Below are 72089 nucleotides of genomic sequence, written 5' to 3' on the forward strand. Positions count from 1 at the left end.
GCTGCATGTTATGCAGATAGGTATTTATTCCTTGGAATAAAAATTGCAGTAACAGCATCTTATGGTTGTAGGAGAATCTCACATAACTTAGACAAAAATGAAGATGCTTGTTAGATGATTTCATATTGATAACCAAGATATTAATCACTATTGATAATCAAGCTATTAATGTGTAAAATGCATATACAGAAACGAATAGTAATAGGTAACATTTATTTAGCACTTACTATATGCTGGGTAATTTTCCTAAATACTTGTTTTTTTAAAGTTAAATCCCCACCCAGCCCTAGAAGTAGTAATTATTATTATTGCTGTTTTACCATTTAGTTTCTGAAACTTGTCCATGGTCACTAATATGAAGTGATGGAGCCCAGATGCAATCCCAGGCAAGCTGACTTGGTATCCAATGAATATCAAGTGGAACAAAGCAGTATTTCTAATGTAGTTTATTATTTTGCATAATATAATATGTATAATTAAATGAATGCATGAAATATTAAAAGGAAACATTTCATTATTTCATCTCTAGTCTCTATTCTTCTACTAGAATTTTATTTATTCAAGGAAGTAAAAAGCATTTTGGTTGGTGGAGGGTAGGAAATATTATTGGGAAAATCAGATCATTTTTATTCATCATTGCTCTGTTTTATGGTATATTTGTTAATATAGGAAGCTTTCCCTGACCAACAGTATAGGTTATATATTTACTATTATGAGCTTTCATAGCATCCCACACTTTTCCTTTTATGACAACTAACTATAATTCAAATTTTAAAATTACATTGTAAATGTCTGTCTAATTTTCTAAACTATAAGTTTTACAATGACAGGTACCTTATCTTTTTTCACTGTTGCTTAGTATCCATCACAGTGGGTGTCACATGACATACACTGAACATTTGCTAAATAAATGAAATATCCGTGATGTGAATGCAGTGACATTTTAGCTAATTTTCTATGGAATTGAATTAACTTCTTTTTCTCTTTGCTATTATAAACAATGCCTAAATGAGTATCCTTATACATATATCTTTTACATTTATATAATTATTTCCTTATGATCAATATCTATATGTGAAATTCTTGGGTCAGGTTGTGTGCACATTGCCAGACTGCCCTTTCCATTTATTATGAATTTGTACTCCCATCTATAATGTATGCAGTTGTTAAGGCAATGTTAGATGTTTAAACTGATAAATTCGTGTCTTAACAAAAGGGAAATTTATTTCTTATTCATATAAACTTCATTTAATGGGGGATTTTGTAGTGGGAGGCCATGTAGTCACTGAGACCCAGGTTGATGGAGTCTGCCAACTTCCATATATGGCTACCAAAGTCTCCCTGACCTTCTAAATCCACCCAGCAGTTAGGGAAAGAAGAGAGTATATGTACACATGTTGAGAGTGGGAGTGAGAAGGACAGGGGATGTTATGAGCCTGACCTAGAAGTGGCATATATCATTCTGCCATATGTCATTAGTCAACACTAAGTCAAGTGGCACCTATGTGCAAACAAGAAACATAACCCAGCTGTTTACATCAGAGGAAAGAATCACCTACAGTGAATAGCTAGTTGTTATCTGCTAGTGTATGCTATGCCTTGTCAAAAAAAAAAAAAAAATAGAAGCCATCTTTTAAACCTTTGCCAATATGAGAGGGTAAAAGATAACCTGTCTAACTTTCATTTGTGGTTTAAAAAACCTCTAAAGAGGTTGAACCTATTTTTATACATATTTTAACCCTTTGTATGTCTTCTTTTGTGATTACTTGTTAATGACCCCCCCCCACCCCCGCCCCCGCCAACTGGACACCCTTTATTATTAAGCTCTTTACATTTGCCTCATGTCTGTCCTTCAGATTTAAACTTAAATTAGTCTAATTCTAAAGCCTATTCCTTTCAGCATCGTCATGATCCAATATAAACTGAATACTTATTTCCAAGTCCTATAACCTTGAGTATTGTTGACTGAGAACTTGAATTCTAGAATCAAATATAAAATAATAGTGTATAAAATGATAGCATAACTTAAATATTTTGCTTTTTCCATGCTTACATTTCAAAAAACAATTTTATCAGGAGAAACTTTCAAACCAATAGAATTGATATAAATATGTTGGGGGTGACGCTTGGAGTATTAAAAAATATATGGTTACTTAAAAATAATTTAAGAAAAGGAAAAAATGACTCTAGTATTTATAAAGACATTTAGTTCAAATATGCAGGTAAAGAGTTCTAATAAAATTGTTTCTACTTTTTATATTGGGGAGTTGGAAGGTAGTTGAAGCTGGTTAGCCCACCACTGTCTGTTCAGTTCATCATTTTAACTGGATTTTGAATCTGCTTATTAGTTTAGAGGTAACTTCCTCATCTGCATAAGAGTATAACTTAGACCACGTGATGAGAGAGAAAACCAGAGTTCATCTTTATCTCATTGTATTGAACATGTAAATAAAGATAAATGAAGTGTGGCTCAAGATGGCAATTTCAGGACATGGAGTGGGTGATTAGCATGTGACTAAAATAATCTTGAGAACTTAGTGACAAATGAAGGCAGTATGAATAAGATGTATATTGGTAGACTGTTAATCCATGAGAACAACGACTGAATTTACATTTTTTTTTTTACTGCTTTATCCCTGACACCTAGAACGTTGCTTAGTGGGTGCTTAATACACATTTAAAAAATATTTCTAAGCAATTGCCCTAATTCATTCCTCACCCTTCATCTCATTGGCACTTGGCTATTCCATCCTATCAATGTTGTTCCTTGTTTTCTCATTTTCATACTTACTTCATTCTCAATACCAGTTCCAAGCTGTTATCTTTTGGGCTATTGCTTTCTTTCTTCTCTACAATAATTCCTTTTCCCCCAGCAGGGATGCTACCTACATAGAGCCATATCCAATAGTTCTAGGTCTTCAATATGGTCTCAGGGACCCTTTCTCCTGGTACTGCCCCTTTGGGCAATTCTCTAAACATTCACATTGTATTTATGATTGAAGCTCAAACACCTAGACACAAAACTACAGAAATCAGGAAAGGTCTTCCTTTCATATTTAAATTGAATGAGATTCAAAGCATAGAACAATATTCTAATTTCACTAATGTGGAAAGATTAAAGATTTTTATAAGCTTTGTCTAGGTGTACATATGAAAAGAGTATTAGATTTGTTAATTTTTAGGGTTCAATTGCAGGTAACAGAAACTACTCTTAACTATTTTAAATAGAAAGTGATTCAATACTCAAATGTAGGGGCTTGTAACACTGTTGAATAGGTAGGTATATAAGAATAACTCCCCCAAACTACCATACAATTAGCCTTTCATGTTACCTCTGCTATTATCAAGAAGCCGGAGCATCAGGAATCCATGGGATCAAATGCTGTTTCCAGGATCTTACTACCTTATCCTTCATTCAGTCACCTTGGAGGGGCCATAGCCAACTGTTGACTCCAAAATCGCATCACCTTAGCTGCAATTTGGAGATCAGGAAGCTGGAACCAGAACTGTTGACCCCTTGATCAACTGAGCCTGCTGGTACCACACCTTGGAGTCAGACAGACCAGGGTTTGAATGCTGGTTCTCTTATATCTTAGACTTGTAAACATGGGAATATTGTTTTACATCTCTGAGCCTCAGTTTCTTCCTCTGTAAAATGGAGATGATAATAATTCATAAGTTTGTCATGAAAATAAATGAGCTCCTGAGAAAAATATCTGATACATAGTTGATACATCAAACACATTAGTTACCTTCCGAATGTTGCCTATGCCTTAAGCTTGCTCTCTGAGTCAGTCTATCTGTGCTTATATTAACTTCCTCATCCAGAAACTGCAATTTATGATATTTTTCTTGTTTATTCATAGGTTCACTGTGAGAAACTAGTGAGAGGGTATATATGAAAAGTACAAAAGACTGTGAACCGTTAGGCAATATTATTTCTTTTATAGACTGATTGGACTGCTGTAATTGATTTGACCAACCAGGTCAGTCTGAGGAAATAGTCAAGTTCTTTAGAAAATCATTTCCTGTATTGCTTTTCTTTCACTGACCATATATCAAGTCAGTCAAAATTGTTAATTAATTTATATATATATATATATATATATATATATATATATATATATATATATGTTTGTATCTAGAAAGACAGATGATAAAATAGTAAGAAAATGATATCTATGAGGCAGGCTTAAAGGAACAGAGATTATTCAGCCTATAAAGATGATTTATGGTGGATCTTTAGGCATAGAGACAGACCTTGTTTCAAGAAAACCCAGTATCTGAACATTGATGTTTACAAAACCCAAATGAAGGGATAATCAATCACTCCACAAGAGGACTCTTCACCTCCCAAACAGATTCTCTTTTACACAGGGGATATCCCAAATAGAAATCAATTCATTTCATAAAATTTAATTTGCCCAAAACGTTTCAGAAAAAGGAGGTCCATCTGTCTAAATGCCTCTTACACTAAGAATGGTCACCATCTGTTTTCTAATCCTCACAGGACAGCAAATAAGAGATTGAATTCTAAAATGTGAAATTTAAATTGATCTAGGGAAGAATTTCATATCTTGTTAGTTATAAGTGCAGGTTAATAAAGACAAGGCATGGACTTCACCATGTCTTCAAAAACAAAATAACCTTCTCTGCTTTTTCCAGGAAACTGCCTTAGGAGTGGGCCTATCTAAAGACTAAGGTAGATGAGATGACCTTTAAGGCCCTACAGGCCCTAGGAGGCCATGGCTTCTCGGAGCGCAGATAGTACTCAGAGCTATTTGTGAAAAGCGTTAGGAGAGATGGTGCCATATGGAAGAGATTCACAATTGGAGATTGTATGTAGAAGACAGTGTAAATATAGAGGCAGCTGAAGGGCTGGAAGAAATCTCTTTAGAAATATGCTTTCTGAAACCCTGGGCACCTGTTTTGCCAAATTGAGTAGGAAACCTGGATAGAATATACTTTCTTGTAAAGATTTTCCTGGAGATCTCCGCTTCTTCCCATTTTCCTCTTTAGCACAACCCAGTATGCACACAGGTACAGAGATACAGAGCAGAATAGAAAAGCTTAAAAAACATTTTATGAATGTCTAATGTCAGCAACTGAATTCAGATTTGACTTTATTCATTTGTTTGTTTGATGATTGGGTTAGTATAATGAGATGAGAGTTTAAGATCATTGATCTTTCCCTCCTGAAAAACCTGGTCTTATAACTGCCTATCTCTGGTCATATGCTGGTAGATATGGCTCTACCAACTGGCTCTCTGAGGGAAAACAAACAAACCAAAAAAAATTAAAAAGCCCTGATTTGTAGTGCTTGCCAATTTCCTTGGTGTAAATTGTTCTACCATGGACAATTTCAAACTACCAACAGGATGGCAGTAAATGCAAAGCTGTGAAGAATGGCACATAATCAGTTCTCCTGAAACAACTACAGCATATACTGTATCTTCTTTATGACATTTCCCATACTCATCATCACCCTGTAGCTTCATACACTCCTTATCTTCTCTGTTCCATTGTAAACATTAGTCTCTGGCTCTTAAGTGCTTTTATCTTTTTCTGATTCATCTCTGTCTTCCACTCCTCCTACCACAATGCCTGGCATTTGTTGAGTGCTTGAATAGTACCTATTGAGAGAATGACTGACTGGCTGAATGGCTGAGTTTTAAATTCTAAATTAAACATAAGTCCAATGATGAGGAATCAAATCTTATTTTATTAGCATTTTCCTGAATTCCAAAAGACACCGCTTCACCAATTCTCCTTTTGGTATCCAAACCCCAGTTTTGTTCCTGTACTGGGCAGAAGTTTACTCAAGAAATGTGGACATTCCCAGAACCAATATGCTAATAACAGTACTTCTGAGATAATTGTTTACAGAGGGCATGTGATCCAATTCTGTCAACAGTATACAAATGCAGATTGGCTAGGAGACTTTTGACAAATCTTCTTCTCTACAGTAAACAGAGCTGCACTAAAGGAAAGCCCCTCATCTTGTCTTTTCATAGTATGTGAACATGTGATGTTTAGATCTGAGCAGACTCCTGGTGTTCTTTAGTGAAATCCAAGAGAATCACAGAGAAACTGACGTAGAACCTTGACCCTATTGACCTGCTGAATTAATAAACCTCAGACTGCCTGCCCCTTTACTTCTTGTTAGACGAGCTAATAAATCCATATTGTGTAAGCCACTTTTTAGTGGGTATTGCATTATATACAATATGAAAGCCTCCTAACTAATGACTGCCTTATAAATTCCATAGACTCTTCTCTAATTTTCTCATGATATGCAAGTTCTCCATTGGCTGGTTTCTACCTACCTTTGCTTCCCTCCTCTTCATCACAGTCCACACCACTTAAGATCCTCCTAAATAACCCATGTGGCTTCTTGTCCTTGCTCAAGCATTTGCTTCATTTTGGAACATACAGCCTAAATTCTCTTACCGTCAACCCTTCAGTCTCCTAACTACACCGTGTATACTTGGAAAATCCCAGTTAACCCTTTAAAATACATGTTCTCAATCTACTTCATCAACAAGATTTCCTTTAATCTATCTCTAATAATCAATTACTCCCTTAACTATACCTCATTTTGTACCATATAGGTACTGAAATTGTATTTAAGTTATTCATATTTTTTTGTTTCACTCTTTTACTAATTTCTCTCTCTTGCCTACTCCCCTCACCCCTCCCTGTGTGCATGTATGTTTTCTTCACTCTATATCTAGTGTCTAGTTTGGTGTCTGGCACATAGAAAATGCACTAGCAATGCTGGTAATTTTTAAAAATTAACATTCATATACATACACAAATATTATATATGATTGAACTTAAGATGCTGTTAATTGTAAGTTGAACCCCTAATTTATGGATCACTAAAAAAGAAGAAAAAAAAACCACATCCAAATGAATAATGAATTGCCATCAGCTGCAAAAATACATCAAATTTCAGAGACGGTGAAAATGAAAAGAAGAGAGAGTCTTAGAATCAAGGAAAACCATGCACTGAAAATGTTCATAGAGGGAGAATAATATTATTTATTTTCAAAGTATGATGCAAATGACAATAGGTTTAAGACCTGAGACATTTCTCACTTTTCTTCAATAAAGTTAAGCTTGATTCATGTATTAGTTTACTAGGGTTTCTGTAACAAATTAACATGTACTGGGTGGCTTAAACAACAGAAATTTATGTCTCATAGTTCTGCAGGCTGGAAGCCCAAAATTGTGGGCTGTGAGGAAAGGATGTGGTCCAGGCCTCTCTCCTTGGCTTGTAAAGATGGCCGACTGCTCTCTAATGTCTCTTCATACCATCTTCCCTCTAGGTGTGTCAGTCTCCAAATTTCCCCTTTTCGTAAGGACATCAGTCTTATTGGACTAGGACCAACTCTAAATGACCTCATTTTAGCTTGATTATCTGTATAAAGACCCTATCTCCAAATAAGGTCACATTCTGAGATACTGAAGGTTAGGACTCCAACATATGAATTTTAGGGGAACACAATTCAACCCTTATCAGTTTGTTAAATGCTTTTACTTAAAAACGTTTTTTCTACTGTATAAGATATGCTTTTTAATGGAAGTATTTAAACATATTAAATGATGCTTAATGTTGTGAAGAGGGTCCCCTGGTACATCTATAAAAAAATTAGTTGAGGACTGGCCTCCAGATTTTGGATTCACTTATTATTGATGAGGGAAAAGAACTGTCCACTGACTGGAAGCTCACATTCCGTGGCTTTCCTTCCAAAATTTTTTAGAATAACATACAAGGAAGAGAGATAACTGACATAATGCTATTTAAAAATGATACCAAAACGCATCATAATTTAAATAATTAGGTGCTTATACTGCTAAAATTAGTATGCATTAGTACAATTTTTCTGCAGGCAAAAATTTAGAAAAATCTTTAAAAATTGCCCATATTCTTTACCTAGAAATCCCGCTTCTAGGACTGTAGTCAAAGGAAATTATTAGAGATGTGTACACAGGTACATATACCAGAATGTTTATTGTAGTGCTTTTTATAATCACAAAAATACTAATAATAAAATAAAAAGAAACCAACTAAAATGTCTAAAAAAGGGACTAGTTAAGTGTATTATTGTACATCTATACAACTGACCACTATGCAATCTTTAAAAATTACATTGTAAAGATATTTAGTATCATATATTGATGTATATGTAAAAATAACTGAAAATATTATATAAAATATAATTCTATTTTGGTTAAAAAGTAAGAGTAACTATTTCTGAAAGGGTGATGAATTAAATCATTGCTACACAGTACTTATAGCTGACTGTTGGATTAGGAGTGATTATTTTTCTTGAGGTTTTGGTTTTGCTTAAGACATCTATTATTCTTTCAATTTAAACAAAAATATTGTTTAATATAATAGGTGACCATTTTTAATGAAAAATTCCATATTTTTTACAACCATCCCATATGCCCCCCAAATCACATTATTTTTGGGGAAAGGCTTCTGGTTTAAAAGCTGTTTCTATCTACTTCCTAAAATATACATTTGAGTTCATTTTGTCTAGAACTTCCATGAAATGTGATATTATGGCAATAATGAAAAGGCTATAGAAAATGGAAACATGGAATAAAATAACCACTTCAGAGAAGTCTGTGGAGACACCATACCTCTTAGAGGGAATCTCAGACCACTCTCCTCTTTTATGAAAACACATTTTTCCTCTAATTTCCATTTTCCATATTCAAAAAAGAACAAATTAGAACCATCACTCTTTTTCCAAATTTTATAGCCTGTTGTTGCCAAAGATACGATGATAGTCTTCAAAATTCTAAAAATTCTAAATGTAATATATTTTAGTGTCATCACTTTTCTAATCTCAGTGGCAGTGTAAAACTATCAAATGAAATAAATGCATATATACTGCATTATAATGACAATAATAATGATACTTCATATATGTGTGCATTTTATGAATTACAAATGTTTTCACATTTATTTCATTTTCTCCTCATCAAAAACCCCTATGACTAGGGAAGGAAAAGCTAATTTATCTTCAATTCACATCCAAGGAAAACAGTGCTCAGAAAGGTTAGATGATTTGCTCTAAGCACACAAGCAGGGCCAACTGCACAATTAGTAGGCTCAGTGCAAAATGAAAGTGTTGGGTTCCCTGACCAAGAGAGCTGAAAAAGAGTGCCATTAAAGGTAGGTACCAAACAGTAAAACCTTTTACTGTTTTCTGTGGTCTCTCAGTCTGCCCTAATGTTTGCTAGTTAATCCTATGCTCCCTCCAGCATGGGGATACTCAGGGTGAGTGCACACCCTCACAGTTGTCTGGGGGTCCACCTTCTATGCAGCCCACCTGTAGCTTGGTTCCCCTTCCAGTCAGCCAGTTGAATGTTCACTGCTGCAATCCATCGTGGACATGCAACCTCCAAGGAGCTGCAAGTTCCATGTTAGAATGTGTTCAGTATGGTACCTGGATCCAGGATGGGTGAAAGGCTTGCCACTGAAGAATCACCTGGCAAACATGCCATGGCACTGTCAGCCAAGGGAGGTGATGGCCACCACTATGCCCTGCCCATGATGCCACAGACAGCATAACCAGGCCTCTCTTCATCCATATCCAGATCCCAGTGGGGGCAGAGGTGACATGAGGTGAGGGCAGGGAGGGAGAAGACAGACTAGGTTCAGGGTGCCAAAGGGTTGGTAACATGTGGCCAAGAACCCATCGTAGGGAGGTAGTTGGAGGTAGGACTACATGTAATTTGATGTTCTAAACCCAGGGCACATGCCCCCTTGCCCCACCAGACTTCACTTAAAACACAAATTCAAAGATAAATTATTAAGGATTTCAAGAAGGCAACCACAGAGCATTAAACCCCAAGCACAGAGTCCTTTTGAATATGGAGCCCTGTATGATTGCATTGGTCACATGCACATGGAGCAGGCTCTGCTGGAAGTGGCAGGGCAGGAAATATAACTTGGGTCTTTCAAGTCATTATTAATGCTAGCTAGATTGTTGATGCTAGCTAGTGCTTACCATGTGCCAAGCACTTTGGGTGTATTAACTCATTTAATCCTCACAACCAGTCTGTCGTGGAAGTATCAATACTACTTATCACAACCATTTTCCATAAAGGAAACTTCCAAATGTTACACAATTTATAAGTGGCTGAACTTGAACTTGGAGAAGAGTCCCTATTCTTAGCCACTAGGATATATTGCCCAAGAAATCTAAAATTACTTTACTCAGCTGCTGCGGAATTTTAATACTCACTATCTTTATTCTGGATTGGGTTTGTATCTTATTCCACTTAGTGACATTTAAAAGTCCATATTTACAATACGTATAAAGAGTTTCTCTCAAATCTTTGCTGCCATCTACATGGGACTAGATAACTACTGAATTTTATGTTTTTGTTTCCTTCTCCTTTCTGTAGAAGAATCAGAAAGACTAAGCAGTATCTTACCTCTAAGCCTTGTCGAGCAGGGTTTTGATTCCTGGAGAGCTGGCACCTTACCAGTCCTCAGAGCAGAATTAAGACACTTTATTGGTACTGTTATTTTAAATTAAGGACTGGGATCCCGAGTTTAAAAACTTAGTAGGTAGAGTGAGGAGGAGCTTTGGAATTCCAAAATCCAAAGCTGTTGGATGAGGGCATTTAGTTTCGGGAACAAGGTTCCAGGATTTGCACTCCTCTCTTGTGACACCCTATCTATATGCAGATCTCTAAAGGGCAATGGGCACTAGACATCTTGGTACTCACCTTCAGCCAAGACTCCCTATGACCAACTTTGGGATAACAGTAACAGAAAGCTCTGTGACTGTAAAGGACCATGTAGTCTTAGACACTGAACATTCAAGATGACTAGTATATTGAATGGCTAGTGAACTGAAGACCAGGATGCTTGTCCTGAATGTTCCAAATGGTGTTGGGCTCTCAGGGGACCAACTTGGGTGAGGAAGAAAGCCCTAAATTGAGACTGAGGCATGATGTAGGCTCAGAGCAGATTAAATGATTATACAGAAATTAAAAATATGGTATTGTTTTATACCTCAAGTTCCTTAGTTCGCCAGAGTTACAGGAGGAAACAAATCAGGTCAATTGCAGTATATGCAAGCTCATATTGCCTTTTTGCTTCAGGTTGGCTCAACTTACTGGTGTAATTGTAGCCCTGAGAGGTTAAAACTACTGGGTAGTGATTCCCATCTGGAAGAGTTGAAGGATGAGTTCCCGTTCCCTTCAAAGTTTTCCATTCCTTTTTGTAATTATTTATCCACAAGGAAAAGTAAACACAAAAACATGAAATTATGTAAAAGCATCAGTAAAATGAAAGAAGAAGGATGGAGGAAATTTGTATTTATGGTGCACTGACTATATACCAGACACCTGCAATGCATTATCTTATTTAATTCTCAACAGATATCTGAAATGTAGTTATTTGTTATTATACTTACAGATTAAAAATCTGAGGCTCAGAAAAATACTAGACTTTGACGGAGGTCATTCACCTAGGAGCTGGAAGTGATAAATTCCTATCAGAGGCTGGTGGATTTCAGATAGTAAGTTCTTCTGTTACAAAAAAAAGAAAAAAACAAAATGAAAACAAAAACAAGAAAAAATCTCTCTGTGTGGTAGAGACTGAAAGCCAGAGAGGGGTTTAGCAGGATATTGTTAGGAAGGGAAGCTGAAGTTTGTTGATTGACTCAGCATTCTAGCCTCTTACACCATTCCCAAGGTGCCATCTCTGACTAATTCACCATATATATGTCAACTAGTCTTCCATATCTATTGTGCACAGATCCTTCAAAAAGTCTATTACTAACTTCTTCCACTGAAAAATGTGAATGCATGTACTTCTTATAAGTAATATTAACAAAGAAATAAGGTGAAATTCAGCTTGTCCTGGACATGCAACCCTGATCCGATTCATCCTAGCTGCCATCCAATCCAAGTACTAAAAGATGCCCTTACAGACACAAGGCAACAACCTATTTAAAAACAACTTGAAAAATTAAGGAAACCTACATGTAGGATAGTAACAACCTTCCTCAAGTCATTTCAATAATTCTTAAAGAGCAGACAGCTCGCAACTCAAAAGGCCCATATATAAAATGGTAAGCCCTTCCCAAGTGACTAAGAAATGTACATGAAAAGAATTTTATGCAATTATGCTCAGGGAATATTAAACCTTAATTAATGTAGTGGTGATTTCAATAATAAAATGCCAATGTTGTCTAAGAACAAATGGAAAGCATTAAACCAATGGTTAGATTTATGGCTGAATAAATCAAGCATATTGTCAAATTCATCAGGGAAATCTCTCCACCTATATGTGTTCTTGGTTCTATAGAGCTCCCTCCCAGAATGCCAGAAATTCTGTCAGTGACACTCTGCATTCATGAATTGTGACTATTGCAATACATTTAAATTATAGATGGGGCATTTTCCGGTGAGCTGTGCGCCTGCCTGTAAAGTGACCCAAGGTACAGAATCCCTGGGTTTACCTAATCTGGTCACTTGTGTATATCTATGTATATGTTTCAGGGATATCAGACTAGAGATGGAGTGGAAATAAAGGTTGGGGTGCCTGGTTTAGAGGAGGAGAGAAGCAGCTGTATTGAAACATATAAACAACAAAGAGCCAAAAAAATAAAGATTATTTTTTCTTATGAATATATCTAACGTGTTAAACAGATTCTGGCAATTTCCTGATGGTTCAAAAAGAATCCTGAGCTGAGATTTTCACAGAGAGTGTTCCAGGCTCTGAATCCTGTGCCTCGTGTATTGAATCACATCTGCTACAGGGAGGAAGCAATGAATAATTAACTCGGCCTCCATATCACCACCATAGATTACAGTCATCTTGACTGCTGGACTGCCTTGCACAACATAAACCATTTAGAAAACTCGGTTACTCTCTTTCCTTTTAAATTTGTCTTGCTATCACTTACCATTGTAAAGGGTAAATCTTTCTCTAGTTTTAATTAAAGCATTTAAAATAATTTACATTGAAGTCATATGCGCTTGTGTCTGTCAGAATTGATGCTTTAATAACATGCCATCCCTTTCTCCATTGCCCTGAAATCTGTTAAAATTGCCACTAATCTAATTGGGAACAAAGTTGTCAAATGCATGCAGCTCTGACAGTTTGTCTTTCTGCAAACTGCCGACAGATTGCAAGTTACGCATGTGTTGAGCAGATGGGTAAGTTAAAAGGAACACCAAAAAAAAAAAAAAAAGCAATTTATTAAATCACCTGGAAGCAGCAGCTCCAGTCCAAAAATAGTGAGAATGAAATATAGCAGGAGCCGGGAGAGCTGGCACTAGAAGATACCAGAAGGTACCGGTTACAAAACAAGATAAACATTTGGAGATGCCTCAGCTGTGTTACAGAATAATGAGGAGTTATTTAACCCGATATAGATTACCAGCCAAAATTAATTTAGGGTGCAGCTTTTTTGGAAAATGGTTTCCAAAGTGATTACTTTAACCCTTTAATGTCTTCTCCTTATCATGGGAAGACAGGCACATTTTTGTTCTTGTCTTGTTCTCATAGGCGTCAACACTCAACCACATACATGTACACACCCACATCTTTGCACACACAACACATTGGCAGACATATACACAGCATCCAAACTCATATACATATGCATACATGCACATCTGTACAATCACATACTAAAGTGTATGTGCATAGACACGCAGATGCATATATGTGATCTTGCATGTGTACATGTGTGTACATGCCTGTGAGATATATATGTACATATGCATCAGACTCAACTCTGTCATCTATCTATCTGTCTGTCTATCTATCTATCTATCTATCTATCTATCTATCTATCTGTCTATTTACCATCTATAGTTATGTCCATGAGAGACTGCTTGTTTTCCATCATCTGAAGCAAGGTTCTGAGTAACCCATGCCTGCCTCGGGTACCCCGCCTATAGTTGCTTTTACCATAATTGCTTTTAAGTGTTCTATGTGAAAACTATCCAGGCAGGAGGTTGGGAAGCACTGAGGTCAGTGTGGGGGAGGTTATTAGGAGGGGAGGGGAAGTGGAGCCTAATGGCTTCTTTTCAGTGGGGTTCCATACAGCTACTCTGTGTGATCAGAACTTTTGAGAGTTGTTTGTTGAAGCCTTAGGTGACTTAGTAAGCATCAAATAAAGAGGACATGTTTTAACTAATATTTGCCTCATTTAGGCAACCTGGGCCTGTATAGAGCCATCAGTTCCATTTTAAAAAGGCAAGAAATCTAATATAAAGATATATTCTGTCTCTCTAGGAGCTCTTGACAGACCCAGAGGTCTAGAAAATTAACTTTCTTTCTGTTCCTGGAACAGACCAACACAATTACTTTAAGGAGTCTCTTGCTGGAAATTTAGGTGATCTGCGATGAAGAGCCAAGAATGGAGAGTATGCCCAGGTTCCCGAGAGCAGTGTGGTGGAATTCAGAGATTAAATATTGCTGTTCTTCTCAGCTCGCTCCCCTTATCACTTGGCTTCCTGAGGCTGTCATCCACTTTCATGCTTTCGGCAACCACATAGTCTGATGACTCGCAAATCTGTATCTCTAGTCCTGGTTGTTCTCACTTGGAGTCAGAATCCTATATGAAAATATCTGTGGCAAATCATGACATGAACATTCCTGGGGTCTCTCAAACTCCATGGGTTTAAACTGGAATTCCTCAATTCCTCCTCCAACTCACTTCTTTCCCTGCATTCACTATGTTAGTTATTCACATCATTTTACTCTTTATCATCCAAGCTAGAAACCTGGGAGTAATACTAAGTCAACTCTTTTCTTCACCAGCCATAGCCAGTCAGTAAGCCTCACCAATTTTGACATCCCAATGTTCCTTTAAATCTCTTCTTTCCACTCTATTGCTAATAGAACGTCTCCAACTTAGGCTTTCCTCGTTTCTTACATGGATATGAGCATAGGTCTTCCTTTCTAAAGTTTCATGTCGCCTCTGATTTATTTTCCATATAGTTGCTATGGTGACATCTAAAATTCACATCATACTATGTTATTTCCTCCTTGCTGTGCTGGATATTCTGTTTGCCCCAGTAGATCTGCTCTCTACCCTTCTCCACTGTCGCAGGAGGCTGAGACAGAAGTTGACTATTTCTCCTGTTCCATCCTTGCCAGGCCACAGATTGTCTGTGGTTGCATTCCTCTCCTGAAGGCCACAGGTCCTGTTGAATTGCCTTCTCCTTTACCTACGGCTTCAGCTGGAGCTCTCTCCAGGATCTGGGAAGGCCTTCTACCCTCTGTCCTTTAAAGCCTGGGGTGCTGTTGTCTCCTCTCTTTTGCTAACCTCAGGATGCTTTACCCAGACTCATTAGTTCTTCTTTAACCCTGCAAATAGTCCCCTCATTACTCTTTTTTCAATGACATCTTTACAGGTGCCATCTATTTCCTCCTGGGGTTCCAATGGTTGCAATTCCCCATTGCCAACAAAATAAAAATTTCAAGTTCAAAACCTGGCCAGCAAGGCTCTTTAGAATCTAGTCCTTGACAGCTTCTCCACTCTTGTGGCCCTGGCCCTCACTAGCTTACATACCTGGACTTCCTGAATACACTGTACCATTTCACACTTCTGTGCCTTTGCTTTTGTCCTTCCCCTTGTAAGAAATGTCCTCTCAGCCCCAGACATTGTCCCACTCCCATGTCTATAATTTCTCTGCCTCTTGCTTCTTTTTCCTTAAAAATGCAACTCAGGCATCACCTCCTCCAGAAAGTCTTTCCTGGGTCTTGGTGTTCCCATCCCCAGCTGTGGTCAAAAAGCTTTATGGACTCACAATGAATACTACATATGAAAGGCTCTGGGAAGTTGCTTGCTAAGGGTATTTTTTATTCTATCTAACCCATTTTTCCCAAAGCTATTTGACCCCTTAAATTAATTTTCAGATCATTTTCTTCCTTTTTCCTTCCTCCGTCTCTTCCTTCCTGACTTTTTTTCTTCCTCCCTCCCCCTCTCTCTTCTTCTTCTTCCTCTCTCTCTGTTTTCTTTCTTTCTTTTTTCTTTCATCCTTTCTTCCAAACAGTTTACTGGATTAACTCATTTAAATTTGACAATGATTTTATAAGGTAGGTCCTATTATTATGACATTTGTTTTTACTGAAGAAAGTGAAAAGTAAGGAAATTGAATGTTCTACTCAATGGCAAATCAGCTAGCAAGCAAAGAAGCCAAGATGTCAGTGCAAAGAGTTTCATTCTACAATCGTACCCTTAATGATAATATTAAAGATAGAATTTTGTTATGTCTAGGCATTACTTATAGCATATGTGAGAATAAGTATATATAATCCTCACATGTAAATAGTAATAACTATAAAGGAATTTCTCAAAGGAGCCAGTCATTATGTTTCATTTAATATATTAGATTAAACTTAGTATTCTGCTCGCAAGCCAGGGTAAGATTCACTAGCCCTCAGGGTGGTATTTAAGATCAAACAAATTAAAAATATTTGCTCAGTAGTTCAGTTTTCCACATGACACTTTCTCACACACAACTTGGGAGTAAAAGAAATGCTAAGGTCCCCAAGATAAGTATAGAAAAATCCAGAAATAGTAACCACATATTTTTCAACAACACTCAACATATTTTGAACAGTGTGGTCCTAGCTAGGAAACTTCAGTTGTCCATGGAGAAAAAGGCAAATTCACAGGGAGGAAAACATAGCTCTTCTGAGACCCTTGAAGGACAAAGATCATCTGTTATCACGAACATCATCATCATCAACTAAGTAGACAATTTTTGAGAGCATGAACAGTGGGTAGTTAGGAAGAAAGTGGAACATATTCAGCAAGTCACATTAACGGTTTAAATCCTCAGTACATTGATAGGTGTTATGTCCACACATTATTATCTACTAATGTTTTAACAACTAAATAAGGTAACAGAAAAAAAAGTGCTTGTGTAAACTGAAATGCAACACGCAATTGTAAGACTTTATTATGTTATCCATTAGGATAATATGCAGTTAAAAGTCTCTATTAAAACTGTCTTGTCACTCACGTGCCCACTAGCACACGGAATTCCTGTACTTCCTAAGCAAGAGTGTACATCAGAATCACCAGGGAAGCATTTTAAAAAGACACAAATCTGAAGTCACACCAGAAGATTCCGATTTAATAGTTCTGGAATGAGCACTAGCTTCTATTTACCAGAAAATCTCCCTAGATTAATCTTATGTACACTCATGTATTAAACAGGATGGGCTAGGTTATGCTGCAGTAACAAAATTTCCCACCAAAATCTCAATGGCTTTATATTACAAAAGTGTATTTCTTATTCATGCCACATGGAAAGTGTAGGTTAGCAGGGAAATTAATCATCCTAGTCACTCAGGAGTCCACACTGACTGATGCTTCATCTAGATAAGTCCTACTATGACCATAACAGCTGTGGGAAAGGGATGGGGCAAATCAGGCACTTGCTCTTAAAGCATCTGCATGGAAATAACACTTCTCACATTCCATGCTTGATGCAGGTCAAATGTCCACATTTAACTTCAGAGTAGTGGAAGATTGTACTTCTGCCATGTGCCTGGAATGGGAGAGACATGGCAATATTTGTGAACGTTAATGGCTACCCAAATCTCTGAATAAGAATGGTTAAGTTCAGCCTCTTTAGTTTGCAGGGAAAGAGAAAGAGCACAGAGAAATTAGGTGAATTTCCAAAATTATACAGCTAACTGATAGAATTTGAATTAGCATAATGTTCTCCTTACTGCAGCTATTTTCTTAAAGTATCCCAACTAATGTAACCTACTTCTCTTGCCACCCATTCTTTTCTTCTTTTCTCCCTCTTGTCAGAAATTTTCAAAATTGAAAAAATTTCTTCCCTTAACACATAACTTAGGGTTTGTGATTTATTTGATGACAGTTTAAAATAAGATGTTTTTAACCCCACTTAGAAAGAGTCTACTTTCGTGATTTATTACAACTTTCTTTCCCTGGTTAATTAAACTCATTTCTTAGGAAATGACTCATGGCTAATCACACTAAGAATAAAATTAGTCATATTGCCCTCTTTGTTATAAAATGAGTGTAAATAACCTTTAGGGCAATTTTTCTTAAAAGTCAAAAAAGCATGTAATAGTTCCCAATTGAGCAGCATTATGTAAAATAGACTCAGGGAGTAGTAAATCCAGACGCTGTCCTACTATTGCATGAAAAAAGGCAGAATTTTACATTCCTTTATTATTAAACCAAACTCTATCAATTGAATTTCTTTGTGGCAATACTCTGTTTTAGAGAGTTAAAGTACCATTTAAAAAATTCCTAGACTAAAACCTGTTGTATGGTTTCTTTGCCCACTGGAGAGATATAAAACCATTACATTTAAGTATCATAATAGCTAACATATGTTATTTCTTAGAAATGACACCACCATCTGGGTTAAGGTCCACTGATGATTTCATACAATACTCCAGCTTTCTTCTGGTAGAGAGAGGCCAAACTGTTCCAACTTTAACTACCCTGTTGTACTAATGAAAAATAATAAAAGGTTACACTTAAGTTTGACCTACTTACTGGAGATCAGATACTGCTTTATTAATAAATTATATAATTATCATAGTAGCTGGGATGCAGAAGGCAAGCCAGATGCTTGTGTTAAGAAAGAGAGTTGGGGGCTTCCCTGGTGGCGCAGTGGTTGAGAGTCCGCCTGCCGATGCAGGGGACACGGGTTCGTGTCCTGGTCCGGGAAGATCCCACATGCCGCGGAGTGACTGGGCCCGTGAGCCATGGCCGCTGAGCCTGCGCGTCTGGAGCCTGTTCTCCGCAACGGGAGAGGCCACAACTGCGAGAGGCCCAAGTACCGCAAAAAAAAAAAAAAAAAAAAAAAAGTAAAAAAAAAAAGAAAGAGAGTTGGGGCCCAAACCCATCTTCCCAAATTACTCATTTCTAGCCAAGCAGATCATGGATTTTCCTGGTTGGTAGAAGGACTGTTATGCAGTGGAAAGCCCATCCACCTTGTGTTCAAATCCTGACTGTTTTATTTGTTAATTGTGGGACCTTCAGCATGTTACTGAGTCTCTCTGACACTCAATTTTTTAAACTATAAAACAGGAATAATTTTATCAGTGGTAGTGGTAATTTTGTGACTGTAGAGTCTCTAGCAAAGTACCTCTTTCACATAGTAACAGGTTAGGAAATTACTATTATTTTTATTATTAACTTTTCCTCTATCTAGTCATCTTTATTTCCTTCCACATGGGCACAGAGAAGCAAAACAAGAGGATAGGAGCAAGGATGCAATCAGGAAGTAGAAGGAGAAGCCAAACTGAAAGGATGATAAGCAAAGACCATATTACACACTACAGATCTATTCCTAGAATGGCTTTCTAATGTGGCAGAATCACTAGACAATAGAAATATACATTTGCGGATAAAGCAATAGCTGTATTGGTTTGTTTTCATGTAAGCCACCTTGTGGCTCGCTATCCTTAAAGGGCATTTGGTGAACTCTCACTGATAAAACCAGTTTAATCCCTGTGGCTCACTGAAGTCATTAACTATATGAGTGAACGAGGGTGGGGGGGTGAGGTGGGGAGGATGGAAGAGTGGAGGAAGGGAACTCTCTCACCTGACTGCTTCCTCACTGGCCCCTTGCCTATTGTCATGCACGCAGCAAACCTTCTGGGCCAATCCATCTGACTGGCTGTGCAGGGAATGGGGCAGCCTGGATAATTGATGGACTCAATCTGACCAGGCACAGGTGGCACGGAGACAGCATACAGCAGCTTCTCAGGTTTGCCAGTGCCATCTGTTGCCATAAGAACATCTGTCGTCAAGGTCACCCTGTCACCCTCTGTTAAAGTTACAGGTTTGGTGAGTAAGATAATGTCACCTAAGAAGAAGGGGTATGGAGGTTGGGGGCTTGGAGAGAAAAGAAAGGGAGACCAAGATACACAAAGACAATAAGAAATCTTATGAAAGATGAATATTAATAATAGGGAGAATTACTGGGTCAGAGAAACAAAGGAAAGTACATAGGATTTTAAAGGAGAACTTCCTTGCAAAAGGTTTGCCGAAAGATTACTGTCATTGTTCTCTCTAGCGACACGAGCTCATTTTAAAGAGTAAGAACATTTAACCAGAGGCATGACACACATTTGTAAAAGAAATATAAGTGATTAAAATAGGATTTACTTGGAAAGACAAGCACTTTTCTCTCTGCTTACTAACTCTAAGAACCAATTTTTGATATGCTCCTCTTGTATAAGTACATTTGATTAAGTGTCTGCTGCGAGTGCATGTGTGTGAGCACGTGTGTGTGTATTCACAGTGTGTGCAGGGAGGGAGCAGAGTCGAAAGGGGCGTTGCATTTATTAATGAGCTGATGGACAAAGTACTATAATGAAGCAAATGCAATACTGGATTTTTAAGTGGCGAGTATTACATGGGGCCAGACCTCCAGCAGCAATGGTTCAGCTCTCCCTCCCTATGTTTGTTGCCAATGCTTTTTAAAGCAATTTCACCCAGTGGCAAAGAAACATCATTCCCATCTGTTTAGGAAGTGTGGCTTTACTTATTGGACCAATATTGCTGGCACTGTGGGCTTTCAGGGACTTAATGATGATCATTGAATTGTGAGATGAGAAGGGAGAAATAATCTGCTCAATTTTATGAATCGTACTCACATCTGCCCCATCAAACCTAAAGGGCAGTAGATGGAAACAAAATGGTTTTTCAGCAAAAGGGAGGGTCCGGGACGGCATAGACAAAAGAGCAAATGAACACTCTTAGTTTTATCTGTACCTTTTAGTCTGGTCACCAAACACCATACAGAAGATTAAAATGGGGCTCTTGGAGAGAAGCAAAATCTTCATGGCCAACTGCATTTCTGGTTGTCGGATGTGTGGAGGGTATGTCTAATTCAGTTTGTTCCTTGACTCAGTTGTTTCATATTTTGATAGTAGAAATGGGATGACTGTTTGGTAGCGATTAAGGGTAGTTCTGCCTCTACTCTGTCCTCTAGTTTGGACTAGGAGGATGTCTCATCATCTTTTCCTGATCCTCTGTTCCTAGTCTTACAAGACAGGTAATGTTAAGCACAGACCAAAATTGAAGCAAAGGACTCATAAACATTGATTTCTATGGCCTGGATATCCAAATTATTTAGTGACATACTCTCGAATCTGTATTCCGTATATAGCAAAGCATTATTTCAATTACTTGGCTTTATAAAATTCACAAAAATTAATTTTCCTTGTTAGTGAAGTTAAGTCTTTTTGGTGCCAAAGCACTTTAATATTATCACATTAATTTCAAGGGGACTTTTTCCTAAGTTATGATACAATTTAAAAGCAAATGGACTTGGACTGCTAAAGGGCCATGTGATCCTAGTAAACTCACTTAACTTCTTTTGGAAATTCTGCCCCAAACTGCCCATCCAAATCCAGATTCTTTAAGCGCAGCTGATCTGCATATGTATCTTGCTCTTTCTAGTGCATAAAAGCAAGTCACATTCCTAGCTTTCTCATTTGATCCCAATGTCCTAGCTCACTCTTGTCTTGCCAACTCTGTGCCTAATTCTGTACTCTGACAGTACTGTCTCTGGTCCCTCCAGATCTGTTGATCTTAGCATTTCGCTTTCTAGGACTTGATACTTTGTTAATGTGGCATTTTGAGGAAACAAATGAGTATTGCATTTTGGGGCATAGACTTCTAAGTCACTCTGAGCAGCTGGCTACTTACCAGCTGAGTGACCTCAGGAGAGTTTCTTAACCTTTCCAAGCCTTGGATTGCTCATCTGTAAAATGGGATTTAAGATGGTAATTATCACATAGAATTCCTGAAGATTAAATGCTTGACATGTTGTCTGACATATAGCAAGTGACAAATAAATGGTAGGTCTTAATGTTATCAATCTTTAGCTTAAACTATTTTTCAAAGCTTAATGACATTATTTATATAATTATGTAAATATTTTAAACTCCTGTCTTCACTCCAGACATCTCATGTCATGCAGTTTCTTCCCCAGAGCAAGAGTTGAGCTATTCTTGGTTCCCTAATACTTTGTGGTTGATTTAGGTAAGCTCATCTTCTCATCCATAAGCCTAGAAAATGAAGAGGGGTGTTCTCTTTCAGTGATTCTCAGCCTGTACTCTGAAGTGCCCCAAGACCTCCACAGAAGGGACTTGATGATGGTCACACTTCATGGGGAAAGGGTAGGACTACAAAACATCCATGCTATTCCCAGCTGGAGATGCCCTCCTCCAGTTGTTTGGCTTACGTCTGGTAGACCACCTGAAATATTGTTCTGTGGCTGAAAGATTTGATGGTCCTCAAGATCCCATTCAGCATTAACAGTCTGACTTCTAGACAATGACTGAATATATTTCAACTAACCTATCAGAGGAAGCAATCATATTATAATAAAGAGACATCCCTTATTATTTCCTTGATAATTCAAGGAGCTGATTATGAGCACTGAAGTTCTGAAGTGTTGAGAGTAGAGAACTTTAGGCTACACTGGACTCCTTCTTTACTAGAGCAACCAAACTCAGACTGTGTATGTCTTTGAATGTTCGTGTCAGTCAGATGTTTGTCTGCTTCCTTTTTGCCATCTTCCTCATATCTTTTAATTTGCTACTTCTAGTGTGCTGTCAAACAAGACATTAAATAATGCGACTTGTTAGTTGTATGTGCAAACTGAGAGTAATGAAGCTATGAGTTGAAGACATTAAGATTTATCCTTGGTAAAAACCCTTGCATGGATTTTACTAATCGGCTGCACAGTAACTTTATTTAAGGGACCCATCTTCTCTATAGGGAGGACGAGCTGATAAATATTTAATACCAGTTGGGAATGGGGGAGCCCTGATTTGTAGAATTTGTTGATTTCTGTGGTGTAAATAATCCCACCTTAGCTGATTTCAAGCTGCCATTGCAGTAACACTGAACATAGACATTGTTATACATGGAATTGGGAAGAGATGGGCACAAACTGGCCCACCTCAGCACATGACTGTGTTGAAGAGACTGTCAGCTAAGAGACTTGTGAAAAGTAACCCATTACTCTGCTGACATTAGCATTCAGCGGAATACTTAAAACTGTCAGATGTGTGGGACCTCAGAAAGATCGTACCATTCTTATACAGAGATTTCTTCTACAGAGATTTGCTTCTTTTTAAATTTAAAATTTATTGATGGCTTATACTTGCTAGACACTATACTAAACATTTTATGTGACTTAGTTCATCCAAACATATAATAATCCTCTGAAATGGGAACTGGGATTAGCCACATTCCAAAGTTGAAGAAACTGAGGCTTAGAATGGTTAAGTAACTCACCCAAGATCCCACAGCAAATAAGGGATGGATTGGGAATTTGGATCCAGATAGTCTGGCTCAAAACCCCATGTTTTCACTGTGAACCAACTTTGGAAACAACAGAGCACATTTGACTGGTAGCTATTTTCTAACCAATAAACATGTGGATACCTAGTTGATGATTATCCGGCCATTACTAGACAGAGTTTCAACATATAACTTGTAATGATCTCATTAGTATGGGTCCATGAAAAAGGCCATATGTAGGGATTATTATTTATTTTTTTTTGGCAAAGGAAAAGAAGAGAGATATAAATATTTAAAACTTCATAAATTGTATGCTGATCCTTTCAACCGTCTCCTCTTTATTTATTTCCTCTTCACTTTTCAATTGAATTTACACAGCTTGCCCAGTCCAAGTCAATGGATGTCACCATGGAAAAATGAAAATCAAAATAGAAAACTAAAGTTTGAGAAATTTCATCCATGTTTGTTCATTCTAAAGCTCATCATGGAATATTGGTCTGCAGGTATTATTTGGTGGCCCTCACACAGCCACAAAACTTAAGCAACCATAAATACAATGTCACATTATAGAGGGCTTCTAATTTAATTGAGTTTAAAGTAGGCCAAAGTTGGTCATTTATACCTTTCTGCATAGCTTATACTTATAATTACTTCCCAGAAAATAAAAACAAAACATAATATTCAGAAGGATGACCAGCCCTTTCTAAAGATGAAAGTATTTCCCCCAATGACATATTTCAATGTAAATCCACCGGAATGAAAAACTGGTGGAACTAAATGTTATTTATATAATCCGTGGATAAGTCTAAGTTGTTGTTCAACAAATCAGTTCCCTTTACAGGTGGCCCAGCGAAATGGTTAGCTTTTGCATGATGCAATTTTTCTCCCTTGCAATGATTCTCAGTAACCTGCTTTTCCCAAGTATCAAGGAAACAAACAAAAACTGGCTTAAAAGATTGGATCTTTTCCACATATACCACAGCCATTTTTAAATAAAAGGAGGTGTGTGTGTGTGTGTATTGGCATCAATTTTGCCAAAATAGTGGAACTCTAACCTTACAAGCACACTCCAGTTAGCAGGGTCAGTGAAAGTTCAGGTGTTGAGGGACTACACTTTTCCCGCTTATCCCACCTCCTCTCAGACACAATTAAAAGCAGGTAACCCTATAATCTGATGCTGGTAGTCTCAAGCTAATTCGACTTCGACAAGAATGTAGGCAACACTCAACTGCAGAAAATTAACGTACACATTTCCCTACATGTACTTGGGGAAAAGGGAGAAATAAAGCCACGTGCAAAATCTTTCCAAAAACTCAGCCAGAATTCATTCATATCCACAGACTTCATGTCACATTAACTCACCCAGCCTGATGCCCAGGACTACACCCTCCAGCTGACTGGCAAGGTTAGGCTTCAGCTTTTTAATAACCTTCTTACACATATAAACTTCTATATCCAGGATCTATGAATACATAGATGATTATTTAGGATTAATGGATCATCCAAAGTGCCAGTTGGCACGTTTTGAGTAAAAAGTGTAACAAATGCAGCTGTTTACTAATAAATAAAGCCTCAGCTGTAAGAGAAATAAATTAGATGCATTTAATTGGTAGGCCACAAACCTCCCCTCTTTATTACAATGCTGCTTCTTGTTATTTTATGATGTCAGTGTAGATGGCAGACTGACAGAGTGTTTATGAATCACAGTTTGCAGATGGCACTCTTGGTTCTCGGCAGCTATGAGCACAAGTAGCATGAGGCCTCAATAGTGGATTTTGCCAAAGACGACCCCCTGAGAATTAGCTGTCTCCGTTTCTCTTGTGCCAATCTCTCCTTGGCCAAGCGCTACTTTACAAACCCACCTTCAATAAACTGTGACTGCCTGGCAAGGAATTAAAGAGCATTCACACCCAACAATGCCCTCATCTCAAGGTGATCTCTTTGTCATTGCAGAGGGGGCCTGTGCGATGATTCTCAGAGCAGCTTCCTGCAATTTCTTACAGGGAAGATGACGAAGGATACAGCAGGACACACACCCCTCCCCCTTCCCACTCACTTGGCTCTCCATGCCCACCCTCCCCCAGCTGACAGGAGTGATTTCCCATCTCTCGAGCACAGCATAAGGTCCTTGCACTTGGGATTCCAAGCTCCCCTAACTAATGACAGCTTTGTCAGCACACAGCTGGGGATGGAGGGGGGAGGGGTCACCCCAGCCCATGGAGCTGAGGCTTCACAGCTTCTGTACTCCCTGCATTCTCCTTGGTCACTAGTCACTTCTGTGGCTGGGGAACAGCACACAGGAGACACGCAGTCCTAATTGTCAACAGATTTGTACATTTTTGTCACTGGTTAAACTCATAATGGATTTTATTCGAATGGGTTTTTTCATTAGAAAAATGTGAATAATCAAGCCCTTTTGTAGAGAACAGAGTGTAGTCCGAACACAAAATAATAGTGGTAAGATTAATGATAACAGAGTATTGGGATGGCCGAAAAGTTCGTTTGGGTTTTTTGTAACATTTTATGGAAAACCCAAACGAACTTTTTGACCAAGTTAATAATATCAGGAGCTACCGTTCATTGAGATAGGCTAAAATCACTGTTGCAGAAGTATCTTGTGACAGTTTGAAACACATCAGCACCATTCCCGCTTTATCTTGTTTTCTTTTCCTACCTTGCAGTGTTCATTCATGTGAGCCCTGGCTATGTGTCCATGAGGGCCCGGAGAGAAATCCTGAGATCACTGCCATCTCCCTTCCTCTTTGCCATTGTGTCTGGTGGGGACCTGATGGAGGGGGTCTGAGCTCTGCAGCTGTCTCATGAAGCTTGAACTAAAATGGCTCCTGGAGGTCAAGCTGGATTAGGTAGAGAAAGTACACAATCAAAAATACATTTTGTTCATTGGTTGGTTGGTTTCAGAAACACTTTTGGAAAATCAAACTTTGATTTTTCACTTTATCTGAGGCTTCCGGTTTTTCCCAAGGGGTTTATTTAAAACAAAGGGAAAGTCATCTATGTTATATAAAATATATGAGTGCATCCCTCTAAAGATCACGCACAAGGCAAGGATTTCTGCTCTCACCACTTTTACATTGTACTGGAGTTTCCACCTGGCACAAGGTAATATATTAATATGTACGTACATACATTATAGATACTGTATAAAATTGGAGGCATATGGATTGAGAGAGAAGTTGTAAAACTGTCTTTATTTGCAAAGGACACGACTCTGCATGTAGAAAATCTTAAGGAATTACAAAAAATAATTGAGTTTTTGTATGTTGTCAATGAACTTTCTGAAAATGAAAAAAAGTTACATTCATGATGGCATTACAAAGAACAAAATACTTAAGAATATATTTAGCAAAAGATGTGTCAGGCTCGTATGCTGCAAACTAGAAAACACTGATGAAAAAAATTAAAGAAGATCTAAATAAAGTGAGATGTTCATGGGTTGGTAGACAATATTGTTAAGATAGCATTTCTCCTCAGATTGATTTACAGATTCACTTTAATGCCTGGCAAAATCCTTAAACTTGTTTTTTTTTTTTCTCTCTGTCTAAAACTTTTGTGGAAATGCAAAGGAGAGCAAAGGTAAGAGACTCATACTTTCCAATTACAAAATTTACTATTAAACTACAATAACCAAGACCATGTGGTACTGGAGAAAGGTTAGAATATAGATCAATGGAGCAGAATTTAGAGTTCAGAACTGTACCCTTATACTTATGGTTAACTAATTTTTGACAAAGGTGGCAAAGCAATTCTATGATCTTTTCAGCAAATGGTGCTGACACTTGGATATACACATGCAAAAATTTTAGATGTTACCCTTATACCGTATAAAAAATTAACTCAAAATGGATCATAGACCTAAATGTAAGAACTAAAACTATAAAATTTCTAGAATTAAACATAGAAAAAAATAGAGTAACTCAGGAGGGAGGGAGTTTCCCCCAGGAGGTGACATTGAGCAGAAAGTCTATTGAAATGAGGAAATAAACTATGCAAAGTTCTGGGAGAAGAGTATTCCATACATCAGGCAGGTAAAATAGCAGCTGTAGATGTCCAGAGGTGAGAGTAAATTATGCATCTTGAAGGAGCAAGGAGACCAGTGTGGTAGGTTTCATTGTGACACTGAACTGAACAAAGATCTCTTAGAAAGGGCCTAAAAAGCACTACCTATTAAGAAAAAATTAACAAATTAGACTTAATCAAAATGAAAGTTTTCTGATCTTAGAAAGATACCAATGAGAAAATGAAGTGTTAAACTGCAGACTGAGAGAAAATATTTGCAAATCTTATATTTGGCAAAAACCTTGTATCCAAAATAGAAAGAGAACTCTTACAACTTAATAATCAAAAGATAAATAGCCCAATTCAAAACTGAGCAAAAAATTTAAACAGACATATCACAAAAGAAGATATATGGGTGGTCAATAGGTACATGTAAGCTGCTTGAGGTCATTAGTTATCAGGGAAATGCATATTAAAGGCACAATGAGATAAAACTATATATCTACTAAGATGGCCACAATTAAAATATATTAAAAAACTAAGTTTTATTGAGGATTTAGAGCAACTGGAACTTTCATGGATTAATACTGGGATTGAAAATGTTGTAAGTACTTTGGAAAAAAGTTTAGCAGTTTTTTTTTAAATAAAGTTAAACAGACACTACTACTTGTCCCGGTAATTCTAAAACTAACTAGTTTCTAAAGGTAAATAAAAACATTTTGCTCACAAAAACACTTGTACAAAAATGTTCATAGCAGTTTTATTCATAATACCTCCAGACTGAAAACATTCTAAATATCTTCATCAGATAAATGGGAAGACAGTTCTATTCATACACTAGAATATTACTCAGCAATTAAAAGGAACAAACTACTGATTCATGAATAATATTAATGATTCTCAAAACAATTATGCTGAGCAGAAGAATCCAGGGCACATACAGTGAGATTTCATTTATATGAAGTTCTAGAATGAGCAAAACTAATTTATAGTGACAGAAAGTAGATATGTGGTTTACCTAGGGCTTGAGGTAGAGGTGTTGAGTACAAAGTATCTTGAGAACATTTCTTGGGATGATGTAAATGTTCTGTATCTTAGAGAACAAGTAGTTACATGAGATTTTTCATTTGTCAGTCTCATCAACGTGTACACTTAAAGTGTTGTAATTTATTATTTTAAAATTATACCTCAATAACATTGATTTAAAAGTAAAATTAAAAATAACCAACCTGAAATGATGAGAAATCTTAAACTTATTTCTAAAACAGGCACCAAACATATAAATTTTTATTACAACTCCTAATAAACATTCAATGATTAAATATTTCCTATATTACATAAAATTTTAAGATTATATAAAAAGATATAAAACTTACCAACTTGTTTTATGAGCCTAGTAAAATTCTGATACCAAAAATTAATAAAAATAGATAAAACAAAAGAGAAAAAGGGCAAACTTTTTTATGAACATAGGTAAAGTAATACTGAACAAGCTATTAGGATATCAAATTAAGCACTTTAATAACAATAACAGCAACAAGTAGGGTTCACCACAGAAATGAAAGGATTGTTCACACCCTAAAAATGTTTTAAAATGTATCTCACTCCATTAAACAATTTAAAAAGAAATAACCAAATTATCATATTAAAGGACACCTGGAAAGCATTTGATAAAACTTAACACAGTCATGATAAATTATTTTAGCAGGCTTCTCCTTTCAGTCCTGAGACAAAGTAATAAGACAAGAAAAAGTAAAAAGATGTTTGACTTTTATTAACTGTAGATAATATGATTATTTATATGTACAAATTTAAGTGAGTCAACTGAAAACTTATTAAAAGTAATAAAGGAGTTCAGTAAGTTAGCTTGATATGTGATTAATAAACAAAAATCATAAGTTTCCTACTATCAATGAAACAATTAAAAACAATTTGGGAAAAAACACATTACATTAAAAATCAAATAGCTAAATAAATTCTACAATACCAAGGAATTAACCTAGCAAAAAAAATGTGAGAGCTATATGAAGAAAATTATAAAATTTTAATAGGGCTATTCAAGCAGAACTGAATAAATGGAGAGGCATTTATTCAATTTTGTAAAGTTATTAATTATAACTAAATTAATTAATATCTATTTAAAAGTTTCTCCTGAAGAATTGTTGCACAAAATGCCAGAATTTTTTTGAAAAGAATACATATAATTAAAACACACAAAATTAATTTTATATATGCACTTAGGCAAATTGGATTAATTGCCTAATTAACATTGAATTTTCTTTTACTTTTACTAAGATTACCATCTCTCAAGGCAATGTGCTCAGATAATAAAACACATTTGCTAACCTCTCTTGCAGTTAGAAGTAGCCATGTATTAATTACTATACATACTAATATCACAAGGCAGGGATTTGGGGAAAGCTCCTTAAAAGAAGGCATGCTCAACTCCGTACATGCCTTCTTCCCTTTGCCTTCCTTCTCATTTTAGTCTGGAATACAAATGCAATGCTGGGAGTGAAGCAATCATCTTGCAACCATGAGGTAATAAAACATGAGGATGAAAACTATACTCAGGATAGTTGAGCAAAAAATGGGAAGGCTCTGTTCTTGATGTGAACAAGGGCCATATCAGCCTGGACTCTTGAACTTTTTGTTTCCTGTTTTGTGAGCACACTAAATTTCTCATTTAATTAAGCTACTGTAGGCAGTTTTCTGTTATCCTGTGACATAAAGAAGAATGCAATCTCTAAGTGTAAAATGCTTCAAAGCTACAATAATTAAAATATTGTGCATTGTGATATTAATGCTAGAACAGACAAATATGTGAGTGACAGTCAATAATTTACATTTATAAATATAAATACTATATATATATAGTATATATATATACATTAGTATTGGATATATATATATATATATATATATATATATATATTATATGTGTAATATATATATTAGTCTTCCTAAAATAGGCATTGAAAATCTGTACCATATGTGGGGCAGCTAATTTAAAGCAGCCAACAGATGAAGAAAAATTTCACCAGGACAAATTTGTCCATCTTTGGAAGTTTTCCCACATTCTGAGAGAGCCTGCCCCCCTTGTCTGAGCAGCTGCACAGTGATCTCCCTTTTTGGACTGTGGTGCTCTCTGTATATTCTGCCCCTCACATCATAGAGCATCCCCAGCTCGTTGCCCTCTATGACCTAATTTGCTCACCCTTGTTTTTCATCACTATCTGCCCATGGGAATCTTTGTCCTGCCCTGCCTCAAGCTGGTGTCAAATGATCCCTAACACTGGACCTTTCACAATTGGTAAATTCTTGCTGATTCACTCTTTAACTCAAAAGTCAATTTTCCTGTTAATGATCAGGATTCCATCCTCTGCACTCCTTCCTGCCACCCATTTATGCTGATTGATTAGGTCAGAAAGCTCAAGCTTTTCATTTAGTTCTTCTTAACACCCTTGTCATTTAAGTCCATTAGTATTTGAATAGTGGACTTTAAAATATTATATTAAGTTTTATTGCTTTTTGAAAAAGGCAGTTCAAGAATAATTTCTGAATACCTTATAGAAACCATAAAATGTCAGAGTTACAAGGGTCCTTGGAGATCATCTGCCATTACCTCTTATTTTACAGATGGAGAAAGTGCAGCCCAGAGAGGGGAATGATATGCCCATTGCAGCACATGTCATTAGTGAAGGAGCTGAAGATAAAAGCCTAGAATTTTCTTGATTTTCACATTAATCTCCAGTTGTTTGAGTTTTCTTCCTTGCTAAGGGCCACCCTATTTATCTGTCTTCCTGTTATCATTTGGGGATTACTGTTCTTCACTGTCGGGAGGAGATGGGCCCATAAAGAATAATTCCAGTTTCTTTCTCCATCCTCTCACTTGTTTTCCCCAGGACATGAGGACTGATTTATCTAATTGGAGAAGTGGCAAAAACCTAACGACTCTGATAAGTAGAAGCAAAGTCACCGAAATGGCATTTCAGCAGTGTTGGCCCATCTCTCTCTCATTCTTTTGAACCACCTGGTCCTACACAGAGTGGGTTGCTGTGCTTTAACTCTCCATATTATCAAAGGATCAAACAGAGGCTGATCTTTGCTTCATCACAGCCAGCTACAACTACTTTTTAAAGTCAGTTTCTCATGTGTTCTGATTTGTATACTCAGTATGGGGATAGGAGACCTTATCATAATTCTTCAATTTTACTTTACTAGTAATAAAACTAACTCTACTTCAATCCTTACTTTATTCTTTGTATCTGTTCATGAAAGACTAAAAACCTGGAGGGCAGAAGTGATGTATTAAGCTTACCCTAATAGCTAGTATTTGTTTCTATGTTTTGAGCACCTAGGCGTCAGGTTATGGATTTTAGGGCTGAGTGTCAGAGAGGGGAAGTGTTTGGAGCACTACAAGAGGCTGAATTACCTGGTTAATTACAATGGCATTCTAAACTGCAAATTTGGTTGTATTATTCTACTTGAAGTGATTCTAGGCTTCCCATGCCCTAGTATTTTCCAAATGGATGTGAATACCCTGCGGATGGATGTATAATATGGTAACAAGAGACAAGAAGGATGTGTTAGAATATCTATTTCTCTTTATTTTTCATAACTTTCTTATTTCCTTTTTGCATATTTTATAATGTACATAATCTATCAAGTTTATACATTGAATATGCATATATTGGGAGTGAGTGCCCAAAAGCATTGACTCATGAGGATAACCGATTAAACAAAAGTTTGGATACCTCTGATCTAGGATTTCAAATTCTTCGTGTGAAATATAAGCCTATCTGCTATCAGTTTGACACTTTAGCCTCATTTCTTTCCAATCCTCTTCTTTGAAATCATTCTTTCAATCAGTATTTATTGAAGGCTTATTCTGTGCCAGGCACAGTGAGAGGCAATGGAGAATATTACTGAAGAAGAGTGACAGAATCCTGACCCTCATGGAGTTTACTTTCTACCTGAGACTGCAGGGAGAAAATCTGATCTTGCCTGGGGGCCCAGGGAAGGCCTTCTTAAGAAAGTGGTATTTGAGTTCAGAAGGATGAGTTCTTTCTAGCCATAACAAATTACTGGAAGTTCCTAGAATTTGTTAAAGTATCCCACCTAACACTTATATGGGTTAGTCCAGCTGTTTTGAAAGCTCTTTCTTCAGCCCACACCCACTTTTTTGTATAAATTCTCATTCTCATCTTAGATTCTTATGGAAACCCACTCGTTCTCTGAACTACTTACATTATGGCACTTACTTCCTATATCAAAATTTTCTTTGTGTATATTGACCTCTGGCACTGATCTTGTTTCTCATTGGCAGCACATTGCTTGGAATGGTATGTTGAATTGGGTAGAAACTCCCTAGTATTCAGTCATATTAAACTATTTTCTATGTTATTTGTATAAAATATTCTCCATACCTGGAAAGTTCTTTCCTATTTATTCACCTGTTTAAGTCTGAGTTACTCCACACAATTTAAATCTCTTAGGGAAGCCTTCTTTAGGCCACAGGAGATGGTGTTCTTTGCTTTCTTTCCCGACTTTCTACATGGCCAGAATATTTGAACATTCCACAGAATAAGTAATCAATAGTATTGCAATTATGTGTTTAGTGGTCTATTTCTACAACAAATTCATGATCAAATTGATGGGAAGAATATTTCTTATTACCTTTTGTATTTTTTCCTAACATCCAACATTGTACCTAGCACATAGTATGTCCTCAAAATGATGGTTTTAGTAAAAGAATAAAAAAATGCACGTTACTATCATAACCTATAAGGCAATCCTAACATCTAGTTTCATGTAAAAGGGAGCAATAAGAACACAGTGGGGAGTAAGTTCTCTGAGTGTGCATTTGTATGTTCATATGTGAACATATGGTGTCTTCATCTTCGTGTATGACTAAGGGTTAATGATATACATAATCTGTGTTTAGTTTTTGCTATTTATTGTCTGTCTTCCTTTCTATAATTTAAAGCACACTGTGAAAAAGTCCTTGTCTAATTTACTGCCATGTCTTAGCTCCCAATAATTCCTGGCTCATAGTAGGTGATAGGTAAAAATTGTGTTAAATGATAAATAAATGATACTTATTTAGGGCTTGATATGTGCGAATAGTTTGTCTGGCATCCTGCATATACTTCCTCATTCAATACTCATGATAACCCCGTGTTGCTGATGAGTCAATTGAGGTTGGGGAAGTGAAGTGACAAGCCCAAAGTCCCCTAGCTCTTAAGTTCAGAGGCAGGCACTCAAACCCAGGACTCTCTCTGGCTCCAAAGTCTACATTAAAAGTGAAGCCAAATTACCCTTACATTAGAGAAAATTGCCCTTGGGTACATTTCTTAATTAACCCCACCCCTGTGTTTAGAGAAAAGAAAGCTGTGAACCAAGAATAAATTATATTGCCTTGTGAACTGTGAACTGCAAACTTGTGAAGTAAGGGTAAATTAATTGTGACCAGAACATGGTCCCAGCCCAGCCATATATGGCTCTCACAACAACTTGGAGATGACAGAGGAGGAGAAATGTGTCCACACCGAGCCCAGTCTTTCTCCAGTTCATTTCTGGAGGACTGACAGCAAAGCAGCCTTTCTTATGTAACTGGCTAGGCTGGGAACTTGTCCAAATGCTGGAAGGTAACTTTGATTCTCGGTGGTTTGGCTGAAGGTAACTCTGACTTCAGTGGGGTTAGGTCGTGGGCAAGAGCTGGTTCCTTTGACATCACCTTGCAGCATGTGGCTCAGCCTCTGTCTGACTTGGAAACTTTGTGCAAGAAACTTTTTCTTTCCAAACAACATATCCTCCTTCTGACCTTACATCGAGAATCATTTTTATTCCAGAGCGATAACAAGTTTTTCCATGTTCCCATGGCTGCTGACTATAACCGAAGGCAAATGTGAAAGGCAAATGGATCCAGGGTGACATGTCCTGTCACTTTCTAGGCCGTAGACACTAGATGATGTGAGGTTATATGTGGTTTCCTTGGCAGCCTTGAGCCTTGTCTGTGGCAATGGAGCTGGCAAATGAGTGATTGTGAATGTTCACACAAGAGTGTACAAAGGGAGAAGACTTCTTGAAACAAAGAAAGGAACTCCAATTTTATCCAGTCTTGATCATTACATACATTGTCCGATTTGAATGCATTTAATATGTTCATTTATCGTGTTCCTACTATACTGTATGCATATACACACAAGGAAATATAGTATATAATCTGTGAGAACATGTGTTTAACAGAAACCTACATGGAATGAGCCATGTGAAAATCTGGGGACTAGTTACCAGTCAGAGGCAAATGTAAAGGTTCTGAGGTGAGAGAATCCCTGTGTGTTCTAAGTGTAGCATGAAGTCCAGTGTGTCCAGAGAAGAGGGAATGAAGGAAATGGTGGTAGGAGATGAAGTCCAACAAGAAGCCAGGAGTTAGGGAACCATTGTACCTACCTCTTAGACTGTTTTAGTCCATATAATGGAAAATCCATGGGAAGATTCTGAGCAGGAAAGGGGCATGACTTGACTTCCTATGCTAAAAGAAACACTCCGCTGGTGAATGGAGAATAAACCTTGGGAAGGTGAGAACAGAAGCTGACTGACAGGTGAAGAAGCTATCACTGCAACCCAGGAGAGAGAAACGCTGGCTTAGACTAGAAAGTAGAGATAGAAGTGGATGGTGAGAAGCTACAGGATTCAAGACATGTTTTGAAGGTGGAGCCTGAAAGATTTGCTAATATGTTAGATATGGAATGGGATGGAAAAAGAGAAGCTGATGATGACAAGCTTTGGCTTGAACTGTGTATATTAAGGTGGGGAACAGGGTAGGAAAGGTGTGAATCTGGTTTTAAGTGGGAAATCAAGAGCTTTCTTTCAACATATTAGGTTCAAGATGTCTACTAACCATCCCAGGGAGATGTTAAGTAAGCAGTTAGTTATGTAAGTTCAGAATTCAGTTGGGGCTAGAAATAAAAATTCATAGTTAGCATCATATATTTAAAGTGATGGAATTGGATGATATCATCTAGGAAGTAAATTCAGGTAAAGAAGAGAAATCTTAGGAAAAAAGTACTGCTCCCTAGTAACTCCAATAATTTATTAACAAAGGTATTATTCAACCCCAAATAATTCAACCTATTCTTTGTTGGGCCATTTTCTATGGGCTAATAGGGATTTCAAAATATATAAGACAAAGACTTTGCCCTCAAGGAAAAGAGGTTGATGCACTGCAAAGAACATTGCCAATGAGCACTAAACCTGCCCTTCCTCTTACCAGATGTGTGGTGTTGTACAAACTACTTAATCTTTTTGGCTTTCAGTATTTCTGTCTTACAGGTGAGGTGTTAAGTATTTATGTCAGCAGTTTTATGAGAATTAAGTTACCTATTAAGTGTATGATAGTCTATAAATTCTAAATTATTTCTCTTCAAAGAATGCTCATTTGGGGGCACTGTTCCCCCATACATCTTCCACGTAGTCCAGACTCTAAGCTGCATCAGGGCAGGGAGCACTTTTATCTTGTTTTTGTGCCTAGCATCATAGGTTCTTGATAACTATCTGTGGAGTAAATTAAGTGTGAAACCAGTAAGTGCATTTGTATAGGATTTAGGTGCCCGGATACTTACATGAATCAAAGTAAATTCAGTTCCCTCACCTTACAGAATTTCCATACAGCCCAGGCATTTCAAGACAGTGAAACTCAGAGAGAAAAGACAAGCAAGATAAAATACATAATCCAAAATGAATGACATAGAATTTTTTTCCAACACTGTATTTGCATGTAATTCAGACATGCTGGACTACTTTTATGCCATTTAGAGCAAAGCAATACATCTAAATAAAACAAATATCTAATTTTAAAAATATTGTAGAAATTTACCAATCTTTAATATTTTGATTAACATCACAACTACTACTAATATTTATTACTAATAATTAACAATTATGTATTATATTTTCTTAAAAATTCAGTGGTGAGGAATATTTAGCAACAACACACAATGGGATTTTTGAGAGATGCTTACACATCTGTAGTACCCTAGTCTCAGGATTTCAGTAGCTCACTTTTCATCCTCTTCTTTGCATTCTTCTGAAGTCTGAAACTCTTCTTCAAGGACAAATGACTCCTGCTATCCCTGTATCTACATGCATTTTGTTTGTTTTTTGTTTGTTTGAATGCAAATTAATTTAGATTATCTGTGTGTCCTGCCCTCAGATCATCCCCCCCCAACTCTCCCTCTTTTTTAAAAAAATTTTATTGGAGTATAGTTGATTTACAGAGTTTTATTAGTTTTAGGTGTACAGCAAAATGAACCAGTTATACATATGCATATATCCACTCTTTTTTAGATTCTTTTCCCATATAGGTCATTACAGAGTATTGACTAGAATTCCCTGTGCTATACAGTCGGTTCTTATTAGTTGTCTATTTTATATATAGTAGTGTATATGCCTACTCTCCCTCTTGATGGGGACCTTCTTTCTTAGGAGTCACAGCAGGGAAGGTGTCCAAGCAAGGGAGGAATCCAGTGGCTTGGAACTGCTTTTATAATCCTTATAAGATACGTTAGAAAGGTTGACTACAAAAGGAAACACATACTTCTTAAAGAAATGGGGTCTGAATGGAACCTATGACAGTGTCATGATTTCTGAGGGGAAGTTAAAAGGGAGAGGATGTGTGAATGGCCTTTTCTCACTGACAGGGCTTCTGCACTCTCTTCATATTCTCACCTACATTCATTTCCTCACTGTATCAGTCTGCTAGGGCTGCTATAACAAGTACTGCAGACTGGGTGGCTTAAAAAAGAGAAATATATTTCTCACAGTTCTGGAGCCTAAAAGTCCAAGATCAAAGTGTTGGGAGGACTGGTTTCTTCTGAGGTCTCTCTCCTTGGCTTGTAGCTGACTGTCTTCTCCCTGTGTCTTCACATGGTCTTTCCTCCATGTGTGTCTGTGTCATAATCTCCTCTTCTTATAAGGACACTAGTCATATTGGATTAGAGCCCACCCCAGTGACATCATTTCAACTTAATTACCTCTTTAAATGGGTACTGGGGGTTAGAACTTTAACATATAAATTTGGGGAGGGGACACAGTTCAGCTCACATGACCTATGTAGGAGGTTTTCTGCACTGCTGTTTCTCTCTGATTTTCCATCTTGGGAAGATCTGGGAAGCCCCAAGAGCAGAGTAAATTTAAAAAAACATTAAATTTCAGTTAGTACGTAGTATGACTACTAGCTGAATACCGTAGTGGATGGAGGCTTGACAGAGCATTAACTGTACTTCTTACCAAACTCTAACCTCTGGAATTTACACTTCTTATTCACAACTTATGAATGGATGAATGAAGAAAAAAAGAGCTTCTAACTACTGGCATATATTTCCACAACAATTTATTTTTACCCCAGGTGTCAGGAATGTCTATTTCTTTCAAGAGGCTGACAAAAACTTCTCTGTTGAGTTGGAAAAATCTCAGAATCAAGCAGCCAGATCCTTCCTTTTGCCCTGAGAAGTTCTGAGGAAGAAAATAGGTCAGCATTAACGAAAGCAATATTTTCAACTTGACAAACTGGTCTCTTTGTGTTCTTTGGCTATACTCAATGACAGAAATGTAAGAACATATTCAAATGAAGGAGGTAATAATCTGCCTGTGTCAAGTTTGGGGCTTGGTTTGGTTCTGCGTCATATTGAAAAAGTGACATTGGCATAGCAAGACATCTTCAGAGGTTGATTGACTGGAATAGGAAAGGACTGGAAACCAGGAGACATTTAGAAAGGTGGAAGAAATAAAAAATGTTTCACCTGTTAAAAAAAGGGAGGAGGGCAAAAAATACAACTATCTCTTTTTACATATTAAGAGAGTCATATGGAGGGAGGTGGGGACTAAGTTCATGTGTCTCCAGAAGGCAAATCTAGGACCAGTACATGGAAATATCAGGGAGTAGACGTAGGTTAAGGAATAACTACCTAAGTGAGCTGCTCAACAGTGCTTCTAAAGGTAGGAGGAGGGTTAAAGTTAATGTTCATTTTGCTCTTCATATTTTGCTCTTCTGTATTTTCCAGTTTTGTTCTCTATAGAATTATATTTCATGTTATAATCAGAGAAGAAAACAAATACATATTCTAATGTGAAGAGAAGAGAGAACTAATATTTATTGAGATATTATTTGCCCAGTATTTGACATATGTTACTGGATAAAACAGTAATAGTCTAAAGTTAGTTGGGTATACATATGAAAGATTATTTTTTTCCAGTCACTGCTCTCAGATGTGCTATTTTTATCATCTATTAACTTTTTTGATGAGTGCTATAATTTTCTAATCACTTTAAATTTTAAAAAATTCAGTCAGTACAACATTAAATTTCAAACTGATTAACCAACCCCTCCTCACCAATCAGTTCAAATTTGACTCATGTTTCTAGAGGACTACAGCCATGTGGTGTACGTGTATGTGTATGTGTAGGGGGTGTGATCGATGCTTCCACACTTTCATTCCTCATACTTCTCCCTCCTCTCCATCTTGTTCTGCCTCCACAGGAGGAAGGGATTAGGAGAAGTGGGGAAAAATATTTATATTTAACTGGGTCTGCAGTTATATCTTCTATCAGATGTTGCTACTCCTCCTCAGGACACAGATTGGTCTGTGTGGCAGGTGTCCAAACAAAGGCTTTTTTGTAGGGCTCATGTGTATGTTCTTGCACAGTTTTACAATTGGTATATCCCATTCCTACTCTACATTTTTTCCTCCATAAAATACAACTACAGCAATACCATTGGAAATACACCTCATCCTCTTGCAGCCAGGGTCCCCATGCCAGTGCGGAGTTGCTCTCCTGGCTGGCACTGGCAAGGTGACTCCAAGTCACCTTCTCTGGAGTCTTCTGATCCTCAGGAAAGTCATCTGTTCTTATTACATCAAGTGGTGGGCATGAACCTGTTTGAAATCTCTATTCTCCACACTACCATCTTCCTCTAACCCTCTTCTTCCTTGCTGAAAGGGGCACTGGGTGGATCAAAACTCCATTGCATAAGCAGTTGTCTAAGCAGGGAATGAGATGTCAGTCTCTCCTCCTTGAAGGTAATCCTATTCTTTGGCATTGATTCTCTTGAGGCCTCTCTCATTGGCTTTGGGATGAAAAAGAAAAAGCAGCAGCACTCCTCCTCCTAAGTCAACTACTCATATTTCTTATGATGCTCACTTTATCTTCTGTCATTTTCCTTCTTAAGTTTGAGGAAAGGGAGAACTAGTTGATCATAGGTGGTATGTTTGCCTACTTCTTACTGAGCACGGAGAAAGGCCCAGTTGTTGGCATTTGTTTTGGTTGTTCTCACCATGTAATATTGGATTTTTAATTTTTTTTTTAATGCTCTGTTTGGAGTCCTACTCTCCTCTCCCACTCTGGGGGAATAGGAAAAATCCTGTTTATCATCCATGATATATACCTGATACCATTTAGCCCTCATGAAAAAGTATAAAGAAATACTATTGCCATTTTATTGACAAGGACATTGAGACTCCAAGAGGCTAAGAAAGTACCTACTGTTCCTCCCTGTAAGGGGAAGAGCCAGGGGGGGAACCCAGGCCTGGCTGACTTAAAGTTTTTCTTTGTTCACTCCACCAGCAGTGGCCATCTATGTACAGAATTATGAACATGATTTTATCTAGAAGGCCCAGTTTTTACCATGACCAGTCATCTTCTCTTAGACTTGGGTTCCTGCTGTTCAAAAGAGGGATAAGTGTAGTGTCTATCCTCAGAGGACTATTTGGAGGATTGGAGGTTATTATAAATCTAAAATGTTTAGCTCTAAGAGGAAATACACACAATGTTCTGGGTTCTCATCCTGCAGAGAGTTGACTCAGACAGTACTACTGGATGCATCACAAAAGATGTTCTAATAGTTGAGGACCCTACCCCTATAACCCTCTTCCTATGAAAAGGGAAGTGGTGTAGGGACTATCTGACTGACTTCCTGCTTATAAGGGGAAGAGCTTCTAGGTGCCCCCTCTGGTATCAACCTGTTTCCATAGAGTTCAGCAATGGTGAGATGGTTTCCTGCAAAACTTCTGACAAGAGTAAGGAAATGAAATTTCACAACCATCCCAGATTTGTCTCTCCTTGAGAGTTGTAACAATTGCTGTAATTTTGTCAAATAAGTAATGATCCACATGGTAGTGACAGCAATAATATACACAGTGGGTTATACATAGAGCTACACACAAATAATGAGCTCCTTGTGCCTGGAAAAGGTTGAACTGAAAGCTAGGTGGTCATCTTCTAGCCATCTGAAGAGAGAATTCCAGCATTGGGTCAAAGATTAAAGAGAGGACCTATAAGTTTCCATTGAACTCTGGATTTCCCTCAGACTATGACTGACTTGAATTGGTTGCATGGATCCAAGCTTTCCTTCTTGGCTTAAACCACTCCATGCTGTTCCCATTTTGAGCCAGCAAATGTACCCCATCTCCAAGGCTGTCCAGTTCATCTGCATCACTGAATGGTAATTCTGACAAAGAAGAAAAACAGAGCTCATTCCCTGAGCCAAACATACCACATTTATTTTTCCCTTTCCCAAATATGCAGACAGTTTATTTAGAGAGCCTAGTGGTTCAGCTCTTGTTATATATTATTCCTAATAGACGTGTTTGCTCACATCTCTGAGACTGCACTGTGGGGGGAGCTGTGAAATGATTTCTTCCATTTTTCCAGATCATATTTAATACAGATGCAAGCCACATTTTTCGTAGTGTGACATAATCTCATCAGAATGATCAATTCCTTCCGTTGCAGAACCAATAGGCATACAACCTTGCCTAAGAGAAGTACTTATTGGATACTTTTGGATTCCCCTATCACTATTTGTTACCAAAAGCAACACTACTCTAGGGCTAGACCCACACAGCCTTATTTCTTTGGGTTGACAAACACTTTTCAGGTTGGTTTAGCATGAACTGCTGGTGAACAACTGCATCTGTGAAAGTTAATGTCCTGTACCTTAGCCCAGAAGAATAAATTCATCTCTTTATTGGCACCATGAAGACTTTCCATTTTTTGAACACTTAAAGTTCTTTTTTATGCATTAGGAGAAATTTTCAGCCAAGGCCATCTGATTTCTGAAACAGAGTTTTTGAATGTTCCCAGTTAAGTAGAAAAGGCAAAGATGAACAGCTAAAATAATAAAAAGAAAGAAAGAAAGAAAGCCGACCAACTACACTAAAAAACATTTAAACCCATTTCTCTATGGGCTAAATTTCCTCAAACACAGAAAAAGCCAAGAGGCTGGAAGCTTGTTTTTTATTTCTTTTGTAAATGTTACTTTTTTTCAATTTATTTTTATATTGGTAGATGATGTGAGACTCATTACATTTTATAGGCCTGAACAAAATCTTAAAATTTCTTACTAATATTATGCAATGACATAATGCCATTTGTAGAGGTGTCACATAAAGCAATTGACTTTTACTGGCTTCTGATGGCAGGACTTGCCATTTTATATTGTGTTTTATGTAAGCGGTTTCCATATTTATCGACCTCACAGGATTTCTCAAGTTGCTTAATTATGGTAGGAAGAAGATATCTCTGTGGCCTGACGCAAGAGCTTATTAAAACTCCTTTTAAAAAGGGAATAGAAGTGGAGAGGTGAATGAAATTAACATTTAATAAATGCCTGCTATGGGCTGGATGCTGTAAGGTACAGAAAAAAGAAGAGGTGCCTACCATGAAGTAGGCACTGCCTTGACAATACTCTGGAAGGTGTATTTGGTTTCCTAATATCACAGACAAGCAAACTGAGGCTCTGTTGTTATGCCCAATGTCACAGCAGCTATTAAGTGGAAGTGCTAGGATATCCACTCAAATTTGACTTCAGGTCCATGCTATAAAGTCACAAAAGACAGCATTGCTCACATAATAGTGCCTCAGATTCTATTGCTTTGGAAGTGGTTAGGTTCCCCCTTTGAGAATCCCTACTCAGAGGATGAAGGTTCAGGAGGACCTATCCAGTGAATTAAAAATTGAAATTTATTTTTATCACCAAGATCTCTACTCATTTGTTTCCAAAGTTTAATTAAAGGAACTCTACATCACCAAAGGAAATGAGACTACATTTTGCAGAATGTTATTAAAAATTATGCAAGATAGGAGAGCTCCCTATATCCTGATATTCTACCCTCATGTTACTGAGTTCCTTCCCTGGAGAGTCCATCTTTTTCTTTTCACCTAGTCCTGCAGCCTCCACATCTGGATGAGGCAGCTTCTTAAGTAAGAGAGAGAGAGGTGTAGCAGAGATTGGTGGGAAAAGGAATCCAAGTCACACTGACTAATAGAATATTAATGCTCTACCAGACCTAAGAGATTCCCTAATCAAGCTTTTTATTTTTATACTGGAAAATTTTGAGGCCCTGAAAGGGGAAATAAAAAGCTTTTACTTATAATCTTCCACTGATCCATCCCCATCAGTTGGAAGTAATGCTTGGCCAAAGGGTTAAAGTATACATAGTTACAAACTGATGGTCACATTGCCAGCTGCAATGTCTTGGGAGGGGCCATGGTCCCTAGCACTCTGAGCTTACCACTCTCACATCAGTTACCACAAGGATGTCATGGTTTTATCTTGCTAGCATTGACCTCATTGTTTTCTGTGCATTTCCCTCACCTCTGCTCTCACTGGTCCTCAGGACCAACTTTCCTCCTCCCAGTCCAAAATGAAGCAAAAATAAAGATTTGAAGAATTTGTTTGTTTCTGTGGTTGAGGTAGAGTCTCAAATTTTTGGATGCATGCATGAAGAGTCCCTGAGATTAGATAATTCCCAAATGTGGGGGAAGAAAAGTGAAAAGGCAGAGTAGTGATTTAGGTGGGAGAAGGATAGGTGGGAAGAACTGGATAAGGATTCCTTTAATTGAGAGGCAGAGAGAGCAACATTAGGACCCGAGGGAACAAATAGTAGGAAAACAGAACAAGCTTTCCTTGAGCATGGATATTTCACCTGATGGTCAATTTCCCTTCAACATTACTGGGCATTGCTAGTCCAAGTCAATGTGAATCGACTGAGCAGAGAGAAGGATGCTGGACAACGTGATGAGGATAGCGTCATGGAGGAAGAAGCTGGCTCCCTGACTAATGTGCAAATAAGCAGATCGAGTGGTGCAGTAGTGACACCAGCACCATCACATAGGATATGGTACTTGCGCTCCTTCCTCTCTATTGTGAGCAACTGGTGGGAGAGCTGTGTGGTTCCCTGTGTAGCCCCAGCTAGCTGTTATAGTTTCTCATGTACGGCAGGCAGTTGGAAAAACTTTGTTGAATAAGCGAGCCAGTGTATGAAGTAATTTGTCCAAATTAACAGTGAGTTTAATGATCTGACTAGGATAGAACCCAGGGCTCCAGACTCAAGTCCAGTGGTTCTGCTAAACATTCTCTATTCAGTGGCACAGAGGATAGATAAATAAAATACAATACAGAACTGCTCTGATTGAAGGAGGGGTTACATAGAGTACAGTTTAAAATGCACTTTCCTATTTTAAGCATTGATACTGTTCAGGTAGCAAGGCTAACCCCTCTCAGTCAGTAACTCTGGCTTCCAAGAAGTGTAACTTCTTGAGCACAGGATATCTCTATTCAATTTACGTTGACTAAGCCTAGGTTGCCTTACAATATTGAAGATAGAGGGTACTTGTAGCCTTGAGACCTACGATTTGAGTTTTTCCTCTCTCTCGGTTAGGATTGTTTCCTTACAAGCATTTGGCTGCAGAGCTGTGGTCAGATCTAAGTAACTCCAATATCAGCTGGGAGAAATCAGTATTCCCTGAGGATTACAGCCATGCCAGCTGGGCCACTAGTTCAATTCCTAAAGATGGAAGGGACACTTAAGACCATCTAGTTCAGTGGTTCTCAGCTGGGAGTTATTTTGCCCCCAGGAGCCATTTGGTAATATCTGTAGACATTTTTGATTGACAGTTAGTGGGTGGTCCTGGCATCTAGTGGGTAGAGACCAGGGATGTAAACTATCCCACCACGCACAGGACAGCCCGCACAACAGAGAATTATCTGGTTCAAAATGTCAATAGTGTTGCTATCACAAAAACCTGACCTAGTCCGTATAACTTTCCAGAGTAGAATTCATCTACAGTGACTCACATATGGGATTTTCTAGCCTCTGTTTAAATATGTCAAGGTGTAGTGCTCACTGTTTCACTGGCAGCTTGTTCCACTCCTGGACAAATCTTCATTAATTGCTTGTTCTTGGTGCCCTCAGAAGCTGAATGCCTGTTACCACACTGTTTCATAATTATCTGATTCCTATGTGTCTGTTGCACCCATTGGACGGTGAGCTCTTTGAGGGGCTGAGCCTAGTTCATATTTATCTTTGCATTCCCAGATTCTACACAATGCCTGATACCCAAAAAAATTGCTAGGTAAAAGATTCGGTGAGTAAACAAATGAATTAAAGAATTAGAGGTCTTACATTCCAAGCTATACTTTTTTTCAGGACTGAAATTCTCATGCTTAGGTTCTAGGTAGTGAAGCTCTAGGCAATGAAACTTGTCTCTTGGACAGGAGGTAGGAGAGAAGGACCACATGCTGCATCAGGCTCTATCTTGCCATTTGCTTCTAGGCAATCCTTGTGAGTCTGGAAAACTATACATACTCTTACTTTGCATTTTTCTTTCACTGGAAGTAAGTTTCCTATAAAAAGTGCCAACACTGGGGGCCAATGGAAAATATTTTATAATCAACAAGTTTAATTTGCTGAGTGCTATGCGTTAAAATCACTGAAGTAAGTTGGGTTGGCCAATTCCCAAATTCCATTGCCAAACTGAGAAACATTTTCTCAATTTTGCTATAAGTGGCCGTGAGCCATTGGACCACTGAGCTTGGACCAATATTAGAAGGAAGGAAAGAACATGGAAACCAATTCTTCCTTGGGGTTGAGAAGACCAGAGTAATTGACCACACTTTTTCAATTTCACTTTAAAGTCAGTAAATAATAATGGTAACTCACATTTGTAAAGAGCCTACATAGGATTTTTACATCTGTCCACCTTCTCAGACTATAAAAAATGTCCACCTAGGAGGTAGGGGTTCCAGGAAATATGGGAAACCACAGGACCATATGATGGATTTTTTTTAGAGAACCAGTTATTTTTTTAAAGAAAATGTGGAACAATTTGTTATATTAAAACACTAATATATTGTGAAATAGAATGAACCATTGGCATAGTCTTTTTAGAGATAACTATCTTCAAAGAAACTGAATTCATAGTGGGGGTGTTTAGAAATATATTTCTAGACCATTCTCTCAATTACATTTGAAAGAAAGCAGTGGAAAAGTTGACACAATTTGGCAACATTATCTCCTTTAATGTCATGACTCATCCTTTTACTTTTTCTGGAATTTTATTCTACCTGCTCTTGTTCAGTCTTCAATCACATTCTTACACATTCTCCAAGGCTCAACTCAAATATTTGCTATATTCTTTTTGAAGATTTCTTTGACTCCTGGCAGTGGCTCCCTTCTCCATGCTCTACCTGCCTACATTCAGTCGTGTCTCAAACTATAATGCAATTAGCTGTTTATACCTCCATCTTTCCTGATAGGCAGGAATATTCTGGTGGGAGGAAACCATATCTTAACCTCCATACCCCTTATGGTGACATTTCTGTAGAAACAACCTGCAAAAATTTAACCTCATAGTCAGGTCATGATAAGAAGCTTCTTTACAAATATTTCCAAGAGACTCTGATCATATATTGCTTTTCTTTTTTTTTTTTTTTTTATGTGTTACGCGGGCCTCTCACTGTTGTGGCCTCTCCCGCTGCGGAGGACAGGCTCCGGACGCGCAGGCTCAGTGGCCATGGCTCACGGGCCCAGCCGCTCCGCGGCATGTGGGATCCTCCCAGACCGGGGCACGAACCCGTGTCCCCTGCATCGGCAGGCGGACTCTCAACCACTGCGCCACCAGGGAAGCCCGCTTTTCTTTTTTTAATAAACATTTTATACAATTTTAAAGGTTACTTTCCATTTACAGTTATTACAAAATATTAGCTATATTTCCTATGTAGTACAATATATCCTTCAGCCTCTCTTACACCCAGTAGTTTGTATCTCCCACTCCCTCATCCCTATATTGCCCTCCTCCCACTGGTAATCACTAGTTTGTTCTCTATATCTGTGAGCCTGCTTCTTTTTTGTTATATTGACTAATTTGTTGTATTTTTTTAGATTCCACACCTAAGTGATATCATACAGTATTTTTCTTTCTCTGACTTATTTCACTTAGTATAATGCCCTCCAAGTCTCATTCCTTTTTATGGCTGACTAGTATTCCATTATATATATATATATATATATATATATATATATATATATATATATATATATATATGTATATATATATATCACGTCTTCTTTATCCATTCATCTGTTGATGGACATTTAGATTGCTTTCATATCTTGGCAATTGTAAATAATGCTGCTATGAACACTGCAGTGCATGTATCTTTTTGAATTAGGGCTTTTGTTTTTTTAGGATATATATTCAGGAGTGAAATTGCTGGATAATATGGTAGTTCTATTTTTAGATTTTGAGAAACTGCCCTTCTGTTTCCCATAGTGGCTGCACCAATTTACATTCCCACAAACAATGTACAAGGGTTCCCTTTTCTTCACATCCTTGCCAACACTTGTTATTTGTGTTCTTGTTGATGATAGCCATTCTGACCCGTATAAGGTGATACCTTATTGTGTTTTTGATTTGCATTTCCCTGATGATTGGTGATGTTGATCATCTTTTCATGCGCCTGTTTGCTATCTTCATTTCCTCTTTGGAAAAATGTCTATTCAGTTTTCTTCTGTCCATTTTTTAATCAGGTTGTTTGTGATGCTGAGTTATATGAGCCGTTTGCATATGTTAGATAGTCACCCTTCATCAGTCAACTCATTTAAAAATATTTTCTTCCATTCTGTAGGTTGTCTTTTCATTTTTGTCTATGGTTTCCTTTGCTGTGCAAAAGCTTTTAAGTTTAATTAGGTCCCTTTTATTTATTTTTGCTTTTATTTCCCTTAATTTAGAAGACACATCCAAAACAAATTTCTGCGATTTATGACAAAGAGCGTTCTGTCTATGTCTTTTTCTGGGAGTTTTATAGTATCTGATCTTTCATTTAGATCTTTACTCCATTTTGAGTTTATTTTTGTATATGGTGTTAGAGAATGTTCTAATTTCATTCTTTTACATGTAGCTGTCCAGTTTTCCCAGAACAACTTATTGAAGAGACTATCTTTGCTCCACTGTATAATCTTGCCTCCATTGTCATAGATTAATTGACCATAATTTCATGGGTTTACTTCTGGGCTCTCTATCCTGTATCTTTTACCTGCTTTGCTTTTCTTGATTAATCAACTTTTATTTAATTCTATTAATTATTATTAATGAATTTTGTATCCTGCAACTTTACCAAATTCATTGATTAGCTCTAGTAGTTTTCTGGTAACATCTTTAGGATTCTCTATGTATAGTATCATGTTATCTCCAAACGGTGACAGTTTTACTTCTTCTTTTCCAATTTGGATTCCTTTTATTTCTTTTTCTTCTCATTCCAAAACATTCCAAAACTATGTTGAATAAAAGTGATGAGAGTGGGCAACCTTGTGTTTTTCCTGATCTTAGTGGAAATGGTTTCAGTTTTTCACCAATGAGAACGATACTTGCTGTGGGTTTGTCATATAAGGCCTTTATTATATTGAGGTAAGTTCCCTCTATGCCTACTTTCTAGAGAGTATTTTTTTTATCATAAATGGGTGTTGAAGTTTGTCAAAAGTTTTTCTGCATCTATTGAGATGATCATTTGGTTTTTCTCCTTCAATTTGTTAATATGGTGTATCACATTGATTGATTTGCATATATTGAAGATTCCTTGCATTCTTGCAATAAATGTCACTTGATCATGGGGTATGATCCTTTTAATGTGCTGGTGGATTCTGTTTGCTAGTATTTCGTTGAGGATTTTTGCATCTATGTTCATCAGTGATATTGCCCTGTAGTTGTTTTTTTTGTGTGTGACATCTTTGTCTGGCTTTGGTATCAGGGTGATGGTAGCATTGTAGAATGAATTTGGGAGTGTTCCTCCCTCTGCTATATTTTGGAAGCGTTTGAGAAATATAGGTGTTATCTCTTCTCTAAATATTTGATAAAATTCGCCTGTAAATCCATTTGGTCCTGGGCTTTTGTTTGTTTGTTGGAAGATTTTTACTCACAGTTTCAATTTCAGTGCTTGTGATTGGTCTGTTTATATTTTCTGTTTCTTCCTGGTTCACTCTCAGAAGCTTTTGCTTTCTAAGAATTTGTACATTTCTTACAGGTTGTCCATTTTATTGGCATATAGTTCCTTGTAGTAATCTGTTATAATTCTTTGTATTTCTTCAGGCTCAGTTTTTACTTCTCCTTTTTCATTCTAATTCTGTTGATTTGAGTCATCTCCCTTTTTTTTCTTGATGAGTCTTGTTAGTGGTTTATCAATTTTCTTTATCTTCTCAAAGAACCAGCTTTTAGTTTTATTGATCTTTGCTATTGTTTCCTTCATTTCTTCTTCATTTATTTCTGATCAGATCTTTATGATTTCTTTCCTTCTGCTTACCTTGGGTTTCTTTGGTTCTTCTTTCTCTAATTGCTTTAGGTGTAAGGTTGTTTATTTGAGATGTTTCTTGTTTCTTGAGGTAGGTTTGTATTGCTATAAACTTCCCTCTTAGAACTGCTTTTGCTGCATCCCATAGGTGTTGGGTCATTGTGTCTTCATTCATTTGTTGCTAGGTATTTTTTGATTTCCTCTTTGATTTCTTCAGTGATTTCTTTGTTATTTAGTAATGTATTGTTTAGCTTCCATGTGTTTGTATTTTTTACAGATTTTTTCCTGTAATTGATATCGAGTCTATGGCATCATGGTCGGAAAAGATACTTGATAAAATTTCAATTTTCTTAAATTTACCAAGCCTTGATTTGTGACCCAAGATATGGTTTATACTGGAGAATGTTGTATGAGCACTTGAGAAGAAAGTGTATTCTGTTGTTTTTGAATGGAATGTCCTATAAATATCAATTAAGTCCATCTTGTTTAATGTGCCATTTAAAGCTTGTGTTTCCTTATTTATTTTCCTTTGGATGACCTGTCCATTGTTGGAAGTGGGGTGTTAAAATCTCCTACCTTTATTGTGTTATTGTCGATTTCCCTTTTTATGGCCGTTAGCATTTGCCTTATGGATTGAGGTGCTCCTATGTTGGGTGCATATATATTTACAAGTGTTATATGTTCTTCTTGGATTGATCCCTTGATCATTATGTAGTGTCCTTCTTTGTCTCTTGTAATAGTGTTTATTTTAAAGTATTTTTTTTTCTGATATGAGAATTGCTACTCCAGTTTTCTTTTGATTTCCATTTTCATGGGATATCTTTTTCCATCCCCTCACTTTCAGTCTGTATGTGTCCCTAGGTCTGAAGTGGTCTCTTGTAGACAGCATATATATGGGTCTTATTTTTGTATCCATCAGCCAGTCTATGTCTTTTGATTGGAGCATTCAATCCATTTACGTTTAAAGTAATTATCGATATGTATGTTCCTATTACAATTTTCTTAATTGTTTCAGTTTTGTTTTTGTAGGTCTTTCCTTCTCTTGTGTTTTCTGCCTAGAGAAGTTCCTTTAGCATTTGTTGTAAAGGTGATTTGGTGGTCCTGAATATTCTTAGCTTTTGCTTGTCTGTAAAGGTTTAAAAATCTCTGTCGAATCTGAATGAGATCTTTGCTGGGTAGAGTAATCTTGGTTGTAGGTTTTTCCCTTTCATCACTTTAAATATGTCCTGCCACTCCCTTCTGGCTTGCAGAGTTTCTGCTGAAAGATCAGCTGTTAACCTTATGGGGATTCCCTTGTATGTTATTTGTTGTTTTTCCCTTGCTGGTTTTAATATTTTTTCTTTGTTTTTAATTGTTGATAGTTTGATTAATGTGTGTCTTGGCATGTTTCTCCTTGGATTTATCCTGTATGGGACTCTCTGTGCTTCCTGGAGTTGATTGACTATTTCCTTTCCCATATTAGGGAAGTTTTTGACTGTAATCTCTTCAAATATTTTCTCAGTCCCTCTCTTTTTCTCTTTTTCTTCTGGGACCCATATAATTCGAATGTTGGTGCATTTAATGTTGTCCCAGAGGTCTCTGAGACTGTCTCAAAGACTCAATTCTTTTCATTCCTTAGTTATTTCTGCTATTTTATCTTCCAGGTCACTTATCTATTCTCCTGCCTCAGTTTTTCTGCCATTGATCCCTTCTAGAGAATTTTTAATTTCATTTATTGTGTTGTTTATAATTGTTTGTTTGCTCTTTAGTACTTCTAGGTCCTTGTTAATGTTCCTTGTATTTTCTCCATTCTATTTCCAAGATTTTGGATCACCTTTCCTATCCTTACTCTGAATTCTTTTTCACGTAGACTGCCTATTTCCTGTTCATTTGTTTGGTTTTGGGGGTTTTTACCCTGCTCCTTCATCTGCTGTGTATTTCTCTGTTTTCCCATTTTGCTTAACTGTTGTGTTTGGGGTCTTTGTTTTGCAAGGTGCAGGTTCGTAGTTCCTATTGTTTTTGGTGTCTGCCCCAAATGGGTAATGTTGGTTCAGTGGCCTGTGTAGGCTTCCTGGTGGAAGGGATTGGTGCCTGTGTTCTGGTGGGTGGGCTGGATCTTTTCTTTCTGGTGGGCAGGGCTGTGTCCAGTGGTGTGTTTTGGGGTGTCTGTGATCTTAGTATGATTTTAGGCAGACTCTCGGCTAATGGATGGAGTTGTGTTCCTGTCTTGCTAGTTGTTTGGCATGTGATGCCCAGCACTGGAACTTGCTCTCCATTGGGTGGAGCTGTGTCTTAGTGTTGAGACGGTTATCTCTGGGAGAGCTCTTGCCAATTGATATTACACTAGGCCGGGAGGTCTCTGGTGGTCCAGTGTCCTGAACTTGGCTCTCCCACCTTAGAGGCTCAGTCCTGACACCAGGCCAGAGCACCAAGACCCTGTCAGCCACATGGCTTGGGAAGCCATCCTGTCACGGAGTTGCCTGAGGGCTGGGCATCCTGTTGGGGGCTCCTCTTCTCGGGTCCCAGAGATGCCTGAGGGGTGCTCTCCTATCAAGGCTTTCCTGGTCAGGTGCAGTAACCTGAGGGCCAGGGGTTGGGTCTGAGTTATGTGGGGCGCTGGGCACTTGGTGCTCACCTTCTCTGCTCCAGAGTGCAGCATAGGGGGGGTTCAGCCAATGTCTGAAGTCCAGGTTATGGCTTCCACCCAGGTTTACATCTGGCCCCCAGGTTTACGACTTCAAGATTCTCCAAACAGCTATGTGACTGAGCCATCTAATCTCTGTCAGCCTGCCCCAAGTGAAGAAGAGATGAGCCTTCTTTGCCACACCTTTTTTCTTTTCCTCTGTGCTCAGTGTTGTTCCACTTGCTCATAGGGGGCCGCATTCAGAGGCCTCATCCCCTGCACTTCAGACCAGAGTTTCTCATGGGAAATCAGCAAGTGAGTTTCAAGGCAACTTTCTATATAGCATTACTAAGGTAATACATAACTTTTGGTATTTTCCATCATCATCGCATGAGTTGGCTGTCACACAGTCCATGAAGAATTTAGAGTAAACTGCCCCCTGGGAATTCCCTGGTGGTTCAGTGGTTAAGACTCCATGCTCCACTGCAGGGGGCACAGCTTCATCCCTGGTGGGGAAACTAAGATCCCACAAGTCTGAATTCATGTAAAGTTGTTATATTCTCATCTGTGCCTCCAAATCTTTACTGCAAATATAGGTTGTAGCTATCTACTTCCAATATCTCTTCTTTAACATATAAAGAGATCAGTTACTTGTGGCCCAGAAGTCCGTGCAGCTGCCCCTTTGACCTCCATGAAGGCTATAGATTTGCGGCCACAAACGCACAGTTCACTCCCTGACTCTGGTTTGAGAAGTCATTCAAAGCCTTTGGGCCAGAGCCTGTTCCCACACTTGGCAGGGCTCCTGAGGCAAGGGAGGTGGTGCGAGGCATTGGGGGTTGCTAGATAGGTTTCAAAAGCCAAACTCTTTACGGACAAGCCTGGAAAATGGGGCCCCTGTCACCCACTGCATGCAGGAGTTTCTCATCCCAGGACTCCTCAGCCACCCTGTCCATGTTAGCATTTTATAACTATCATCTCTTTTAACCCGTGCCACACCTTGTGAGGTACCATTGATTCTATGTTGCAGATTAGGAAACTAAGGTCTGTACATGTAAATCACTTGCTCAAGGTCATACAAGATGTAATCCTTATATTTGGATGGAAGTTTTAATATAATTGAGGCAATATAATATGTACACACACACACACACACTCTTATAGTTTATTTTCAAAGAGATATTTATTATGTGTCAAAGCTGTAGCAAAGTAAAAAGAACAGAAGTTCTGAGTCCTGATCATGACTCTGTAACCTAATAGCTGTGTGACTTAAAAGTGGGATAAAATCTATTTTTCTGTTTACATCCATTCTCCTCCAGCACAGAGCATATTCCCAACACTGTGCCCTGTCTGAGTCCTGTGAGACTGACCTCCATGGACTGCTCTCTTAGGCTCTCTTACTGTCTGCCTTCTGGTTGGGTTTGGCCAAAGGGAAGCATCAGAGGGGAGATAAAGAACACAAGGCATTTCTTCACGTCCTGCTACCTCACTTACTCACTGCTGGGCTGAGGCTTGAGAGATCCCTCCTCTTAGAAACAGTGTTGGGAGGTGGCTCTCCAGTAGGTATAGCTCTTAGCGGGTTCTAGTAGCATCTTTCTCTCCTTGTCCCAGGCAGAGAGGTGGTAATGCTTCTCACATTATGAGGATCTCCTAGAGCTTTACTATTTCTCCTATTTCCCTTAACCCTGCTCACACTCTGTAGTTGAGAGAGCACTTTCATTCAACTCGCTTCAAACAGCTCATTGAGTGTACCATTTCTGTTAGGACAAAGACTGACATGTGTCAGCCAGCCCCCTTTGTCTGAACCTCAATTTTCTCATCTGTAAAATGGGGACAGGAATTTTGTGAGGGTAAAATCATATGTGTTAAAAGTAAACATAAACTTTGTAAAAGTACCTACAAAATTTTGTCATCATAAACTTATTGTTCTTTTCAATTAAAGTTTGCACTTTCATTTTCCAAATATATACTAAAAATCTATTATCAGTAAGGCCCTATGCTAAATGCTGAGGGAAATCCTCTAAGCAGAGATTTAATTAGATATGGGAAGAGTTGATTTAGGCTAAGAGAGGGAAGAAGGGTCTTGATAGATAAAAAGAGATGATTTGGCTGTTAAAGAGTAGTAGGATTTTTGCTCAGTGAAATTGGGGAAAGATGTAAAAGATTCTAGGGGAGGGGAAATGAGTTAGGGGTTTTGCAGAGGTTGGAGAAAGCAAGGCATATTCAAGGTGAGTGAGTAAACCAGTTTCATGGGAGATGAGGCTGGGCTGGAGGGTTGGAATAGATTTTCAAGGTCTTTGTAAAGTAATTATATGCTTTAGGAGCCTGGATGAATAAGAGGGAAATAAATTCCAATATATCTTAATATCTTTTTCCTACTATGGCATCTGTCCTATGAAAAGCTCTGCACTGAAAAATAAGTGATCCAGTGGGATTTGGATGTCTTCACAACATGATTCGATTGATTGTCCTAATGGATTTTGCAGCAGATTGAATATTAAAGTAGCCAAGAAAGGATTTGACTGAAAATAGCTAATTTAGGCCAACTGGTACCTTTTTCAACATATATTTATTGAACCTCTGCTATGGGACTTTATTTTGGGGCCCAAGAAGGTAAAACACATAGTTCATTTATTTGGGCCCTTCTCCATACCTTTACTCCTGCCTCTCCCCCACACATGCTCCTTAGAGTCCAGCAGAAGACCTGGCATATATTTTGTAGATACACAGGTGTATTATTTTTATTTCTTTTGGTTAAATTAAAAAATGAATGACTCATATAATTTATTTATTTACTATTTTTTTAAACATAATTTTTATTGGAGTATAGTTGATTTACAATGTTGTGTTAGGTATACAGCAAAGTGAGTCAATTATACATATATATATATCCACTCATTTTTAGATTCTTTTCCCATATAGGTCATTATAGAATGTTGAGTAGAGTTCCCTGTGCTATACAGTAGGTCCTTATTAGTTATCCATTTTATATATAGTAGTGTGTTTATGTCAGTTTTCCAATTTATCCCTCCCCCCATTTCCCTGTAGTAACCGTAAGTTTGTTTTCTACATCGGTGACTCTATTTCTGTTTTGTAAATAAGTTCATTTGTACCATATTTTTAAAGTTCCACATGTAAGTGATATCATATTATATTTGTATTTCTCTGTCATATTGACTTTCACTCAGTATGACAATCTCTAGGTCCATCCACGTTGCTGCAAATGGCATTATTTCATTCTTTTTTATGGCTGAGAAATATTCCATTGTATATATGCACCACATCTTCTTTATCCACAGAGCTACACAACAGAACTTTCTGTGTTGATAAAAGTGTTCTGCATTTGTGCTGTTCAACATGGGAACCACTAGTGCATGTGGCTATTGAGAACTTGAAACATATCTAATGTAAATGAGGGGCTGAATTTTAAATTCTATATAATATGATTTAATACAGATTTAAATTTAAGTAACCACATTTGGTTACTGGCTACATGCATGGGACAGTGCAGTTCTAGAGAGAAGTAGTCACAAGTAGGAAATCCACATAGACTCCATTCATCATGTCTTCATAACATTCCACAGTGAATGAAATCCTTTTCCATATAGTCTCTTTGCTACAGTGTTTGAGCCATGATTTGGGGTAATGTTCTAGGCCTTCCCATGAGTTTCTACCAAGTTGTTCCACTTTTAAAATGTTGTTTAATCCATGTTTACTCAGCTTCTCTCCTGAAGGTAAAATGCGGTTGGCAGTAAATGATTTTCCAGCTGTAATCATTGTGATTCACTGAATGTGTTTACACCTGCTGGGCTTAAAAATAGCACAACCTTAATTTAATAGCACCTGTAGTCAATCTAAATAATTATAAAAAGGCTTGGTAAGCCTGTGGTGTTGCTGAGAGAGAGTTGCTGTGTGAATGACCAACTGACCAACCTGCTAAGAACTTCTACTCAACAGATAAGATGGGTAAGCATAATGTGCTTATTGCTTTTATGATTATTTGAAAAATTGTGTGCATGTATGCAAGACAGAAAATATTGATGTTGAAAAACTTAGAATTCCCGTTTGAAATATAGCGTCAAGGAAGCCTTTCCTAATTACGCGTCCTAACATTATGCAACCTCAAATTACCTGTCTTTGATACAGCTCAGGATCAAAATCTATGTTGCCTTGAAGTAAGCCTGAGATCAGCTAAGGAAAGGAAAATATGTTACTAGTTTTTCTAACCATACTGAAGTTATTTGTGGTCCTCTAAATACTACATGGTCTTGCACATTGCCACTCCTGTGAGAGTCCTATTTCTTCAGCTAGGAATGCCCCTCATCTCCTTTGTTGACTGATAAACATTAGTTTGGGTTGTCTTTCAAAAACCAGCACAAATAGTACATCCTTTATTGAGATTTCTCTGACTTCCCAATAAATGCAGTGAGATACTTTACTTGGGAATTTGCACATACTTTAATAAAAGCAAATTAATCGCTATGGATATTTGTTTTTTATGTGTGTGTACCATGAGAATGTGAGCCCAATAAGGACAGGAGCTGTATTTAATTAATCTTTGTATTCCCAAGAATTACTACAAAGATCAATGATGTTTAATTCAAAGTTGTTAAATATAAAAACACGCTTCACCCTTTAGAGCTAGAATGTCATTTCAAGTTAGTTTTTGTTTGTGGTGTGTGATTGGAATAACCCAGAACAGAGAGAATCCCCAAATGTTTGGGATTATATACTAGAATATATTATATGAATTTAAGGACGTTTTCCTTTTTAAGTGTGTTTTGTTTAAAATAATGTTAAAATTTATCCCTTCACTCATTAACAATGCTCTGAGCCTCTACTAATCTGACTAACTTGAAATAGTCTTTATCACTTACCACTACTACCATCACCTGCCAGGGATCCGTATATTCAATTATTCTCTTTGAGTATTCCAGAAGGATGGGATTTTCTACATAAAATATACTACTGAAATGTAAATTCCATGAGAACACGTATTCCCTTTTCCAGTTTTGATTGCTGACACAATCCATATCCTGAACAGTTACTTTGTACTTAATAAGAATTCAACATATATTTTATATTAACAGCAATCAACAAATGTAATCAAACTTGCCCATGTCTTTACAATCCCTCATTTCACCATCCAGTACAGATACCATCCTGCTTAATTGTCCATGATCACTCTGCTACTCACAAGTTTCTGCCTATGCCACAGCCTGGTCCCCTCCTGACCTCCTCTAGACAATAGCACTCCATACCCCCAGGCCACTGTCCATCCCACTGCCGACCTTCTCTATAAACGAACATCTAGGATTTCATCACCATCAGGTCCACTCTTTCCACTTTACATGGCCAGCTCTTTCAGTGGGAGTTTCTGTAACAGAGCTGATGCAGCCTAGTGACTCCATTCCTCTCTCTAAATGACTCTTCTTTCCAGAACACACAGATGACTCTAGGGTAATTGTGGTGGGTTTATCTTTGGGTGAGAGAATGCTCAAACGGAATCTGCTAGTGTAATTGAAAATACAGCTCTCTCCAACAATCAGGCACATTTGGTCTGGCCCATTCTACCAGAATTCACTTTACTGTGATTTTTTTCCCTCTTAGGAACCTTATTTTCTTCTTCTTTAGTTCAAGTGCCTTCAGGAACATCCAGTTTATTGTTTAGCTATGGATCTAAGTTTATGTCCTTCTCCATGAATCTCCTAGGTCACTTGAAAATCAAAATATGTGTTTGGACATCTGTTTATGTCTTTCCCAAAGCTGGTCAGATTATCCCAAGTGTGGTTCATGGAACAGAAGCTTGAAAGGAGTAAAATTGAAAGTCTTTGTAGTAAGGAGGTTGGTAAGGTGGTCACTACTGTTAAAGAGGTAATTATTGAGGCTGAAGTCAGAAATGGAATGGGGTGGGACCCCTTAGGCTCCCAGCTATAATGTGTCATAAACCAAAGAAAAGAAGTTACAAGACTAGGTTACTGGATAGAACTTTCTATAATAGTGATTCACAAACCTGGTGGGGTATGAGAGTCACCTGGGAGTCTTAAAAATTTTTTTATTTTTTAGGATGCACCTCAGGATTCCCAAAAGTCTTTCACAGTGATGTATCTCACTTAGTATGTCCTGGGTTCTGGGAGGCTGGTCACAGAGGGCATAGGGTAGTGCCTCCCAACTTTTACATATATGGAACACTTAGAAAATGATAATGCTTAATGTTTGCACAGCACACTGTAGAGAATAAACACAGTAGCTTGTGGCCTGACATAACCATCCCAAGGGGCTTCAGCTGCTCCAGAGCCAATATGGTGCCTAGATTGCTGAGAGGATTAATCTTGGCACATTTAAATTTGTGTGCCACTGTACATGCCCAGTTAGGAAGCTTAGAGAAATTGTGACCTATCTCAACCCTCCAGTTTATTCAGTATCAGATCTGAATGAGGGCAAATTAGCTTCTTAGTTCTGTATTCCTGGAACAATATGTCCTTAAAGAAGGTGAAAGAGAGCTGAAAAATTGTGGAAGGTAAGTGACTCATACAATTTTACATAGATAAATTCACAAAACAATAATATGCATGAAGATAAGAATAACTTATCTATATATAACCTATATATTAACACATTACTTTCATGTTTTGCTCAAAAATCTTAAAGTCCTAATTCCCTACCTTGGCATTAGGAGTTCTCTTTTGTCAAGACCTCTATTTCTAAGTGTATCTACTTTTGTCTTCAAATAACCTAAATTCTAGCCAAAAAATATCCCATGTGTTTACTGATGGGAGTTTGGTATTTTTAAACAGCTATTTTAGACTCACAATTGCTTCCCTTCCTAAACCACTCATCCATCGTGAGCCAGCTCAAATTTCACTACGCTTATTGAAAATTTTCTGATCTCTCCAGCCACAAATCATATTTCTCTCTTTCATACTTTTGTAAACTCTTATCTGAGCCTCTATTATTCTGCTTGTCACATACTATGTTATATCTATTTATACATGACCTGATTAGTGGGAATTAGACAGGCTTTGGTTGAAATCTAGCATTTGCCACTTACTAGATGGATGACCTTATAAAAATTATTTAAATTTGCAGAACTTCAGTTTCTTAGTCTAACAGATTAAATGTAAGAGTATCTATCATGTAGTAGACTGTTGGCAAACAATGGCTTCAATTCTCCGTCTCAAACCTTTGCCCTTGCAAGTGGCTTTGTAGGTCATGCATCAATAGGTGGAGTCTGTGTCCCCACTTCTTGAACTTGGGCTGGTCTTGAGACTCACTTTGGCCAGTAGAATGTGATGAATGTGCCTGTTCTGAACTTAGGCCTCAAGAAACCTTGTGTGCTCCCACTTGCTCTCCTGGAATCCTGCTTAACTGTCGTTCAAACAAGCCAAGGCTAATTTCCTGAAGCATGTGAGACCACTTGGAGCAAAGATAAGCTGTCCCAGCTGAAGACATTGTAGGTCAATCAGCAACCAGCTGACTTACTGACACATGTATAGGTGAACAGAGTAGGGATGAAAAGAACCCCCCACCCCGCAACTTCCACTGAGCCCAACCCAAATTACCAAAACATAGATTTGTGAACTTTACTATATGGCTGTTTTAAGCTAGTGGTGCCCCAACTTTAGCTTGCATCAGAATCACTTTGGAGGTTTGTTAAGATACAATTACTTGTCCCCACCCATCAAGATTCTGATTCATAGGTCTGAGAGAGGGGTCCCTAAATTGTATTTCTAGCAATTTCCCATCTGATTCTAAGGCAGGTGGTCCAGGTCCCATGTTTTGAGAATGACTGTTTTAATCTGTTAGGTTTTGAAGTAATGTAGCAAAAGCTACCTGCTAGACAGGGGCACTCAGATAGTAGGCACTCAAGTCTAGTTATTGCTATCTGTTATATTTCTTCAACTAGCCTATAATTTCCTTGAAGAAAATGACTATTATCTAGTAAATATATCCTCTCTTATCTCTCGAATTGCAGTACCTTGCATGTGATAAACATATTTTGATTCAGTATCCTACACAAATAGCAAGCAAGTGTCATACAGAATTCCTTTGCTCTTTATAACTATAATATTCTCTTTCATAATTTGGGAATATTTTCTAAAGATAATTTAATACTCTTTGATTCTAAAATTCCTTCTTATTTCTTACATTCATATGTCTATGAACTTCTGTCAAAAATAAATAATAGAAGGTCATAGTTTTATTATGGGATGGCTGCAGATGTACTGTGCTACTGTAGTTAGAAGGGTTGAGGATTCTGGTAAGAAGGTAGCTTAAGTAATCAGCCAGGGGAAAAAAAAAAGCCAAGGAGAGAATGAATAGCTTGGGAGAAAATGGAAAGATTAGTGGACCAGAGATCTCTATAAGATCTAAAGGCAGTTTTGGTGAGAATACAAAGGTAAGAGAACAGGAAAGGAAAGAGTATGGTCAGAATGTAAGCTATTAGAATTTAAGATCTGGAGAATGAACTTTTTAAATAATGCCCAGGAAATATGTATTTTAAAACAGATCCCAAAATGGTTCTGATATGCAACAAGGTTGGTAATGAATATTCTGCTATAATATGCTCTTTACTTTTGTTGAAAGCCATGGTAAGAGACAAACATATTATACCTACTTCTGCAAGGGCTGAAAACTGATGCTGAGAACATTATCCATTATATCATTCAATGTTTCCTACAAAACTCCATGTAAAAAAATTTCTGTCCAATTTAGTGCCAGGAAAAAAGACAAATTTACCTTCCCTGAGGAATTGCTATATTTCTTCCTTTATGGTACTGAAAGTTAGAGAATTCACCATGGTGGCTTCTTCTTCGTGGTTGCTAAGCAGCTCAGAGGCAAGCCTGAATCTCAGCCATTTCTAGATTGTTAAGTCCCCCTCCTCTTTCCTCTCAAGGCCCCTTGTGTATACCCCTGCATTACCACTGACACATCATATTTAAGTTACTCATTAAATGTATTTCTTCATCATTTTCTTGTAAACCCCTAAAAGTAGGCACATTGGCTTTTATATCCATTCATCTGTAGTAACTAGCATAGTGCCTGCTGTGAAGTAGACTATAGGGAAATTTTTTGCTAAATTATTAACTAAATGCTGACAACTGTTAGATACATGAATTACATTAACAATAATGGTAGGTAAGTTTGTTCTTACCTTCTTTCATGGCTTTTAATTATATACATATATATATATAATATTAAATTAAATTATATTTAATTATAATATATATAAATTTATTAATATCATATGTGTTTCACTGCTGGGTGTTAGGAGGAAATCCTTTTTTCTCATTTCTTGTACTCCCCCTATGTAGAGGGATAACAGTTAGTCTTACATCTCTGGCTTTTTCTCTGTCCCTTTACTGAGTCTATCTAGGAAGGTAGAATGACTTATCTGATTGGTAAATCTGAGAATCAACCAGATATGTTCAGCCTAAGAGTCCTCACTTTTACAGTTTCATCATTTACATCATTTAGATCTGTGTTTATTTGCTACACTCCCTTTTATTCCTCCATTCACATAGATCTAGTTTGTCCTCTGAAAGCTCAACTCCCTTTGTAAATATATTCTTTGCTCTTTCATTTCATGGTACTTTTTGTTTATCCTTTGTCATTTCCAGAACTAGAAGAGTTTCCTGAGCCCCCATTTTCTCCTCATCTATAAAGTACGCTTCAGTTACCTTATCTACTGCTTTTGGCCCTTACACAGTTTCTGAGCCAGCTTATTTCCTGAGACTAAGACATCACAAGTATGTTTCTTTAATGAATTTGTGATTTATTTATCCCATTTTCTCTGTATAAGGAGACTTGCATCTAACTTGATAGTGCCCCACATTTCTTTTTATTTAATTTGCCCATTAATGAAATCTGCTTTATTTCAAATGGTAAAACAACAATGTGGTTCTCCAATATTCACATGTATAATTAGCAGGTCTTACAACAAAGAGCCCCAGAGGTAATATAAAAGCAGACAAACCATGTAACTCCAGACTAGTCTTTACTTTGTTCCGAATGAAGGTCAAAATTTATAATCTGAAGACCAAAAATATCTTGGAATGGTATATAGACCTAGCTGGTGAACATGTTAGATGGTATGAAACCATATTAGATGATATAACTCTAATGTCTGAATGTAGTGTATATAAGAGCTATTTAGTAAAAGACTATAAGAAAAACATGTGAAAATAATCTGAATCAAAGATTTTATGATCTCATACTCAACCCAGGGGTGTTTGGAGTCCCCAGAACAGCACTCCCTGTTGTGGCTCAAGTTCTTAAACAATGAGTTAGCAGAAGGGGGCCAAAATATATTGACTCTACCTTTACTTTAATAAGACTAAGTTAGAAAATAGTTTATACATGGGACAGTAAACTCTAATATTGATCCAGATTACATGTATTTACTCACCTAATTACAGACATCGCCAAACATACACAGGCCTCCTCAAGTGTGTTGGGCCTCCATAAAATAGTGGCAAAGTGGCACATATGGGTAGGAAAGAGTATATACTCTTGGGATTTACATGCTCCAAGAGGAAAGAGGAAGGGACTGCACCGAGCAACCTCAGTTTACACTTGCCGAATTTACCCGTCATATTCACATATCTGTCACTCCGCTCTCCCTGGACCGGAGTGTATAAAGAGACAACATTCAGAAGTATTAGAGAAATTGGGGCAAATAATCAACAAACAATAAAATAACCTTGAATGAAAGAATGGAAAAAATAATTGGGAGGAGTCCACTGGAAAATGTATATATTTAGGTAGGAAAGGCTACTTTGAAATCCCTAGGTATTGCCATTAGAATACTACATTGAGAACCAAAATGAAAACCTTATGAAAGGGCTTGTGGATAAACTGACTTCTAGTAACACCTCTAAGATCCAGGCCATTGCCTGAGGGTAGCTTAACAGTGACAGTGTCATCAGCATGCAATCATACCAAGCTAACACCCACACAAGTATAAATTTAGAATTACTCAGTGAAGCACCATGCTATTATGACAATAAAGACAACAGAGAGGCTGACATTTATGAGCTCTTCCTCTGTGCCAGGCATGAGCTAAGTGCTATATATATTACCACACTTGGTCCTCAAAACAATTCTGTACATTACATATCAATATTCTCATTTTATAACTAGGGAAAACAAGGCAAAGTAACATACTAAATAAAGCTCATAAAGCTGGAAGTAGCAAAGTCAGGATCTGACCCAAGATTGGCTAACTATAAACCCAGTATTTTTTTTTGCATATGCCAAAGTAAACACATCTGTAAATATTATGGGGCTGGATTGTGAGAACTCTAGGACTTCTGACTTTCTATATTTCTATGACCTGACACTGTGAAAAGTTCCTGCTAGTTAAATGCTACCCCAGATCATCGCTTTTCTTCTTTCCTCTTTTCATTCCTTTGTTTCTTCTCTATTTGAAAGTTCCAGTGGGCTAATTGGAAAGGTCTTCCATAAATACAGTAAAAGTCATTATGAGGTTATCCAAAGGACAAAATGAGGAGGGAGGGTGCACTACAAGTGGAAAATTATTGTAAGTTTGAATTACAACCTAGTTGGACCTGCTTAGGACTCAGTAGAGGATCACATTATATACCAGGACACTGCTAAATAGATTTTACTTTAAATTCAAAGACACAAAGAAGATAATTTTAAAATGGAAGATAAATATTTCACATATGTTTTTAGATCTCATAATTTGAAAGACTAATCTCTGAAAAATTATGTAGAATCCGGCTCATCATCATTATAGGAAATATTCCAGACAGTTTCTAAAATATATGTATTTCCCCAATTTAACTAATATTGTTCTAGAAAGAGCGCTGAACTTGGAAAGTAAAGGTTTGGATCTTACTGTGTGAAATAGGATATGTTGGTTAGTCTCTCTGAGCATCAATTTCTCCATCTGTACAGAAGGTTAAGTAATATGTTTCACAGACTTATTATGAATGATCAAGAAAAAAATGTATGTTAAAGGGTCTGGCTCAGTGCAAGGCCTCTAGCTGATATTAATGATATATTGTACTTAAATCAGTGGAGGTACATCATTACATTTCTTCAAATTCTCAGATCACTTTCTTGACAAATGTCATAATCTTACAAAAACCTGAAAATAATTTGTATTTATTCAGTCATTAAATTACCAATTGTTTTTTGGGTGTCTATGATAAGCTAGATACTGTGTTAGCCTCTATGGATATAGAAATTAAAGAAATGTCTTCAAGTTGCTTATGATTGAGTAGAGAAGAAACAAGAAAATAATTATAAACAGTGTGCAAAATGCTATGGTAGAAGAAATCCCCCAGAAAGAACCCCTAACCATAAAAGAGAAATGATCCTAAAACAAATTGGTAAGTGGAGTCTTTCTTAGGAAACTCAGTAGATTTCTACTTTTGGCCAAATCATATGTTGTTCTTATGTAACTCTGACTCTTATAACTGGAAGATACTTTGTCTGAGGTATTGAAATGCACACTGGACTTGGGAATAAAAGAACTAAATTTTAGGTCTGGGTTTGTCATTTAGCAGTTGCCTGAATGGGCAAGTCAAAATAATTTGTGAATTTTAGTTTTTCCTTCTGGGAAGCGTGTGTGTGTGTGTGAATTAAACAAAAGAAATTTTCATTCATGTAACATTGCAAAATAGCTAATCAAATGGCTAAGCTCAGAAGGTCAATAATAGTGGTGGACTTTAGGAACTGTGAAAGGGCAAGAAAAATCTCCAAGTTTGCTTCACACATGGCAGTGAGCTGAATGGCACCACAAGTCAAAGACTGACTATATGTGCCATGATTTAATGCCAGCTGAGGGCCTGATTCTGTCTCCTGGAGCCAATGATGGCATTTCAGGCAAAGATGACAAATAAAGGGTATGCATGCTGACACCCCAAAAAGTGTCAGAGAAGACACACCTCTGAATATAGTCTCCTGAGTACAAACACAATCTCAAAATCCTTTCTCAACACTTTTAGTCCAGGTAATCACTACCAGTCTGAGTTATCTGTCATTCCAGATTCCTAATCAAACTCTGACAAACAGCCTCTCTGACATGGCTTAAGTGCTGCCTTTTAGCTAATCAGGGTACTGCCTGGAACCTTGCAGTGAGCTGGAGGAAATATTAGGAGAAAGAAACATTTTACACATTCATTCCAAAAACATTCAGAAATTATAATTAAATTTGTACTGTAATCAAAGACAAGATGGTATCTACAAGTGTCCTCACAGCTGCTGAGCTTCATGCCCAAGCTTCCTAAGTTTATTCTGAGTTTTCATAACTGTCTGCTACCTAAAGTCATCTACTTATGTATTTCTAATACTATACAGGGATGAAAGCCACTCATAATAGCTTAGTCACTGAGACTATATTTTTTGAATATTGACTGAGTGTATATATATATATATATATATATATACACACACACACATTTACAATGTACATGGGTATATACATGTGTGTATATGTACATACATATATGCAGGTTACATTTATTTATAGGCATTTTATATTGTTAATGCTACTGTTACTATACTGTTTTTATTTCAATTTCTATTATTCAAAGCTGGTGTATTAGCTCGGGATGCCTTAACAAGATACCACAGACTGGGTGGCTCGAACAATAGAAATTTAGTTCTCATGGTTCTGGAGGCTAGAATACAAGATCAAGGTGCCAGCAGCGTTGGTGTCTGGTGAGGACTCTTTCTGGGGCTTGCAGATGCTGCCTTCTTGCTGTTTGTGTACACGCAGAAATCTGCAAGATCTGTGAGATCTACTGTCTCTTTTAAGGACAACAGTCCTATTGGATTTAAGGCTCTACTCTTATGACTTCACTTAGGCCCTATAAAAGGGTCATACAGGTTATCTCCAAATACAGTCACAATAAGGGTTAGGACTTCAACATATGAATTTTGTTGGAACATGATTCAGTTATAACAGTACATAAGAATATAATTTTTATTTATTGACTTTGTGTTGTGAAGCCTTGCTAAACTCAAGTATCAGTTTTAGGTAGCATTTCTGTAGATTCCTTAGTATTTTATACTTAGACAATCAGGCTCTCTGCAAATAAAGACATTTTCATTTCTTTATATTAAATCTGATGGCTTTTACTTTTTAACCTAGGCTTCTTGCACCGGTTAGTATCTCCAGGATAATATTGATTAGGAGTGCCTTGTTCCTGAATTTAGGGAGAAATAATTCAGTGTTTTTCCACAAAGTTAGCAGTAGGTTTTTCCTAGTTACCCTAAATCAGGTTGAGAAAGATCTCGTCTATTATTAGTTTGCTAAGAGTTTTTTAAATAAATGAGTTTTGAATTTTATCAAATGCTTTTTTGCATATGCTGAGATGATCATATGGTTTTTTATTTTACTCTTTTAATAAGGTGATTTTAACGTATTGATTTTTCCAGTGTTAAACAAATTTACATCTCTGAATTCCACATGGTTATAGTATATTATCATTCTTACATATTACCAGAGTAGATTTAATAAAATTCTCAAGAATTGTATTTATGAAAGATATTGGTCTTTAGTTTTCTTTTTTTTTTTTAACATCTGTATTGGAGTAGTTTTATTTTCTTACAATGCTTTTGGTTTAAACATCTGAGTAATATTTTCTTCATAACATGAGTCAGAAAGTGTCCCATCTCTTTAGTTTTCTAGAAGAGTTCATGAGTGATTGATCAATTGGTATATATATTTTAAATGGCTGATAGTTGTATGGCCAGGCCACTCAAGATGGCTGTTGTCTTGCTCTCTGTACATCCCCTGCTCAACCAGTTCCTGCTTCATCTACACCCTACCCACATGACTATTCAATCCTCTTAGTCATAGGGCTTAATCAGTAACTACCTACCTGCTTGTCCCTCTGTCCCAGCTGCTGGTTTCCTTGGTAACTGATGATCCAAACTGACATAGATTCCCCCTATAAATGGTAGCCTCCTTCTCCCAGGAGTATCGAAGACTTGCTGCCATGTCCCTCCTGCTCTCTGCCACACATGGTGGGGTGTTGCTCCAGGATGATGCTTCCGACTTGTAAGCTTCCCTATCCATATAATAAACCACTGACGTCTCTGTTGCTGTCTCTGGGCTCTTTCTTCAGTTTTGTGGCTGGGCAATTACAAGGCTTGCAGAACTACAGAGGGCAGCCCGACAATAGTGTTCACCAGTGAAGCCATCTGGGCCTGGATATTTCTTTGTTGGGAGGCTATTAGCTACAACTTTAGTTTCCTTAATATACTGTATTTGGCTATTAAAAATATCTGTTTCTCCTTGAGTGATCTTTGGTAGCTGTGTCTTTCAAATAATTTCCCCATTACATCTAAATTGTTCAACTTACTGGCAAAATGTTCATAGTATTCCCTTTCTTTTAAATGTCTTTAGGCTCTGTAGTGATGTTCTTTCTATTATTTCTAATATTAATAATTTTTATATTCTCTTTAATTAGTTGGGTTAGAGTTTTATAAAGTTTATTTACCTGTCATTGGAAGAGTTTTGGTGTTTTTTCCTGTTGTTCTTCAGTTTTCTTTTTCATTGATTTTTGCCTATTTTTATTATTTCCTGCCTTTGACTTTCTTTTAATTTAATTTGCTCTTCATTTTTCTATTTTAAGTGAAAGATTATATAATTGTGTTGAGAGATTTTGTTCCTAGTATAATCACTCAGTGCTATAAATTTTCCTCTAAGCACTGTTTTAGTTGCCTCCCACACATTTTGATGCATTTTCATTTCTATCCAATTAAAAATATTTTCTAATTTCCCCTGTGCTTTCATATTGTGTATTTAGAAATGATTATTTTTAGTTTTAAATATTTGAAGGAGCTTTCAGATGTAGTTATACTGTTGATTTCGACTTTAATTCCATTGTGGTCAAAAAACAGGCCTCTCATGACTGTGATACTCTTCAGTTTGTTGTGACTTGTTTTATGACCAGCAAATGATCTAAGTAAAAAAAATTTTTTTTTTTTTTTTTTTTTTTTTTTTTTTGCGGTATGTGGACCTCTCATTGTTGTGGCCTCTCCCGTTGCGGAGCACAGGCTCTGGACGCGCAGGCTAAGTGCCCATGGCTCACGGGCCTAGCTGCTCCGCGGCATGTGGGATTTTCCTGGACTGGGGCACGAACCCGTGTCCCCTGCATCGGCAGGTGGACTCTCAGCCACTGTGCCAGCAGGGAAGCCTCTAAGTAAATATTTTGAGTGCTCTTAAAAAATATATATATTCTGTTCTTGTTTGCAGTGTTCTATAAATGTTAGGTCATGTTGAGTGATGGTGTTAAGTCTCCTATTAAATTTCTGTCTACTTGCTCCATCAATTATTGAGATAGGAGTGTTAATCTCTAGCAATAATTGTAGATTTGTCTATTTCACCTTTTATTTTTATCAGTTTTGCTTTGTTTTAAAGTCCTGTTATTAGATGCATACAAAAGTAGGATTATGTCCTTAAAGAATGGATCCTTTGATCATTATGAAGTATTACTTCTTAATGTTATTTATTGATCAGATTTGTTACCTAACAGGCTTTAGGAAAATGAATCTCAATAATAGATTAGTTTTAATGGAGGGAAAGAATCTTAATCAGCCTTCTTCAATTACCACAGAGAAGCAAGCTTATAATAGGTTGAAAGAGGCCTAAACATGAAGGTATAGGAAGTTATGACATGAGGCAGTCATCCTAGAACACAGATTCTTTCCTGCTTAAAAAAGTTCTATGGAGCCACCTTTTCTATAGGGTGGCAATTTTAAAAAAATTGAAGTATAGTTGATTTATAATGTTGTATTAGTTTCAGGTGTACAGAAAAGTGATTCCATTATACATAGATATATCTATTTTTTCTATTTTTTCAGATTCTTTACCCTTATAACTTATTACAAAATATTGAGTGTAGTCCCCTGTGCTATATAATAGGTCCTTGTTGGTTATCTATTTTGTATATAGTAGTGTCCTTTTGTTAGTCCCAAACTCCTAATTTATCCCCCCTTTTCCCCTTTGGTAACCATGAGTTTATTTTCTATGTCTGTGGGTCTATTTGTGTTTTGTATATAAGTTCATTTGTATCATTTTTTTTTAGATTCCACATATCAGTGATATCATATGATATTTGTCTTTTTCTTTCTGACTTGCTTCACTTAGTATGATAATCTCTAGGTCAATCCATGTTGCTGCAAATGGCATTAGTTCATTCTTTTTTATGGTTGAGTAATATTCCACTGTATATGTGTGCCATGTCTTTAACGATTCATCTGTCAATGGACATTTAGGTTGCTTCCACATCTTGGCTATTGTAAATAGTGCTGCAATGAACATTGGGGTACCTGTATGTTTTTGAATTATAGTTTTGTCTGGATATCTGTCCAGCAGTGGGATTGCTAGATCATATGGGAGCTCTATTTTTCATTTTTTAAGGAACCTCCATACTGCTTTCCATAGTGACTGTACCAATTTACATTCCTACAAAGAGTGTAGGAGGGTTTGTTTTTCTCTACACCCTCTCCAGCATTTGTTATTTGTAGATTTTTTAGTGATGGCCATTCTGACCAGTGTGAGGTGATACCTGATTGTAGTTTTGATTTGCATTTCTCTAATAATTAGCAATGTTGAGCATCTTTTCATGTGACTTTTGGCCATCTGTGTGTCTTCTTTGGAGAAATGTCTATTTAGATCTGCCCATTTTTTGATTGTTTTTTTTTTTTTTTGATATTGAGCTATATGAGCTATTTGTACACTTTGGAGATTATTCCCTTGTCGGTCACATAATTTGCAAATATTTCCTCCCATTCTGTATTTTGTCTTTTAATTTTGCCTATGGTTTCCTCTGCTGTGCAAAACTTATAAATTTACTTAGGTCCCATTTGTTTATTTTTGTTTCCATTACTCTAGGAGAAAGATCCAAAAAGATATTTCTGTGATTTATGTTAAAGAGTGTTCTGCCTATGTTTTCCTCTATAGGGCACTTCTAAGATTTTCCACTAGAATGTCCTTCCATGGCATAGGGACTTGGTCAATCTTGTTCATCAATGTATGTTCAGCATCTAGAAGAATGTCTGGCATACAGTAGGTACTTAATAATTATTTAATGACATGAAATCTAATCATCTTAGGTTGGCATTCAAGACCTTTCACAATGGGCCTTAGTCTCATTTATCATCACCCCTGGCCTTTTGAATCCTGTCAGGTTAAGGGATGAGAAAGAATTGGAATGAGTTGTCAGTATCAGATCTTCAAAGACAGAGCTGCAACCAAAGATAGTTTGAAGATCAACGTACTAGAAAAAGGCAGGACAAAATTTTAGCTATCTGGCAGGAATGATATTAAGTGTTATAGGGCTACACTAAGAGAAATGTCAGTGCTGGGTCAGTGCAGTTATGTCCATTTGGAGTCTTTTGGGATCAGGAAGTAAAGGAGAAGATTAAGTATAAGTTATATTTGGGATGTATGAGGTAGCACATTAATTTCCTTTGACAGTGGTTGTGGAGCCCAGGCTCCAGTAGACTATTAATGCATCTTAAAGGCTCTCTGTGTTTGGCCCTAGAAATGCCACCGTCACATAACATGGCACTTCTTGCCATTACATGACCACTATACACATTCATACTACCTTTGCTTTGCTCCTGTCATTTCTTCTTTCTAGAAAAAAACTGTCTCCCCTATACCTGCTTTCCTGACTTCCTGGCTGGGTGAAATCTTCCTTTCTTATCCTTCATGATTCAGATAAATTAGTAATGTTTTCTGAATATTTTACTGGTCCCCTCCAGACAAAAATTTCTCCCTTCTGTTTTTCAAACCCTTCATATCTGGCACCCTTATAGCAACTATCATATTCTATAAAAATTTCTATTTATGTGTCTGTTCCCTATATATAATGGACCCTTTATTATAAATAAAAAACATACCTTTGATCCCTAACATTTTTTTATTGAAGTATTGATTTACAATATTGTATTAGTTCCAGGTGTATAGTGATTCAATAATGTTATAGATTATACTCCATTTAAAGTAATTGCAAAATAACGGCTATATTTTCCTGTGCTGTACAACATATCCTTGTTGCTTATTTATTTTGTACATTGTGGTTTCTATATCTTAATCCCCTATGCTTATCTTGCCCCTCCCCACTTTCCCTCTCCCAATGGTAACCACCAGTTTGTTCTCTATATCTGTGAGTCTAATTCTGTTTAGCTGTTTTATTTTTTAGATTCCACATATAAGTGATAACACACCATATTTGTTTTTCTCTGTCTGACTTATTTCACTAAGCATAATACCCACTAGGTCCATCTATGTTACAAGTGGCAGAATTTCATTGTTTTTATGGCTGAGTAATATTCCATTGTGTGTATGTGTCATGTCTTCTTTATCCATTCATCCATTGATGGACTCTTAGGTTGCTTCCATATTTTGACAATTATAAATAATGCTTCTATGAACACTGAGGTGCACAAACCTTTTCAAAATAGTGTTTTGTTTTCTTCGGATATATACTCAGGAGTAGAATTGCTGGATCATATGGTAGTTCCATTTGTAGTTTTTGAGGAATGGCAATACTGTTTTCCATAGTGGCTGCACCAATTTACATTTCCACTGACAGTGTACAAGGGTTCCCTTTGCTCCATGTCCTCACCAACATTTGTTATTTGTAGACTTTTTGATGATGGCCATTCTTCCCAGAGTGTGGTTATAACTTATTGTGGCTGTGATTTGCATTTCCATGATGATTAGTGATATTGAGCATCTTTTCATGTGCCTATTGGCCATCTATATGTTGTCTTTGGAAAAATGTCTATCCAAGTCTTCTGCCCATTTTTTAATCAGGTTGTTTTCGATATTGAGTTAGATGAACTGTTAATATATTTGGTTATTAATCCCTCATCAGTCATATCACTTGTAAATATTTTCTCCCAGTCAGCAGGTTGTCTTTTTGTTTTGTTGATCATTTCCTTTGCTGTGCAAAAGCTTTTAAGTTTAATTAGGTCCAATTTGTTTATGTTTGCTTCTGTTTCTTTTGACTTAGGAGGGTGATACAAAATAACACTGCTATAATTTATGTTAAAGAGTGTTCTGCCTTTGTTCTCTTCTAGGAGTTTTATGGTTTCACGTCTTACATTTAGGTCTTCAATCAATTTTGAGTTTATTTTTGAACATCGTGTAAGGAAATGTTCTAATCTCATTCTTTGACATGTAGCTGCCCAGTATTCCAAGCACCACTAATTGAAGAGACTGTCTTTTTTTCATATATTCTCTGTATATTCTTGCCTCCTTTGTCATAGATTAATTGACCGTAGGTGTGAGGGTTTATTTCTGGGCTCTCTATCCTGTTCCATTGATTTAGGTTTCTGTTTTTTCTTTTGCTAGTGCCATGCTGTTTTGATTACTGTAGCTTTATAATATGGTCTAAAGCCAGGGAACATGATAATTAGAACCTTGTTCTTTTTTCTCAAGATTGCTTTGTTTATTTGACCTTTTTGTTGTTCCATATAAATTTTAGAAGTATCTGTTCTGGTTCTGTGAAAAATTTCATGGCTATTT

This window comes from Phocoena phocoena, chromosome 1, assembly GCF_963924675.1.
Source record: "Phocoena phocoena chromosome 1, mPhoPho1.1, whole genome shotgun sequence".
Classification (NCBI taxonomy): Eukaryota; Metazoa; Chordata; class Mammalia; order Artiodactyla; family Phocoenidae; genus Phocoena; species Phocoena phocoena.